Source organism: Epinephelus moara, chromosome 3 (assembly GCF_006386435.1).
Source record: "Epinephelus moara isolate mb chromosome 3, YSFRI_EMoa_1.0, whole genome shotgun sequence".
NCBI classification, from domain to species: Eukaryota; Metazoa; Chordata; class Actinopteri; order Perciformes; family Serranidae; genus Epinephelus; species Epinephelus moara.
This window is the reverse complement of record NC_065508.1, coordinates 21648514-21720602: the sequence shown is the minus strand read 5'-3', so window position 1 is coordinate 21720602 and position 72089 is coordinate 21648514. Positions and strand designations below refer to the sequence as shown.

The 72089-nt window shown below is 42.2% G+C and overlaps 2 protein-coding genes across 2 annotated transcripts in view; both read left to right on the top strand.

Moving 5' to 3' along the window:
- The window catches only part of med13a (mediator complex subunit 13a), a 111742-nt gene extending 94656 nt beyond the window's left edge, over window positions 1–17086 (top strand). The window contains exons 17-31 of the mRNA XM_050035193.1: window positions 1–836; window positions 1125–1292; window positions 2095–2318; window positions 2462–2651; window positions 2915–3344; window positions 4970–5201; window positions 7484–7675; window positions 8511–8734; window positions 10319–10461; window positions 10557–10715; window positions 12270–12458; window positions 13610–13752; window positions 13841–14005; window positions 15600–15700; window positions 15981–17086. The exon at window positions 1–836 is cut by the window's left edge and continues 87 nt beyond it. Of these exons, the coding sequence (XP_049891150.1) occupies window positions 1–836; window positions 1125–1292; window positions 2095–2318; window positions 2462–2651; window positions 2915–3344; window positions 4970–5201; window positions 7484–7675; window positions 8511–8734; window positions 10319–10461; window positions 10557–10715; window positions 12270–12458; window positions 13610–13752; window positions 13841–14005; window positions 15600–15700; window positions 15981–16113 (3529 nt within the window). The 3' untranslated portion in view covers window positions 16114–17086. The remainder of the gene's footprint in view (window positions 837–1124; window positions 1293–2094; window positions 2319–2461; window positions 2652–2914; window positions 3345–4969; window positions 5202–7483; window positions 7676–8510; window positions 8735–10318; window positions 10462–10556; window positions 10716–12269; window positions 12459–13609; window positions 13753–13840; window positions 14006–15599; window positions 15701–15980) is intronic.
- Window positions 17087–21211: 4125 nt separating this feature from the next.
- Window positions 21212–50782, top strand: ints2 (integrator complex subunit 2). Its single transcript, XM_050040903.1, has 25 exons — window positions 21212–21525; window positions 22267–22575; window positions 22681–22819; window positions 24315–24417; window positions 24659–24772; window positions 27895–28025; window positions 29545–29715; window positions 31798–32018; window positions 32195–32320; window positions 32571–32642; window positions 33458–33572; window positions 34047–34115; window positions 35139–35273; window positions 35390–35566; window positions 36870–36984; window positions 37729–37833; window positions 38026–38190; window positions 41174–41375; window positions 44310–44435; window positions 44642–44843; window positions 45376–45657; window positions 47683–47790; window positions 48007–48112; window positions 48409–48585; window positions 50101–50782. The coding sequence occupies exons 2-25, from the start codon at window positions 22283–22285 to the stop codon at window positions 50280–50282; spliced, it is 3636 nt and encodes a 1211-aa protein (XP_049896860.1). The 5' UTR covers window positions 21212–21525; window positions 22267–22282; the 3' UTR covers window positions 50283–50782.
- The last annotated feature ends 21307 nt before the right edge of the window (window positions 50783–72089 follow it).

Sequence of the window (72089 nt, the reverse complement as noted above, 5' to 3'; positions counted from 1 at the left end):
CGCTCCACCAAGTAACAGTGGCGCTGGCATCCTGCCTTCACCTGCCACCCCGCGTTTCTCTGCCCCCACCCCACGTACGCCGCGCACCCCACGCACACCTCGAGGCCCCTCCAGTGTCCAGGGCTCCCTCAAGTACGAGAACTCCGACCTGTATTCACCAGCGTCCACCCCTTCCACCTGCCGACCGCTGAACTCGGTCGAGCCGGCCACCGTACCCTCCATCCCTGAGGCACACAGCCTCTATGTCACCCTCATCCTCTCCGAGTCAGTCATGAACCTCTTCAAGGACTGCAACTTCGACAGCTGCTGCATCTGCGTATGTAACATGAACATAAAAGGAGCCGATGTGGGCGTGTACCTGAGCGACCCCATCGGCGAGGCTCAGGAACCCTGCAGCTGCGGCTTCAGCGCCGTGGTCAATCGGCGATACGGCAACGGCTCGGGCCTCTTCCTGGAGGACGAGCTGGATATCATCGGCCGCGGATCCGATGTCAGCAGAGAGGCAGAAAAGCGCTTTGAGGAACTACGGCTCTCCTCGCTAGAAAGAACTGGAGTAGGGAGGGGCGACCGTGTCCCAGACGAGCTGATTCTCCTTCTACAGGACCAGTGTACCAACCCTTTTTCACCCATTTCAATCCTCGAGCATGACATAGTGACACGGGGACCAAGTGGGGCCCCTGTGCCGCCCTGTGTGAGGGTGGAGGAGAGGGACTACCACAGCGACTGCTACATGGCCCTGGAGCACGGCAGGCAATTCATGGACAACATGTCGGGTGGCAAGGTGGACGAGGCGCTGGTCAAAAGCACCTGCCTGCACCACTGGGCCAAACAAAACGGTGAGAAATATGTCAGCTACATTTTCATCCATGCCAACACTGGCTCAGTTGGACACTTCCTATGTTTTCTTAGACCAATGTAGCTTGTTTTTATACATTTAAAGCAGCTCTGATGAATGATTAATGATTAATCCAAATCATTCAACACACATTAGGACAGTTGACTATAACTAAATTTTGGCCTAAAAGATTTGTTGAGATGCATGCTGACTTTTTTTTTTTTTTTTTTTTGAGTTTCTCATGTTGTGATTAATCTTAAATCGTCCACTTTTCTCGTCCGTTCTCTAGCAGTGGACGTGAGTGCGCTGTGCTCTCAGGATGTGCTGCGGGTGCTGATGTCCCTGCAGCCTGTACTCCAGGACGCAATCCAGAAGAAGAGGACGGTACGGTCGTGGGGTGTTCAGGGTCCCCTCACCTGGCAGCAGTTCCACAAGATGGCTGGACGGGGCTCTTACGGTAAAGCTGGGGACAAACTTGTGAAGTTTATTTAATCAAAACACAGCTCTGACTGATGGTTTGCTACCATCCAGTTTAATCAGACATCAGCGTATCAGTGTATTTCACCACATAAACAGTGGACGTTTCAGGCCCTGTATGCACATATGCAGATATTTTTGAAAACAGATATTTTCCTATAGGTTTTAAAACAAATCTATCTACACACTTTGTTTTACAATATGTATCCGTCCACACTAGAACGCAAAGTGACTCAAAACGCTTGCCAGTGTTAGCTGTCTTCTGTAATCTTCACAGATACAGGAGTTTTGAAAATCTGCACCTTAGAAGACATTTTCAAAAATCTCAGTTTTAGTGAGCTAAAACTTTATTTGCATGTGGACGCGAGGCTAAAATGTATAGGAAAATATCCATTTTCAAAAACATCTGTGAACTCGTAGACAAGGTCTCAGACAGTTCTGCCAACAACAAGATTCTTATAGAAACTTTGAGGGTGGTAATACATTCAGTGTTGGTGTGTGTGACATTCTGAGTGTGTGTGTGTGTGTGTGTGTGTTGTGGGGTAGAAAAACTGAATGTTGTCAGGTCAGTAGGCAGTGTGGTCCCTCTGCTGTGGTCCAGATGTCAGCTCTGTTGGGAGGAGCTGTCAGATCGCTTGGCGACCTCACATTCGGGCAGAAAGAGGAGTGGGGGGGGCCTGACACTTTACCTGTAAACACCACTCACTGTTCTTTCTTTCTGTCTCCTTCCACACTTTGTTTCCCCCTTTTTCTCTCCCTCCTTCCACCTCACCCCCTCACAGGCACAGACGAGTCCCCAGAGCCCCTGCCCATCCCCACCTTCCTGGTGGGTTATGAGTATGACTTTGTGGTGCTGTCTCCGTTTGGTCTGCCCTACTGGGAGAAACTGTTGCTGGATCCCTTCGGCTCCCAGCGGGACATTGGGTACCTGGTGGTTTGCCCTGACAACGAGGCCTTGCTCAGCGGCGCCAAGAGCTTCTTCCGAGACCTCACTGCCGTCTACGAGGTAGAGACTCTGAAGAAGGCTGCAAACACTTCAGTGCTGAGACAAATTTGTGATCACTTAAAGCACTGCAAATGCAACTGCAGCTAACTGTTGTTACAATCATATTTAAGTACCAGTTGACAAACTCATGGTCTTTCTCACAGTCATGTCGACTCGGCCAGCACCGGCCCATTTCCAAAGGCTACCCCGATGGCATTGTTCTTGTCGGCGGCAATGGAGCCAAGAACCTCGTGGATCAGCCAGTTAGCGACTGGTTCCTCAAGGCTGCCAGCAGCAACAGTGACGCCTTCACTAAGCTCAAACTCTATGCACAAGTGTGCCGCCACAACCTCGGTATGAGTCATTTACAGCTGTATTTTCGATTATACAGATTTTTCTGTTGCTCAATGCTCATCTCAGTCAGTTTTTTGTTGCTGAATTTCCACCTTGGTGTAGTTATAAAAAGACAAGCCAGAGAGCCTTGACTGTTTGAAAGAGAGCTTGAAATCAGTGGAGGAGGAGGTCAAGTTGAAATGGAGTAAGCTGAGTATCTTTTCTCATTTTCTCAAAGTGTAATTGATGTTATTAACGAAAGTCACTGTGCTTTCTCACTTCAGCTCCATACCTCGCATCACAACCATTCGACAGTTCCCTCCTCACACAGCCCGGCCCCCTGCCCTCGTCCAGCCAGACATCATCCACACAACTGTCAAGCTCCACCTCCAGCTCAGTCGGCCAGCAGGGCTCAGCGAACGCTGCAGGCTCCTCCGTTCCCAGCAGCAACAACAACAGCAGCAGCAACAACAGTGGGTCCGGGAATGGCTCTGCGTCATCTAACAGTCTGGTGACATCCTCAGGCCAGCCTGGCAGCGGGATGCCGTCTGCCAAGCCCAGCTCTTTCCCCCCCTTTGGGAGCATGGGTGCTCAGGGCCAGGGAGGTGGCCCCCAGAGTGGACAGCTGGGACAGCAGGCTGGCACCCAGAATACTGGCACCTCAGGGGACAACTCCAGCAGCCAGGCCCAGGGGTCCACTGAGCCTCCTGAAAGGTACTGCAGGACACACAAGCCCACACACGAACAACTCAACACCATAAACTCTGAAAAGAATATATTTGATCCGTTCTGCATGAGTGACAGCAAGTCACAACAAGTGTTGATTTACTGTTACTAGTATTTGAAATCAATGTGAAGTGCTATTATGCAAGTTTCTGAAAATTAGAAATGAGTTAGTTGCTAGTTACTTCTCTCAAAAGTAATTTGATTACTCCCTCGAGGAGGGAAAATAATGTCCATATTTCCAGGAAAGCATCTTCAAATTGTCTGAACTGCTGGCCATTGTGCTCGTGACAGTCTGATGCTGATTGATTGAATAAATGCTTGATTGATTCACGTCATTTATTGTGCTGCCAAACAGTTGGGCTCTAGTGATGTGCTGGTCCTTTGAATAACAACAGTTAATGATAATGTACAGAACATTGTTTGCCATCGTCCACCTTCTCTTCTCCTCTCTGTCACTCTCAAACACACACACACACACAAGACAGAGGGAATGAACACCGCTCACCTGATTCGTGCATCACTAATGGTGACGTTAGATTATAAACAGCGGAGAAAATCCGGGGAATGAGCCGTTTTTACAGAGATCGCGCTATAGGGCCGCTTAAAAGTCCCCTCTTCATGCCCCCTTTGCATTTTTACACAGAACCAAAGGATGACGGCATCAAGCTGCTCCAGTTTGGGATTTTAGATAGCATCCCGGCATCGCGGAATCAAGAGGCCTAAGGGGCGTGACATGTAACACAACAGCATCAGTCTCTAGTGTAACATATAACATATGCATTGGCAGTGCTTTCTAAACAACAACAATAGCATAACATGTCAATAACAGTCATTTACCGTCTCTGTTATAAGGCGGCTGATCTCGTCCTCTGCTCGGAGGGTTAGGGGCTCCCTGACCTCATTGTTTTCAGGCGCTGCTCTTCTTCTTTGAGTTAGCTGCTAACTGCTAACAGCTGCTTTTTAAATCTCTTGCGATGGATCACACGCGTAACATGTCAAAACATCACACCCATGCTGCTCGTGATCCCATCCTGCCAGCTTACCCATTTATACAGACGTCATTTCGATGCTGTCACAACCTCCGCCCGGGCTCAGAGGCAAGACAACTAAGTCCCCCCAGTTTGTGATTGTACCTTTCATTCAGGACAGCGAGGCGTTAAAGTCCCACTGTGAAGAGGCAGAGTAAAAGGGTTTATAGGCTGCATTTGTCTGCTGTGATCAAGACAAAGTAATGAATAACGAGCCCAATTTAAATTATTGTAACTGTAATTGCGATATTTATATGGAAAAGTAATTCGCCACATGTCTCGTAACCGCCAAAAGTGAATAGTTCATTCCTTCTGTGAAATTGTAGTAGACACAATAACAGTCTAAAAATTCCATAGTAAAGTAAATATGTATCCTTGTCCTTGAATTTAAGCAAAGAGGTTGCTAAGTGACACTTCAGTGCCAGTATGAGGGCATAGTTTTGATCACTGCTATTTTAATCCATCTTTGTGTAGTGATACATTTGGGTTCCAAGATATGTTTCAGTAGTCTTCAGTGTGATTCAACTATTCTGAACCTGAGATAAAAAAACTGAGAACTATGTGATCTTCCTGTGTCTCCCACAGCACTTTGGAACGAGAGAAGGTAGGCGTGCCCACAGATGGGGAGTCCCACGCCATCACGTATCCACCTGCCATCGTTGTTTACATTGTGGACCCCTTCAGCTACGAGGAGGCAGACGGTGGCCCCGGGCCAGTGCCGGCCCACTCCAGTGTGTGGACGCTGGGTTTGCTACGCTGCTACCTCGAGATGCTTCAGTTCCTGCCCCCGCACATCCGCAATTCTATTTCTGTACAGGTAAGTAAAGTACCCCAGGAGAGCCACATTTTTATCGCTGACCATATTGTATTTCATTATGATGAAGGTAAGTGCGTGAGTGAAAATACATTCATTTTGTATTCAATGTCAGCATGTCAATTACTCCTTAATGTTTAACAGATTATGCTCAGTGGCATCATTGCTGACATATCCATCATCATCAGAGGCAGTAGATTGTTCTTTATTATAATATAACAGTATCTCCTGAGTGACCTGAAAATAAAAATGCTTTAACAATGCAATGCAGTACAAAAGCATTAAATACCACCTCACTTAAACTGCTCTACGTGTTTGTATACAGAGTTCTATGGTACGTTTTAAAGGCTGTTGTATTTGACTACATTTTATTGGAAGGTGTTTCTCATATTTTGGCAACCTTATTTGTACCAAGCGGCACAAACATGACAGTGTAATGCAACACGACTATTTAGCAAATAAGATGGCACTCACAGATGGCAGTGGCGGATGTTTTCCTGTTGAGACACATCAGTTTTGCGCAGGCTAAAAAGCAGGGCTCAAGACAAAAGGGGAAATGTGTTTGGGACGAAGAGGGATCTTCTCTGGGATTTCTCTGGGAGGAAAGGATGCAGTAAACTCACTATTGACGTACAGAGGACGCACCCTACATTGGAAACAACAAAACTCGAGGAGAGCAAGTTAACCCTTTGAAACCTGGAGCGACATCACTTTTCTTGTGCCGCTTTCAGATGCCTTTTGCAAGTATTTAAACCTTTGAACCCTGAGCAGATTGGTGTGATTTCTTACAAAAACATGGGGAAAAAAGGCAATGAGCAACTTGGGAAGAAAAGTTCCACTAATAAAAAAAAAAAGAAAACAGCTAGGGAAAACTTTTTTCCTAATTATTATCATTTTTAAAATTATGTTAGAGAATTATTATAATTTATTAGCACTCTTTCATATCATATCATATCATATCTTTCGTTGCTCATTGTCCTCTTCCCAGGTTTTTAAAAGAAATCTAGCATATTTGCTCAGCTTTCAAAGGGTTAATGTAAGCTGATGGCAGCGAGTAGCAGGAACACAACAGCTCACACAGGCTGCATTTAGTTACGTTATGATGAGTAAAAATGAGTATTGGCCAAAGGTAAATTAAAACATCAAAATGTGTTCAAATCTAATCCTGTAAGATTTAGTTTTTGGCAAGAAACTTGAATAAATACAGCTGTTTGAAGGAGGACCTTGTTGATGTTTTCACAGCAATATGAAATAGATTTTAGATTAAATTACAATATATACATTGAAAAGGCTTTTGAAGCATTTTTAAAAATGTTTTTCATGTTAAATTAGATTTTATTGAAGCTTGTCGAATAACAAATTGTATGATAGAATTTGTGCTCATTCAGAGATAATGTATTGAAGGCCTGAAAACTTGAAAACACTTAGTTCTTTAGTAAGAATGACGATTACTTTGTTTCCTGACACAGAAGGGGGAATAAATAACAAAAAAAAACAAAATAAACAACAACAAAACAGTGGTATTGGTTCTGTCCCAGAGTTTTATCGGTGCATCCCTAAAATTTACCATGAAGAGAATCAGCACTTCTTTTTCCCAAGTGTCAACAACAATTAGAAATTTCAGATTTATATTAGGGCTGTGTTTTCTCACCTGTTTGTATTGCACTTTTCGAGGGGAGCACATTTGTCATGTGCTTTTGCAGTGTGCTTTTTCCTATCAGTGGCATTTATCTGTAAGACTCAGATGCCTTCGTTCATCATCTGCGATGTGAAAACATCATGTTTCCACACAGAACAGAAAAGAGTCACTGCTCTGTGTCACTCTCCGCCCTGTTTCCATCACTCCTCTCTGTTTCCGTCACAGTTGTGTAGTTTTGAGTCATACTAAGACAGGTGTCAGTTTGTAAAAGTTCACAGCCTGTTGTGCTGATGATGATGTGCATCACTGATGTGTATGATGACGCAGCTGAAAACAATGACGAGGTGAAATTGAACTCACTGAACTTCTCGACTCGTTATTCAAATCATCATCAGGAAGCAGCCCTTATTTCCACATTGGATTGCACTGCAGTGTACAGAGTTTTTATATATCGGTCACTTAATGTACATTAATGCAAATTATTAATGTATTTTTAGTTACACAAGTGAAAATTTGCCAAAAAATTAGCTTTTAAAAAACATTTTTCTGTTTCTTTTATGCTGACTTTTGTTCACATCATTGGTGAGAGTGCAGAAAGAGTTATACGTGTGTTGTCTGTGTCCAACAACTTGTCTTTGTCCCTCAGATTGTCCCCTGCCAGTACCTGCTTCAGCCAGTACGAGGCGAGGACCGTCATATCTACGCCCAGCACCTCAAGTCTCTTGCCTTCTCCGTCTTCGCTCAGTGCAGACGGCCACTGCCCACCTCAACCAACGTCAAGTCACTGACCGGCTTCGGTCCGGGCCTGGCTATTGACACCGCACTGAAGAGCCCAGAGGTAAAAGCAACACATCGCCAAGTTTTATCAGCTGCGCTCTAATTGCTGTGATATAATCCATCTGTAAAGCTGAGAAAGGTGTCGCCCCAGCGTGATGTTGCAGTTCAGCTCTCTAGGTGATTAGTAACAGCACCCTGTCGGCTGCGTGTGTTAGCATTAACATGCTAGCGTTGTTCGCTGATCGATTGGCAAGCAAACAGAGGCTGACACTGTAGCCCCAGCAGCAGCGTTTGGGTTGCTTTCAGCTCTCCCTCTAAACATGAACCTGACCCGATGTGACCCAGCCTTTTGCCCCGGCTGTGTTCACTCTGCCACTGAAACGAAGGAAGGCAGTGAGATATAGAGTTTTTAGTGCTAACCATCCTTGTAGTTTTTTCTTCTGGAACGGGACCAGGGGAACTTGTAACCCTCTGCTCCTCCAGAGTTTTCTTTCCATTATCTGCTTGGCTAGCTCCCTGAGACCTCCATAATGGGATCTCGACTCCAGGTTTAGACAAAGGGGCACTTTAGTTCAGGACCTCATTCAGTGGACTTCCTTCCTTTGAGCCAGTGCTACCTTTTCCTCTAACACACTGGCAAACCTCGAGCTGCCTTGCTGGGAGAACTGGGGTATGGATGGGACAATTGGAGTGGCACGAGGGGAATTTTGTATATAAAGATGTACAGAACATGAATTCAGCAGAAATTGGAATTGAAAGAGAGGATATCCTGCCAATCAAGCTTGCACAAAATGTACATATCTGCAGCATGTCCAATTTTTATCCATTTGTGTGTAGAAGGGCTGAACATTTATCCTAAATCCCTTATCCTCACATCTTCACCTCCCATTCTGCAGAGGCCGGAGTGTCTACGTCTGTACACGCCTCCATTCATCCTAGCACCGACGAAGGACAAGCAGACGGAGCTTGGGGAGACATTTGGGGAGGCGTCACAGAAATACAACGTGCTGTTCGTAGGGTACTGTCTGTCCCACGACCAACGCTGGCTCCTGGCTACATGCACTGACCTGTACGGGGAACTCCTAGAGACCTGCATCATCAACATTGATGTGCCCAACAGGTAGGACCACCACAGTGTGCACTTCATTAAAACCTACGAGCTTCACACTTTTTATTACCTTCAGTAGGAATCACTTAACGCCACAGGACCCTCACACTGGTCCTGAGGTTATTAAACTGTCTTTGCTTAAAGCAATAGTTTAGACTTTTTGAAGTGTGTTACTTTCAGTAGATAGCTCACAGAAAACTCTCAAGCGCTTACTAAACTAACAGCCAGCCACTACTTTAACTGATCCGTCATTTGGAAGAATTCTCGATTTGAGTGACTGCATGAGTATCATGTCTTTGTCACCAAGCAACACAAAGAACTTGTTCCACCACCTCAGAGTCACCAAACTGCAGTACAATGATTGAATGAAGGCCAAGACGAATAATGTTGCTAACGTTACCTCACTGAATTGCTGTCCTTGTCCAGCCTTAGCGAAGCTGTACAGCGCGTTACCGTATCCATACAAGTCCCAAAGACGGACTTCTCTGAGACTTGTCTCTCGGAGATGCTCTGTGAATAAGGACCAGTCTTATTTTGACGCAAAGATTTGTACATTATCAGGAATGATAGTGAAAGCAGTGCTCTACCTATTTAGATGTGAAAGAGCAAGAAAAAATATTTGTTCCTAAATCCAATGAATAATCGTGATCTCAGTGTTGATCAAGGTTTGTGCTGCATGATAACAAAACACTGCTTCACCATGTTTTGCTCTGACTCTTGGGATGGTCAGTAGGCCGGCCCCAGATGTTCTCAGGGTCCTAGAAGGTTCATATGTCACAAGCATGTCAGAGATATAGAGATATATATATATATATATATATATATATTATGTATTTGGTCATGGAGCCACAGAGTGATTTATACACAAGCAGCAAGATTTTGAAACCAATTTTCTGAGTGACAGGTAACCAGTGCAGCCCTACAATGAATAAGTACAGCATACAACCCCACTTTAAAAATGTTTGAACTGTTTCACTAACATGTGTGACCCAACTGGGGGAAAAAATATTTATAATTGGCATGGAACAAAGTGTCACGCAGTGTTTTTTATTTATAGTGCAGTTATTAAAGTAATTCTAACAATCTGGTCCATCATATTTGTCCGAACACTGCAGCACCCACACCAGTGTTGCACATGTTTTAAAGCGACTTGTCATCATCCTCCATATTCTCAGCTGGTTGATTTTTCTCTGTAAATATCCCACATTCAATCACAGCTGCACAACAAATGCCTGCGACCTTACAAAAGGTGCACAGCAGCTGTCACCAACGCTTAAATCGTGTCTGCTTGATATCAAAGCTGTGATTTTTTAATCAATCAGGTCGCACGCGCTGTCAAATGACACTTTTTTGTAAGTGTAAATTAGGCTTGAGAGGGAAGGCACACAGCTGTCAGTCAAGGACGGTCTATGCAGGCCCACACATTCCAGATGTTCACCTTCACCTGCCTACTCACAGAATGTTAAAGCCAGCTCTGTCGACTAACAGCCAAGCACACCGTGTGCACACTTGACTTCTGCCTTGCTCTTCATTTGACGTTTGTTCTGAATATTCTGAAAAGTGGTTTTGACATGTGAGTTGATGCGTGTTCTGCAGGGCACGGAGGAAAAAGGGCTCTGTGCGACGGCTCGGCCTGCAGAAGCTGTGGGATTGGTGCTTGGGACTGGTGCAGATGACATCAGTCCCCTGGAGGGTGGTGATTGGCCGACTGGGCAGGATAGGACACGGAGAGTTAAAAGGTAAGACCTAGAATCTAGAGCATTCAAGACATTCATGTGTTTCTCATACCAGTGTGTCACATGTTCATTCGTCCCCTCCTCTCTCGATGTTCCAGACTGGAGTATTCTGCTGAGCAGGAGAAACCTCCAGTCACTGAGTCGCCGTCTCAAGGAAATGTGTCGAATGTGTGGCATCTCCGCCTCCGATACTCCCAGCATCCTCAGCGTGTGCTTGGTTGCCATGGAGCCCCAGGGATCCTTTATCATCATGCCAGGTACAATGTGTGCACATGACAAATATTATAAATGTTGTAACGTACACTTCCAGACTGAGTCGCAGCACTCCACGAGAAAGGCAGCGCTGTGGTGTGTTCATGCCTGTGTGAGTGTGGGGCGTGATGGATGGCAGCAGCATATCACAATGCGTGTCCCCTCCTTGTCCAGAGCAGATTGATGGCAGGGAAGATCATGTACCTTTCGCTCATAAAGCACTACCTCTCAGATGCCCATTGATCTCAATGCGGTGTGATGGAGAGCCAGATCAATGGGTTTATTTTGGGAAACGAGTGGGGGATTGTCAGTGCATCATACCAGGATTGTGTTGAGCGATGCTGGGCTGAGGACATCTCCTTCATAAAAAGCTCTTTGAGCTGAGAGAGATTAGCAAGGATGTGTTGGCCTCATATGACTACGACTAGGGGGAGTTTACATCACTTTAACATAGAACTTAAACTTAAGAGAATTGTTAGTGTTAAATGTAATGACTACTTTGACATTTTAAATCTAGTTTATTTCACAATTATGAACAATATATGTGACAACCTACAACTGTGAAATAAGCTAATGCAGCCAATACTGTATAATTAAGACATATTAATACTTGAACAGTTATTTCATTTCATTTTAATCCCACAGATGAAAAGGACTCTATTTTAATCACAATTGCGAAGCTGTTACTTGGTGTTCAGTTGAAGATACTACTTGTATCTTATTTTCTCATGTTTTTGTGTAAGTGATTAATGGGAACAACAATGTCTGAAACCGGTGCGGTATTAAGCGGGGGGGGGCTGCAGATTGCAGCAGCGAAACATGTCGCAATGTAACTGCTCAAGGCAAATGAACCCTCAACTTGCATCCTATAAACATGTTTGTTTTTGCCACTGACAGGCTCAGATTATTATTACAAGTGTCTGACAACATTTGGAAAGATCCCAACAGAGGTCGACCTTTTTGTTAAAGAGTAAGATCCTTTTTGTTTAACTAGAAACAGCCCTAAAATTGCTGTTGCCAAACCCACCAGATTCCATTTAAATAAACAGTAATTTTAGTGTGTATAGTGGCAGCATGTTTTCACGTCTAACTGGGTGATTTTAGGGTTTATTTCAACCAAACCAGAGTTGGTGATTGTTGGAACAGTGAAAAAATTAAGTAAGAGAGCTTTTGTGTGTTTTATTTTGTGTCTGTCGACTTTTAATGAAGTGTGTTTTACAGTGACAAAATTACTGTTAATGTAAATGTCTGGTGGAAATTGCAGTGATGATTTTGGGGCTGTTTCTGGTTAAACAGAAAGGATCCATCTTACCCTTTAATAAAAAGGTCTATCTCTGTAGGGATCCTTTCCAAAATGTTGTCAGTGTTGTTGAGAGTTTGAGTATATTTCTTTGTGAGTTATATGACGTCCTGGGATCAAACATGAAGAATAAGCTCAGCCCAGACCAGTTAAAAGATTCCACCCATACTAGAAACAAAGATTATGACAAGGATTCCCACTTTGTTTCATTTTCATTCTTAGCCGCACTGGTTATTGACCCGTTGCCCTCTCCTTCCAGACTCTGTGTCGACAGGCTCAGTGTTTGGCCGCAGCACCACCTTGAACATGCAGACGTCACAGCTGAGCACCCCACAAGACACTTCCTGCACCCACATCCTGGTCTTCCCCACATCTGCCTTCGTCCAAGTGGCCAGCTCCAATTACACCAACATCGACCCCAACATCGACATCCTGAACGCCACCACTGGTCAGCACTGCTCCTTCATCTGTCTTGCAGTCACTCCCTGTGATTCTCTTGTGTTTTTAATTCAGTGCGGCTCGTCCTATTTGCTGGACTCTAAACGAAGTCACAGATGTTAAAGGGGAAATGCAGCAATTACTGAGTTTCCCCTTTAATCTGCGCTGTTTGTTACCAAATCCTTCCTGTTTACTTTCCCAATCTATTAAGAGTCTGTTTTGTAGCAGTGTGTGCTTACGTACTTAGTGCATCTGCAGCACTCTCCAGCGTCCTTTGTGCAAATATGTTTATTGGCAGAGATTTTAAGTATGGTCACTCACATTCCATACTCAGTAAATAGCTAGATTAACCACATAATGGCATTAAAGGCTGAAGCCAATGTCCAAGTTATATTTTCTGAAATTTACAGTGCAAGTTATTGCCCCCAAAATACATATTTTTGGCTAATAACAGAAAGATCAGGATGAGCATTTTAGGCTACATTCACATTACAGGACTTAATGCTCAGTTCTGATTCTGATAGGTATAACATGTTTCACTACAATTTTTTAGCCTCTATCGTTGCTACAAAAGTTTAAAATGGTTGCCTGGTGGCAAAGACACTTCAGGAAGCTTTCAAGGCGACACTCAAAATTTAGTCAAGCTGTTCCTGTCAGAAAGAGTCTAGGAGTCAGGCTCTATTGGCTGGCGACTGGGACAGCCTACCGCAGCAGCGGTTCGGTTACGGCAGTCTCCTTTAGTTTCAGTGGACCGCTCTGACACTGTGTGGTGACTGATCTGCGCCTGTGTATTGAAGCATAATGAAACACACATTAACTCTAATATGACCATTCACACAGTGGTCGCACGGTATCAGTTTTAAGACTGCATATGAACGTGGCCTAGATCTGATTTCTGCGTCCACACTACTCAACAAATCAGCTCTACTGTTTGTTCCTTTTTTCTGTGCAGAGTGTGAAAGTTTGGGACGTTCATTATTTCTTGCCGATACTAGATATCAAACAAAAGCCACAGACTGTATTGTATTAAGTTGCTTTGAGCTGTAATGTCACTATGCTGCAAAATTTGTCAAAACATCCCCAGCAACGCACTCATTGCACACTGAGTGGCAAAAAAATTAATGAGTGAATTGAATTGAATTATTCTCCTGTTCTCCTCAGATGGGTCCGATGCTATCGGGATCTTTGACCTGCTGGACCAGGAGAACGAATTGGTGGACCCAGACATCATCAACATCTCACCCACCACTTCACCAGTTCACTCCCCTGGCTCTCATTACCACCACGGAGGTGACGGCAGTAAGGTAAGTCAACATGTACATGCACACAGGTCATGGTGTTGTGCAGTCTGTCACTTGGAAACAAAGCTAACCTCGAGTTTCTACCTTGCAGGGTCAGAGTACGGACCGTATGGAGTCTCATGAAGAGGTTCCTAACCTCCTGCAGCAGCCCCTGGCACTTGGCTACTTTGTCTCCACGGCTAAAGCCGGCCCACTACCTGACTGGTTCTGGTCAGCCTGTCCGCAGGCTCAGAACCAGTGTCCACTCTTCCTCAAGGTACCAGGCTCTGCCGCTCTCTCGTGTTGATTTAAAAGGCATCTTTTAGTGCATGTTGTTTTATTGGGAACAATTATGGTCAGTCACAGGGCATCAGGAGAACAATAAATAATACAATAATAAAACAAACTAAAGGGATATTACTGGTAATTACATTCCTTTAATCAAATAGTTCAACATCTTTGGAAATGCTTTCTTGTCAAGAGTTAGATGATACGATTGATACCACTTGTCTGTCCATTAAATATGAAGCTACAGCACCTGTTAAGCTTACCACAGCATAAAGACAATAAACAGGGGCAAACAGTAAAGGAGTTTTCAAAGCTATTTAGCACTAAGAAAGAGAGAGTGGGACTGTTTGGCAACTCAGTCGTTACTCTCTCAGCTGTCGATAACAGACATTGCAACGAGAGCAACCCTACAGCAAGGACAACATGAAACCAAAAGAAACACCAGCCAGAATAATCGAACCCTAATGCCTTTATCGCCAGCCGCTGTCTGTTGTGGAAGACAAAGGCTTCAGACAACTACTGTCATTTTTATCTCGTAAATATTTCTATATTTTATTCCACAAGAGAGCTACATCTGTTAAACTCTAAGCTGCTCCCAGTAAGCAAGTGTAGGATGCTGTGGTTTAAGTCATGTCTCTAAAAGGGAGGTGAATATGTTGCACATGTTGTCTGCCAAAAAATAAGCAGTTGGCAATTCACGATACATTGTCATCTCTTAATTTTAATACTTAATATACAATGTTGTTAAGAATAGTTAAAATAGGAAATAATGCTACACAATAAATAGAGCGCTTTAAATAGACCCCGTTATCGGTGACTGATTATTGGTATAGACCGATAGATCCCCCAAAATCCTAATCAGAGAACTTTTAAAGCCCAGCTCAGACCAAAGACTTGCAACGAGACGAAACCATTTTAAAACGTTGCAGAGAAAAGTTTGAGCCGTCTGAGCTCGACTCAAGCTGTTCACCGTTTATACTATTACTATTACAAATGCAACTGTAGCCAGTATCTCACTATAACTATCCTTATTCATATTTGAAGCTACAAATTATATTCAGCCACAAAATAAGACTGAAAAGCTGCAAATCAGAACGGAGATACAGAGAGATGTAGCAAAGAGATGATGATACACCATCTAGTTGCATTGGTGTGAACCAGCAGGTTTTTAGAACGTATCCAAACCGGCGTTGCAACAAGTTGCATGTGTCAACTGGTCTCGTCGTGAATCTTTTGTCTGAACTGGACTTATGGAAACAGCTAGCCTGGCTCTCTCTAAAAGTAAAAAGAAATACACCTGGTAGCACTTCTTAAAACTTACTTACTAACATGTTACATCTTGATTGTTTAATTTGTAATAAATATTTCTTAGCCGCTGCGCAGCAACTTCCTGGACTCCGTGTGACAGCAAGACTCCAAGAAGCCACGATTTGCACTGATATCCCTTCTATCTAGAATTAGCTACACCCTCACTGCTGCTCTCAGTGCTCTGTGAAAAGAGCTATAATTATTTAGATGAGATGTAATAAAAGGTTAATAACTTCATTACAAAGCCAGTGACACCACCTCTTTCTCTCTCTCAGGCCTCTTTGCACCTCCATGTGTCTTCAGTGCAATCAGATGAACTACTGCACAGCAAACACTCCCACCCCCTCGACTCCAATCAGACCTCAGATGTACTCAGGTAAACAACACCAGAGCACAAAATACTATTACCACCCCACTGATAGTGTGTTTGTGGGGATTTTTGTGTTGCAGATTTATTTTTTGGATGCTCATGATGTTGATATACAAGACCTTAACATATATTTGAATAGTTTTTAAGCTTAAAATGCATTATATGTGTGCTGAGATTCTCATGCATGAAAAAAAGGCTTATTTTATTAATTATTTTTTAAAGTCTATAACCTATAACTAACTCCACATTAAAGACTAAATGTATTTCTTGTTGCATGCCTGAACAGATTTGTGCTGGAGCAGTACAACGCCCTCTCCTGGCTGACGTGTGACCCGGCTACACAGGACCGACGATCATGTCTACCCATTCACTTTGTGGTGCTCAACCAGATGTACAACTTCATCATGAACATGTTGTAGCCAACAGCCTGTTACGGGGGGGTGGGTTAAATATAGGGGGAAACATTTCAAAGAAGAGGAAAGCGACGACTCCAAAGGGGCTTTCATCAAGACTGAAGAAAACTGCAAGAACCAGACCAGCGCACGGAGCTGGACCCTGCACCGAGACGGGATGAGACAGCTGCTGTCCCTGTGATTCAAAGACATGCACATAGAGACAAGGGAATAAAGATGAGGGGGGAACCAGAAAATGAGTCGCAATTAATGAACGTGAGAGAATGACAGATTGGCTGTCATGGTATGTAGCATGGCAGCACAGTCACTGGCCAGTCTGTATCGGAGAGACGAGTCTATCTGTAAAGTTATCGGAAGAAAAGGGACATATTTGATCAAGGATAAAAACTCAAGAATGGATCTTCGGTTTTAAGACCTGAAATTCCTTTTTATTCCTTTGGATGAAATAGTATCCAAATGAAATGCCTGCATCTATCTTATTTATTGTAAGTTTTTAAATGTATAATTTGTCTTATTTCTTAACCTCTTTTATATATAAAAAATGGAGAAGGTTTATATCACCTTCCTGCTTTAAAGCAATTGGTCTAAGATATATGTAATCGTCTTAATTAAAAAACAACCAGGAAAAAAATCCCATAAAAATTAAATAAAGTCCCAGTAGGTTGCTTTTAGAGTATTATTTTTTGTAATGGAGACAGAATATTTGTATTGTCACAATGTACAGAAGAATTAGAGTGGAGAATTATGTTCCATGCCTTTGAGCATGAAGGACTTACAGCAAAGCTGTAGCTACAGAGGACTTGTACAGCAATGAACTTCACTGTGTTCAAATAAAGAGGTACATTGTTGTATATAGTATTTTATACCACACATTTAGACACAAAAACCAAACGGCAATATATATAAATAATTATATATGAAGGCCATGCCAGCAGTTGGTGGTGTGGCTTCTGTTTTAGGAATAAAGTGCGTCAACTTATTTTCCTGTGCTTGTGTTTATTGTTGCTTTGGGGAGGGGGACTGAGATGTGCAATTGGACAAGGACACCAATAGCGGAGCGGAAGGAGAACTATTGGCATTTCTTGGAGGTAGCTGACCCTCAGGTTTGACCTTTTCTTTTTAGGAGGGCGAAAGCGAGAGAAAACGAGAGCTAGAATGTGACGGCAGACATGCTGTGTCCTTTTCAGCACATCCCTTTAGTTTACTGTACCTCTCCTTTACTCTGATTGGCTGAGGTCTCTTTTGGCACCACTTCCGATTGGTTATGGATACATTTAGACCCATTTTACTTCAGTGTGAAAGTAAATGTGTGGTGTAAATAAACTATAACCAGCTGTGGATGGCTGCTCGTTGGATATGCAGTGTTAACTGTCTGGATTTCTCCTGTTCAGAGGAAAAATTGTACTTTGACTCTTGGAAAATCCACTGGTGTTGCTCTTAACCTTGCATATTGGCCAACATTTGTTGGCTTGAAAGATGTGACCAGCAAAATGTATGTGGTCTTTCTTTTGAGTGTAGAAAATACATTCAATATTTAATAAAACCCTGAAAATTTATTTTCAGTCCAGTGCCATGTTTTCTTTTTGGGAAATCATGGTTGTTTGCAGTAAGCGCCTGCTTCTACTGTACAGTAGGTCTGCAAGCTTGTTACTACACTCACTATATTCACAAGTGGGGCAAGGGATTGGAATAACCCTGCATAAAATAATAATCGAGTCAGATATCTTACTTGTAAATTGCTGAATTGCCCCGAGGTCGTGTAGTAGCTGCTGGTAATTCATTCTTTTGAGAATTTGCTGCATTTTTTTTCCTCGCTGTCAGCAGCCTTTGAATACACAGAGGTCCTGCTCTGTTTTCCTTCAGCAACTGCTGTCAGTGTGCCCTTGAAAATGCAGTGGAATTTACACTGACAAGTCAATGACTGGGTCGGCACAAGTGAGTGAGAGAAATCTAAATAGCTGTAAATCGACAGGATCTTTGTTTGCCCTCTCATCACCATAAAACCAAGTATGCCAAGCCACATTAAATCTTAATATGATCTATGATACAGTACTTTTAGATGGCAACACATTCTTAATGACCTGTGGGTCTTTTATATTCTAGTAATGTCTGCACCTTAACCAGATGAAGAAATCAGGCCCTTTCTGCCACATGGATGGATCAAGGATGAACTGATTGGATTTTGGTGGTCAAAGGTTAAAGTCAGTGTGACCTTGTCTGTCTCATACTCATCAACATGATATCTCAAGAACACTTTGAGGGGAAATCTTCAAATTTGGCATAAACGTCCACCTAGACTCCACAATGAGTTGATCAGTATTTGGTGGTCAAAGATCAAAGGTTAAGGTCACTGTTGCTTTGCGTTTGTCTCATTCTTGTGAACAGGACATCTCAAAAAGGCCTTAAGGGAATATCTTCATATTTGGCTCAAACGTTAGGGTTGACCTTAACAATGAACTGATTGGATTTTGGTGGTCAAAGATCAAGGTCACTGTCACCTCACATTTGTTTCATTGTTGTGAATAAGATGTCTCAAAAGGGACTTGAGGACATTTCTACAAATTTGGCATGAACGTCCATTTAGACTCAAGAATGAACTCATTAGAATTTGGTGGTAGAAGGTAAAATGTTATGGTCTCCTCACAAAAATCTTTTGGCCAAGACTCAAGAACTCATACGGTAATTATTACAACAATTGTCTCACAGAATAAAATAATAAAGTGATGACATTTTATATTCTAAAGATGAAAGGTCAGCTTCACTGTGACATCATAATGTTCTGCAAAAACACTTACTGGATATATCCGAACATCAGATCTCAGGAGCAGAAGGGGAAGCATTTGGTCAGACACTGGATTGGTGACATAGATCTGTGCTGTTCAGTTGAAGCCTACGTGTTTTAGAATATCTAGCCTACATATGTTTGTGGACAGACAAATATGACATAGATGTAAACTGTAACAGTAGCTTGACTGGTTTGCGGAGGCACATGACTGTGGGGGGATGATTTGAGTGATTGTTTTGTATCTCTATGTGGTTGTTTTGGGTGTCTTTGAGGTAAGTTTGTATCTCCTTGAAGTAATTCAGTCTTTTTGTTTGGTTATTTTGTGTCTTTGTAGTTGTGTTGTGTCTCTTTTACCCCTTCTCCACCACATTAGCTCTGGACAGGACTGATTGCAGGACACTCAGAATCTTGGTGTTATTGAGTGAACCAGCCCGCGTCTCCACCAGTTTTGATCAGAACCATTGTAATCAAGGATGCATCATCAGCAGGAAGGCACTGCTCATTGCATAATGGAAGTAAACAATAGTAGCAAGATGGCGGACCACTTTGATTATAAGCGGACTTTTGTTTGCACACCCCTGTCCCCCTTTATTACAGATACTTGTTTTTATCCTAAAACAAGCATGGACCAACTATTAATGAGATGACTGCGCACTTCTCTATAGTTGCCTTCTCCATCCTCTCTTTCTAACTTCCATCCATCCATCCATTTTCATCCGCTTATCCTGGGCCGGGTTGCGAGGGCAGCAGGCCAAGCAAAGCACCCCTCTCCCCAGCAACGCTTTCCAGCTCCTCCTGGGGTACCCCGAGGTGTTCCCAGACCAGATGAGATATGTAATCCCTCCAGTGTGTTCTGGGTCTGCCCCGGGGCCTCCTACCAGTGGGATGTGCACAGAACACCTCCAATGGGAGGTGCCCATGAGGCATCCTGATCAGATGCCCGTACTACCTCAACTGACCCCTTTCGATGCATAGGAGCTTGGACATCCGAGCTCCCTCTGGATGTCCAAGCTCCTGAACCTATCTCCCCAGTCACCCCAAGGAGCAGATGTATTTTGGCTGCTTATATCCGCGATCTCATTCTTTTGGTCACTACCCAGAGCTCATGACCATAGGTGAGGGTTGGGACGTAGATGGACCAGTAAATCAAAAGCCTCACCTTCCGACTCAGCTCCCTCTTCACCACGACAGTACGGCGCAGCGCCCGCATCATTGCACCAAACTGCCGATCCATCTCTGAAGCAATGGACCATGAGTCTTTCTAACCTGTAGCCTAGAATATGACATGTCCAGTGAGGTTGTCATGGTTTGGTCTTCAGATCAAGAAAAATCTGGTTCCAGTAAAGAACCAACTTTTTGGGTTCCGCATCATTTGTCCGTTATCTGCCTCCCCAGCACACTGCAGCGTAGAAGAGTGCACAGTGGTGGCCGGTGCACTTTTATAAGCTGGTTAAAAAAGCTGGCTTAGTGCTTGGCAGGAGACTGGACCCACTAAGAACTGTGGTGGAGAGGGGCACGTTGAACAACCTGAAAGCTATAATGGACAATAGCAGACACCCTCTCAACAGCCCCCTGGAGCGACAGAGGAGCAGCTGCTGCAGTTGGCTCATCTCACTGCACCGCAGAACGGAGTGTCCCCACGGCAATAAGACTGTTTAATATATCCTGAATCCAGTCACACATAATATTAGCCACAACTGGACTGGACTGAGGAATGGGCTATTTTATTTTAATTTAATTTCTATTTGTGCACTTATTTTAGCGTATTTTATGTCTATTTTAATACCACTGTGTTATTGTTGATGGGGGAAAGTGTGGTTGTTCTTCTTCATGAGCTGCTGGACAGTTGAATTTCCCTTCAGGGATGACTAAAGTTCTATCTATCTATCTATGATAAAAAAAAAATGTTGGTGGAAAAGGGATATTTGTAGTTTGTGATTTTTTGTGGTCACTTCGAGTCTCTTCGTAGTTGCTATGTGTTATTTGACATTTTAAATTTTGCAGGTGAGCGCTAGGCCCCCCCCCCTGAGACTTTGGGCCCCTGAGCCTGTGTATCCATCCATTGTATCTACATTATGTATTTTTCCATTTGTTGTTAATGGTGCAGAAACTTCTCCACACATACCCATGGTGTCACTATTATGAGAGCTGTTGCTCTTATTCCAAGGAGCCTGAAACTTGCCACTGCTTCCCTGTGCAAATTAAATACATTTTCAATCACACTTGTAACATGTGTCAATACTGCCCAGCCCATGCTCATCACACCACTGCCTGCCTCTGCTTGCAGTTGGGGCAGGACTGGAGTGCTGTACTTGCCCTCTCAGTCACAGTCAGTGCTCCGTCAGTCAGCGCTGCTGCACGGTGCTGACAACACCGGCTCCCACACTGTCACATGCCGGCGTCGTAACCACTGTAGATAAAGACAAGATCCAAGTGGATATGCGGAAACCATAACAGACAGAGCGTTACATATCCAAAGACATTTCCATAAACCTACCGGCAACATCTAGGACAAGCTTCTGTCTCTGTCACAGTGGCTTTGAGGCTGACGGTACACAACAGAGTCCGAGGTCTGAAGGCCTCCATGGTGACATTTCTTTTTTAAGAGACTAACTATCATCATAATAAGTGAGGTAAGATAATTCTTGTCGAGTTATTGTTTTTACATACACAATAGAGACGGGGCAGACAGCGCATGCTAGTATTATCGTCTGACAAGTTAGCCTAGCTTAGCTGGCTAGTAGCATGCTAACAGTCGCTATGGGATAGTGAATGAGTGTTAGCTACTGTTGGTTAGCTGTTGGCTAACGTTAATAGTTGGAGTTGGCTCAATTGTATTATCATGCTTGCGCTTTAAAAAATCATATTAACAGTTCTAAGTGCGACTCGTGAATTAATATAATGTGTTGACCCCGAATCATTAGATTCCACGCCAGATAGCTCAGTTAAAGTATGTGGTCTTTGTAGAGTTAGCTAAGTTAGCATTAGCACCGTTAACATTGGCTTAAGCTATCAGTGTTAGCTTGTTTTGTTAGCAACGTTACAATGACATTAGCAACCTTTAGCGATAGATTGTTTGAAGCAACTTACTAACCGGAACTTAAGCAACAAATACACATATTGTCTATAATCCAATGATAAATAAAAATTACTTTTATATATTGGCACTTTGTCAGAAAGTTACTGTTTACTCAGCATCTTCTGTCAGCTGAACTCTACATGTTTGGCTTTCTGTGGTTTTGTATATTTTCTGTAGTGCTTTCTTAACCCTTATATCATCTGCTCAAACACCCTGCCTGAAAGACTATTTGTTTCAGATAACATACAAGACAAGAGTCTTCCCTGTAAATGGTATTTCGTCTTGTTTCTTCCAGGTGTAGCTGCAGAGAGATGGCAGACAGTGCAGGGCTGCAGTTTGTCAGCTCCTATGCTTTTGAAGCCATGCAGAAGGTGGATGTGGCACGCCTGGCTGCCCTGAGTGACCCCGAGCTGAGGCTGCTGCTGCCCTGCCTGGTGAGGATGGCTTTATGTGCTCCAGCTGATCAGAGCCAGTCCTGGGCACAAGACAAGAAACTTATCCTCCGTCTGCTCTCTGGAGTGGAAGCTGTGAACTCCATCGTAGCGCTGTTGTCTGTTGACTTTCACGCCTTGGAGCAGGATGCACGGAAGGAGCAGCAGCTTAGGTATGTCTCACTTACTCATGGTAATATGATCTTTGCTAGAGTCTGGCAATAAGTAGACTGTATTGCCTTTATACATTATACACAATGTGCTGTCTTTTCCACCAGGCACAAGGCGGGTGGCTCTAACGGAGAAAGCATCCTGGTGTCACAGCTGCAGCATGGCCTGACCCTGGAGTTTGAACACAGTGATCCTCTCAGGAGACTCCGTCTGACCCTCAGTGAACTGTTGGCTATCATGAATAAGGTACAGTCAGACGTCCCTGCATGATTCAGTAAATCTAAGGACAGTGACAACATAAATGAATTAAGCTTAAATGGTACAAAATGTAAGTTCTTATGAAATGAATAACAGAAACTACTTGATCAATGATATGTATTTTGTGTGTTGTGTAATTACATTATCCTAAACGTTTCCAACATTGTTCAAACCCAGAGAAATCTATTATTTTTTAACAAAGACACCGTCCATGTCATTCGTTCGCCATCGCCTCTCAGTGGCATCATATTCCATTTGTGCGGTGTCAGAGTTGTGGTTATCTGGCAGACACTGATATAAATGGATTTTTTTGCCCACTTTTAAGCCAAATTTTTGTGGTACACTTTTTAGGTTTTATTCGTTTTTAACTGTATGTTTTAACCGGATGAAGGATTTTAGTTATCGGACGTCTGGATCTGAAGTTACTACAGAAATAGGCTGAGCAAACATTAGCAGCAGCTTAGCTCCAGCCCCTGCTGCGCCAAATGGCATTAGAGAACCACTGATTTTTAAAGTGAAACGAGAAGAAGATCTCTGAGGATAATTTGTCTCCCAAGAAAAACCTCCCGGATATCTGGGTCTGAAGTTGTCATAGTAGAAAAGTGAGCACACACCTGCAGGTGCTGGGCAAGCAGCTCCTCTGTGACAAGCCGAACAGTATCGGAGAATAACTGCTTTATTCAGTGTTTTTACTGGTTTAAATCACCTGGTCCGTTTTTTTTTGGAGAGGAGGAGACCCCTGCTGATAATTTGGCCTCTGAAAAAGGAACACTGAAGGAATCCTATCCCGAGAAACTAACTGCAGTGAAGGCATTGCTCTGTTTTTTGTTCTTGTTTTTATTGAGAGTCCCCTAACAGCACAGAATTAAATATTGTATGTTTAGCAGTTGATGTGAAAGATAGTGCTAGTTATGCCACCCTCAATCTGGAAATCCATCGGTAAAAAAAACAAAAACAAAACAAAACTTTTTTTTCTTCCTTTACTTCCTTCTGCAATGTAAATTGCAGAATCTGTCTTGAGAGATTATGCCACCTTAAACTACTGCAATAACGAGCACTGTTGATAGGTTGCAAAGACAGAAATTGTGGTAATTTTAGCTGCCTGAGTCTGAGTTGGAGAATTTTGTAAAAAAGATATTTGGAAGAGACATCCTTCATGCTTGAATATAGAGCGGCAGAGTTTTCTAAATATAAAGACATTAAAGCATGAAGGACATAGGACAAAATACTGAATGATTAAAATTTTGCTACTTGTGGAAACAGATGAAAGAGACAAGATTGCTCAGCTTCCTTTACTTTTTCATCAAAGCTCAAGTTGGCATCAGAAATAATTCCTGCATTTCAAGCAGCTGCTTTCGCATCGACTGATAAATTATGTTTCTTTGTACTGCTATTGCCCTTCAATACTTGCATCTTCACCTAATAGGATGACTAGGATGATTGATCCACACCGTCTGTTTCCCATTCCCTTGTTGTTTCTCAGGTGGTAGACTCAAACGGAGAGTTTTTCTTAAAGTCCTCTGAACTCTTTGAAAGTCCTGTTTACTTGGATGAGGTCGCTGATGTCCTCTGCATTTTACAAGCAGGTACCAATGCCTTTCATCTTCTTAATAGTTTTACCTAAAGGTGCTGTGGAAGTGTAATGGTGCTGAATACAATGGCTTTTGTACACACTCATATATTTGAGCAAAGTTTATCTGCATATTTAAGAAAAACTACCTCATATGTCTATGAAACCAGCCTGAAAATTATCCACTTCAGTGATTTTGTCCTCTGCAGTTGACAGATTGTCATCTGAAATTTGTGTTTATTTTGTCTTTTTCTTAGAGCTGCCTTCCCTGCTCCCCATTGTGGATGTGGCAGAGGCTTTGCTTCACGTCCGCAATGGAGACTGGTTTCTGTGTCTGTTGGTTGCCAATGTCCCCGACAGCTTCAATGAAGGTAATTCATCTGTCTCACGACACTGCACATGCTGTCAGCTGATAATGTGAGATAGAGTGGCTGTTTAATTGCCAGCACTAGCTTCATATGGTTAGTGCGAATACCTGCTGCGGCAGAAGTACGGCTCTGCTTAACGTTGTCTTAGAAGCTCTCTGTGATAGCGTCAGTATAGCGTCTTTTACACAGCCTGTTCAAAGCAGGAATGTTGCACTGTTTTCCCGCATCGCTGTTCTTTATAAAAAGTACGATCATGGAATGGGGGACAAAGTTGTTCTTCCTTCAAGCTGGCTTTGGAGGTATGCTGCAATCCTTCGCAAGTCAGAAGTCAATAAAGTGAAAATCTGTTACGGCATGTTTCACAACACAAACACTACATGAAGTAAAAATAGATGAAAAGGAAATTCTGCTTGGTTCACTGTGTTTGCTGCCATGTTGCTGTGACGCATATGTGTTTATGGTGAAATTGGGCTCCATGCATCTTCTCTGAGATTCCGATTTTGAATTTTTTTGCACTTTTCTGAGTCGGAGTTTGTTGTGTTTTACCAAGTTCAAAGTACAATGGATTACAGCAATAGTAACAGAGGTGAATTGATGTCTTGTGTAACAAGTATTGACTGATGGGATGGGTGTGACCTTTTGATGACGTATTATATGTGAGACCCACCAGCAAGAGATTTAAAAAGATTTAGCAGCTAACTCAAAGAAGAACAAGAGCAACTGAAAATGTCTGCAAATTGGGTAGACAGTGAGGTCCTGGAGTTTTTATACTCTGAGTTGAGGACGAGATCAACTGCCATATAACAGGGGCGGTAAATAATAGTTTTTGCCATGTTATGCCATTGTTATTGTTTAGAAAGCGCTGCATCATGCATGTGCACACTTGACACGGATGCTGTGGTGTTAGGGTACATGTCCAGAGGGGTGTTTTTGGACATGAGGGGTTGCGCCGGTTCCCAGCACTGGACGCTTGATGGGTGTGCCACTAGATACCCAGGCTTTCTTTTCCCAGATTTCAGATAGGACCAACATGGCGGCTTGTTTGGTAACCTTGTCTTATATTAAGGAAATAGTTCACTGAAATATGTTTGTGAAAACATTTGAGACATTTTAGACAGACAACAATTAGTTCACATAAAGTAGCCTGGACTAAACTTCATGAAAAAGAGGAGTGGACACCTCATCTCTCAAAACACAACACAACGCTACCAGAATGCATTGCACAGCTGCTTATGTAGACAATGAATGGTAAGCATGGAAATGACGGATCCTGTGGACATGTACCCACCTCTTTTGCTTTTGGAATGCTGGCATGCTCTTTAAAATCACACACCGGGGCGGTATTATGCCAATGCTGTTTGGTTTTGTATGAAAAACAAAGCTGGTGTAATGAAGGGTTTTCATTGCAGCATTGTTGTGGGATCTCTGTGTAAAAGGGGCTTCAGATTATAGGCAGATTGCCATTGAGTTGCCATCATATGTTTTCTTCCTGAGTTTGGCTTTGTCCCCCCTCTAATTCTTGCCATGCCGCTGGCCCGAGGGTGTGTGTGTATTTGTGTTTGATTGATGATGAACATTATTGTCTTGCTCTGGCTCACAAAGTGCTGTGTGTGCTTTGAGAGACGCATTATAAGAAAATGCCCGCTCTGTCTCCAGTGCCTCCTTATCACGCAGAGGGTCAGGTCTAAGTCAATAGCTTTTGTGTGTGTTACACAGCAGTCAACATTAAGGAATTCTTTTGGCTTTGTTACAGGACAAAGACCTTGTTTCATTGAATTGAAAGTGAAATGAATTGATCTTAGGGTGAAGTGTGGGGAAATGGCTCTGTCTAGAAGCATCAAGACCTGTCATGTTGAACACGAGCTGGTGACCAGACGTAACTCCACCGGCTCCTTTTATGGCAAATGAAATAATCCAGAAGTGGCAGAGATGGAAACTAATATCATTTTAGTGCATGCTATAGTCTCAGCCAACCATACACAGTTTGCCGTTTAAACTGTCAGCTGTGGAAAAGTACAGGGAAAAATTAGGTAAGGCTGTGGAAACGCAGTCTTGTGATGGCTGTTAAATTTTATTTACAGGCAAATAAATGAGTCATGATTCTATGGTTTAGGGTTTTTATAGGGGAACATGACTTGACTGTGGAGACCTTTAGGCAAGGATCATATTATTAAACAGACATGACATTTAATGTATTGATTGTATAATATTTTCCTTACTTTGTGGAAAAATCAGATTGACTGAGCATGTTGCTAGTTGGCAGCAAATCATCATTTGTGTCTCAGTAACGAATGGAAATTGGTCCAGTCTTTTTTTTTTTTTTTTTTAAAGATATTTTTAGGGCATTTTTTGCCTTTAATTGACAGGACAGTGAAGCGTGAAGGGGGGAGAGAGAGAGGGAGAGACATGCAGCAAAGGGCAACAGGCTGGACTCGAACCCGGGCCGCTGCGGCAACAGCCTTGTACATGGGGCACCTGCTCTACCACTAAGCCACCAACGCCCCGAAATTGGTCCAGTCTTGAGCGAGATGGGCAACAGAGGCTGTACTCACTCAGGGCATGTTCGCATGGTCAATTTACGTCCACTAAAAGGGCATGTTTTTGCCACTTACATGTTAGGATTATTAATATAAGTGTCTGACAACATTATGGAAGGGATCTCTACTGAGATGAACCTTATTTTAAAGAGTAAGATCTTTTTTGTTTGACCAGAAACAGCCCCGAAATCAGTAAGATGTGAATATATGCTGGCTCTGTACATGCTAAAAGTACTGTTAATTTAAATGGAGTCTGGTGAGTTTGTCGATAGCAGTTTTGGGGCTGTTTCTAGTTAAACCATAAGGTCAAAAAGGTCCGTCTCTGTGGGAATCCTTCCTATAATGTTGTCAGACACTTATGTTTACAATCTGTAAGGGTAAGTGACGTAAATAGAGGGCGCGAACATGCCCCGAGTGTTTACACCGTCGCCTGTTTCGCTGTTGCCAGTTGCAGCATTTTCGTTAAGTGCTGATCCAATTCCAGATATTGCAGTCTCTATTAGTCACTAGACACAAAACATTGCAAACTCAGGTCCAGGTTGGAAATGACCAAACTTACCTTTTAAATATGCATGTCTGTCTTTGCAGTTTGCAGAGGTTTGATCAAGAATGGAGAGCGTCAAGATGAGGAGAGCGTTGGTGGTCGACGCAGGACCGAAGCCCTCCGGCAGCTCTGTCAGATGAACCCCTCTCAGGCCCTCAACATCAGAGCCATGGTGGTCAGTCACACTAGTAGTATAATCACAGGACTCCAGACTAACGCCAGAATTCAACTTAATCCATAACCTTTAAAAATGTATCTGTTTCAAATGAGAAAGGATCCACCACAGCTGCTATACTCTGCTGGAGTTTTATTTGTTCGGTATTTATTCCGCAGTCCTCGCTTTTTTTCACATTAATTATGCATGTGTAAACTAAAAGTAATTCTTGTTAGCACAGTTTGTAGCATCTCATCAGTTTGTTTGCCTTTATGACAAAGTGTTTGTGTTATAGGATGTCTGTGTAGAATTTTGCCAATTATTTGCTGAAACATGGTTGCACAACAAATTAAATATGATCTCGACATAAGTATTTACTTCAACCACATGTCCTCTATGATTTGGCAGTTTCTTTAAACATCTTAAGAAATTTAAGGCAACAAAACAGCCATGCATTATCCATTCATGCCTCCTTAAAAGTGCCAAGGTTGTGAATTTTCAAATGCGAAATGTAATCGCTTTAAAGATAACAATGTGAAAACACTTACAATGTAAAAGGGGTCACTTATAATAAGGACGCTACAGAGAATTATTACCTGAATCTGCAGCTTTCTTCAAAAAAAGACCAGAAGTAGAGCAAAAAGGACAAATGGATAATGGACTATCTGTAGGTGGACACTAACACGACTTGAATGAATGATAATGTTGCTCTTTAACTGCTGGGTGTGTGATTAACCAACTGTTTGCAAACAATCAGTTGCACAATGTTCCATGTGTTCGCCTTGTGTGCCTTTTTAAGTTAAGAATGATTTGCCAGCAAATACACTCTGAGCTGTTATTACTGAACAACAGGCCTGTGACACTCAAACAGCTGAAACTACTTCAATCCAGGGGAAAGTAATTTTAATAATCAAATAACCGCTTCAACCTCTTTTCATTAAAAATGCCAAATATTCGCTGGGTCCAGCATCATAATTGCTATTTTCCTTTGTCTTTTCAGATAGAAAAAATGGATTTTTGGACAATAAGAGGGGCATTTGTTACAATTTTCTGACATCTGAAAGACCAAACATCTAATGAATTGATCAAGAAATAATTAAGCAGATTAATTGAACTGACTAGTGACAGACTTTGTTCTCTAGTTATTCACACAAACACTCGCTTCATCAAGATTAGAAAGATTTTTGTCCTTACTGATTTATGTTATGATGATACTATCCCTGAAGGGAGAAATTTGTCTTCTTACTCATCCCACTCTCAAGAAGGTTACAGCACAAGGTCAGTTACTGAACGAGGCCCCAGGAGGCAGCAGAAATTCAATTCATTGCCTTCCTGAAGAAGGAGTGAGCAGGACTTACACTCGACCAAAAAATGTCCCGAGAACTGTTTAAAGAGCCGATAACACGCAGCGACAAGTGGTAAAGGATGCTGAAGAAGGATGTTCACGAGGGCTAAAACGAAACATGATGTTTGATTGCAGAATATCACAGAAAGCAGCATAATTATTTACAGTGTGTTTGTTTATCCTGTGTGTTCCCAGGTGGAGGAGTGTCACCTGCCTGGTCTGGGCGTGGCTCTGACTCTGGACTACAAACCAGACACAGCAGATGAGGCCGTCAGTCCCCTTGTCTCTTATGTCAGCGGTCTACTGCTTGGTACCAATAGCAAAGTCCGTACCTGGTTCAGCATGTTCATTCGCAATGGACAACAGGTGAGGGGCTTTATTCAGTATTGCATTCAGTGTTGTTTAATTTGCTGCACACAGACACTCTTATTTGTTTAAGAAGACACTAAACTGGTCACAGAAGTAGTTTGGAAAGAGAAGACTGTGACACAGTAAGATCCACTTTGGTGTCTTGAAAAAGTGTCATAATTTTGTTTCATCATGTTGAGCAGAGGACACTGGAGCAAAAGTACTCTGTGTGAGCTGATAAGACAAGATGTTGTGGTGTACTCATCGAGCACTTTACAAGAGTGCCACCGTGTAAGAGCGGACACCTCATCTGATGAAATGAGATCAAGTTAAAGTAGTTTGTGTTTACATGTTCTGTGTATGTTGTAGTAGGAGCAGAATCACCTTAGTCAGGATTAAGCCTGGGTTTAATCATTCTTACGGCCGGGCTCCACCGGGCACGTCAGCGGCGCGACACGTCTGCAGCTCGAGTCCCGTAGCAGCTCGCCCCCGTTAATCAATTACAGCGGCTCCACCGGCAACGGGAGCGGTGCGACAACCCCCGTCTGTCGTGCGACAACTCTCTATTTTACGTGGCTCTTCTATTTTTGTCACGCTACGCTCCCCTACGCGACCCTCCAGCAGATAAAAACTACATGAAATAGTGTGCTAAACGAGCACAATGTGTTTTTAAATGAATAAACCATTATCAGAGGTGATATGTGATGATTTTTTTTCATGCATTTACCCATGTTTATCCGTGACATTGTGTAAATGTCCGTGGCGGACATTTGAAAGCAAGTAGATGGCAAACAGTACAGTAAACTTGTAGATAACTCAAATATATAACTTAGGTGGAAAATGCTTTAACATTTCATGCACCCTACATGCAGCCTCTCGGCTCGGCAAACGGTAAACAACCCCGCTGGCTTCTCTACGTGACACTTCTGTAGGCAGTCACTTACGTTTGCAGCCGGTGGAGCCCGGCCGTTAGGGTAAAAACTGTGGACACAATCTTTCTCTCTCTCAAACATGCACGCACACTTTTTTTTCTATACTTATAAGGGTCCTCATTCAGTACGTTTACATGCACAGTTAAGTGGAGCTACAGTTATAGCTCGACTAGGCCATTTAATTGGACAACTGTCCTCATCCCAGTATACAAGCACAGGAGGGGGATCAGTTTTTTGACCAATGTATGTGCAATTCCATTACGATAAGTGGCGATATGCCCCCTTTCAGTTTGTTAGTATTGGACCTTTTTCCCAATGTCACCCCCATTCTTTCCTGTCCTTCTGTCTTATCTTGAACTGAATTGTCCTAAATTTAAGCTAACCTTTGAAATATAACAAATCAGATTTTTTTTTTTATTCAAACCAGATTTGTTTGGTCATGACTGAATTTGAGTATTTGTTTCATTTTTTGCATGTGCTGTATGCATAATGGTATATCTTCAGGGACAATTTAGCGTGGCTCTAGATTTTGCATCAACTTATTAAACCCTGCACCCCCAATACTTCGTCTCTAGAGATGCCCTCTGTTCTCTTCCCAGAGTCTCCAACCAGCGGGGAGTGAGGCAAAGGAACCGCGGGGTGCACTTGCTAGCTAGCCAGCTCATGTCAGTAGCTCATAGACTATATGAAAATAAGAGACGTAGCCACAGTGACATTACCCATCGGTTTGTGGACTCCTACTTTTAAGTCTCGTGCTTGGCGTTTTGGACATCTCCATCTTTGATATCTGAATTAGCAGTGACCGTATTGGTGGAGCTGTGAAGCAGCGTGGGTTGAATTTGACTCACAGCCTATCACTTGAAGCAGCCCCACCCTTCAGTTATGCAAAATTTTAAGCCTTAATAAAATGTAAATGGGTGAGTTGCATAAAAGTTCACCCCGATACAGTTGTCATCAATGGGGGAATTAGCTATAGAGACCAAGTATTACAAATAGCCAATTAAACGAAAGACAGAAAATTATTGACAATTTTGTTCATCTATTAATTGCTTGTCATGTATCGTAAAAAATGGCAAACATTCTCTTGTTGGAGCCCTAATGTAAACGCTTAGATTGAAGCACAGCAGTTGACTTGTGTCTTTCTCTCACTTCCTCTTTGTACCACCAGAGAAAGAGAGAAAGCAGCTCTGTGCTGTGGCAGATGCGCAGACAGCTGCTGCTGGAGCTGGTCGCCATCCTGCCACGCTCACGCAGCACCCACGTACCCAATGACAGAGATGTGGGAGAGGAGCCCGGCTCAGGGTACTCTGGCCTCAGAGAGGAGCATGTGGTGAAGGCCAGCGCCCTGCTCCGACTGTACTGTGCCCTCATGGGCATCGCCGGCCTCAGGTAGGTCAAAGAGGATATTTGATTATGATTTTGAGATTTGAAAGTGAAGTTGTTTTTAAATCTGAATGCTTTATTTTTATCTTAGCACATATATTTGTGAATTTATTTTAAGTATTGGTTTAAGTCTAAAAAGGTCATATCTTCGAGATAATACACTCAATGTGATCCCTCTGCAGACCCACAGATGAAGAGGCAGAGCAGCTCTTGCAGCTGATGACCAGCCGGCCACCGGCCACTCCTGCCGGCGTTCGCTTTGTCTCCCTGTCCTTCTGCAAGCTGCTGGCCTTCCCTACTCTGGTCAGGTACATAAAACTCGTCTTATTGACTCCTACTTTCAGAAGTCTTGTTTTATTCAGCAAACACAAACACAGTCGGTCGGGATCACAAGCCCTGTTCAACTAACAGTAGTCTTGAGTTTTGATTTTCTGACAACGCACACTGCCTGCCAGAAGTCTTCTCTGAATGTTTTGGAGTTGGATATTGGCACTTTGTTATATCGAGTTTGAGCATTTTTATCTGTGTGTGTGTGTGTGTGTGTGTGTGTGTGTCCAGCACTCCAGAGCAGGAACAGCTGATGGTCATGTGGCTTAGCTGGATGATCAAAGAGGAGGAATACTTTGAGAGGTAAGAAAAATGTCTCTTGTAAAATATGAATATTTAAATGATACCTATATATTTAAGTAATACTTATTATTATTCATTTTGTTTGTATCTCATATCTGTAAACACTTAGATTATGAAGTGGTCACACATGTTACAATGAATTTGCATTTCTCAAAAAGGTGAAGTAAAAGGTTTCAGCATGTCATCCCCCCTCTCTCCTCCCCCACATCTCCTATTCATCCGCAGCTGTACTGTCAATAAAGGCCAAAACCTGCTCAAAAATAATCGTAAAAAAACAACAACAAATAAACAAATGAGGGAAAAAGACAGAACGGTCATACTCACAATAAACAAGGAGCAGTTTAATTTAAAAAAAAACAATTTCAATGTAGTACTTCCAAGTGTCTAAATGTCTTTTCATGTCTCTGCAATTGCTTGTACTTTTCTGAAACAGGCAGTGATAAACTCAGCAAAGCTTTTGTTTGTTTGTATGTTAACATTAAGTTAATATGGCCTGATTTATCAACAACAACAACATCAATGTAACTGCAGCAGTGTATATGAATGTGTTTGTTTGACTATAGTACATAAAGCATAAATCACCAGGCTTAAGTGACTTTAGGTTGCTACTAAAGGGATGCAGGCTGATAGAAGGTGTGTGTGTGCGTGTGTGCGTGCGTGCGCGCGCGCGTGCGTGTGTGTGTGTGTGTGTGGGTTGATGCAACTAGCATAATCAGTTTATTAAAATTCTGTCCTGTAAGATGCAGGATTAACGACAAGTCTGAGTGTCTCTTCTCACTTGCCTCTCATGCATATGTGTGTCCTCCTCCTTACAGTGCTGCAGGCGTATCTGCTTCTTTTGGAGAGATGCTATTACTGGTTGCCATGTATTTCCATAGCAACCAGCTCAGCTCCATTATTGAGTTGGTGTGCTCCACTTTGGGGATGAAGGTAAGGTGGTAGGTGGGAGGGAGGGAGGGAGGGAGGGAGGGAGGCAGGCAGTGATCAATACATCAGTCTGGCTGACCAGCCACCGGCCCCTCTCCTCCACTGCAGTAGTGGCGCATATAAAGACTATATCACTGATGAAACACTTGCAGCATACACATATCTACCAAGACACTCTATACCCTGTGGCCAATTTGCTGTTTTATTACTTATTAAGTACGCTATTGTTTCCTGCCTGTGTGCTAAGTAGTTTTCCTGTCTCAGTGTATTTTCCACTAAGATGTGTAATGTAATTGGATTTAGAGCCTGTTTGTTTCCACCCCTAGGGCAATCCTCTCAATTCAGTGTTGCGCCTGCCATGTAGAATTTTTCTTATGAAATATGAAAGGAGGGAATTACAAAATACTTGCACTGTTGCCTGCAGGTTGTTTTCACTCATGGTAAACCTACCATTGTTGCTTTTTTAACTTTTTACAGATTGCCATCAAGCCCAGCTCTCTCAGCAAGATGAAGACTATCTTCACACAGGAGATCTTCACAGAACAGGTACCTACATTGTAATCCTTAAATCCTTATGCAATTTTTTCCCCGCTAATTCCAGGGTGTATTTATGTAGACTTTTTTCCTAATCAGCGCTCATTTATTCTCCCCATTGAGAACTTCTGTAAACGCAGGATTGTGGAAGCTTTTAATTTAACAACATGTCAAAATGCAATAAAATGTTCCCCCTTAATGTGGCCATAAATCACTTTTAATGTAACGCCACCCAGCAGTTTTTGGTAAAGGTATAGACACCTCACTATAACAAATTCCTATCATCTCACTGCATATATCATCTGGCCCAGTCCTACATCTGTGTATATACTTGATATATGATACAGTAAATACAAATGGTACTGATGGTAATTAGAACCAAAACTCTTTAGCCAAAATTAAATAAAGAACACTGCTTTTACTGATGTGCTACATTCCTGCTAATTTAAAAAGAATTCTTATTTGTTCTTCTTCACCCAAATTCAGTGCATCCCCCTGAAATAAAATATGAATAAAGTCAACCCCATATGTAGGCTAATATAAAACTAAAAATGCTCCCACAGAATGCAACCAAAGACAAACTGTTTATTGGACACAAATCTTTGACCAAATGGGATTGCATTGGTTATCTTAATCTGCATGAGGGAGCTGGATACATATGATGACATGCCGTTATTTTTATGGATGTCTGAGTTGACTCTGGACAAGGAGGGGAATTCAGTGAGTGATGTTAGCAGCGATTCTTCTTGGCCTTGGTGTTTTTCTCAGATGTTTAGCAAGTTAGTTGTGTTGCTTTGCGAAACAGGTCAGGTCTCATGCACTCTTTGCATATGATTTGTTCTCTTTTGAATCCCAAGTAATTCCAAACAACTGTTTTGTGTTGCCTGTCTGCGGTTCAACATTCAGGAAAGATTTTGCAGTGTGCACGACATGACAGCATGACAGCACTTTAAAAGTAGAGGCTGGTTGTTAGTTCAGGAAGCGCTTGATTTGATGTTTTGGTCAATGTTTTTTATTTTTATTTTTGATGGACAGGTGGTCACAGCCCATGCGGTGAGGGTTGCAGTGACCAACAGCCTAAGTGCCAACATCACAGGATTCCTCCCCATTCACTGCATCTACCAGCTGCTTCGAAGCCGAGCCTTCACCAAGCACAAAGTGTCCATCAAGGTAGGAGATGTGCACTGAATGCCCCGCTGATGACTGCATAACTAGCTGCTGTATGTAAAGTCTGTTTTAAAAAAATTATTTTGCCCTCCGGTGTTGTCCTTGTGTGCATCTTTCAGGATTGGATCTATCGCCAGCTCTGCGAGACAACCACCCCCATCCACACCCAACTGATTCCCCTAATTGACGCCTATATCAACTCCATCCTCACTCCGGCATCCAAGGCCAACCCAGAGGCTACCAACCAGCCCATCACAGAGCAGGAGATTCTCAATGTCTTCCAGAGTTCTGCGGGGGTGAGTCAGCCTGAGGGCTTTACAGAAACTTTGTTCTTTGTATTACATCTTATTTTGATGAAATCTCACAGTATGTGTGAATATTTGAAGGTAGGGGTAGGAGATGTATCCAATATGTCCAACATACCCTACCCCACTATACCATACCCCATATTTTAGATTTTTATTAATGCACTAAAAGTAGTCTGTCTTTATGTGCAGCTCTCCCTCTCACATACACACAGAAGGAAACTGATAAACCACACCAACCAGTTAAAATGTCCATCCTTGTCCTGAGTTCATGTCACTTCAAATGCAGTTCAGTTTGAGGAGGGCAGATGTGGAACAAAGGACTCTGCAAAATATGCCACTAAACGATTGCTCCTAAAGGAAGCGGTACCACGAATCTGCTGCATCACTTAAAACACCACCCAGATCAGCACACTGCAGTTAGGATGCAGCCTCCGCTTTGAAAAAGACGGTCAGACTAGCCACCACATTGTTTTGCCGTACATGTATATACTAGGTATTACGGTAAGAGCGCATAAGAACTGACTTCACAATACAAGAGACCTCCGATAGCCACCCCCCTAAATATAATATGAGTAAATATAAAATAATAAATAAAAGTAAAGACAGTTTTTAAAAAAAAGTAACTACCACCTGCAAACTGTATTTCAGAAAAAAGTTGTTTTTCTGGTGCGGATAATTGGTTAAATTTAATAATAAAGTCTAAATTTCCAAAGACCAGTGTGACCTCAGACCACCTCAGAGTGACCCTCAGACAGTATCAGGACATTCTGATGTGGAATTTCAAAATTAAAGCCCTTCAAAATGTCATATACAAGCTGTGTTTCCTCTAAATTCAGCTGAGGTTGTGAGAATGATCACAGTGGCATGATCATACGCACCAAAGGGTTAAATGAGATAGTTGTTAAATAAAAAATCGAGATGTATATTGTAAATTGCTGCATAGCCTAAAAAAATCGAGACATTATTTATAAGCTGTATCTCCTAGCTCTCTCTTGAGTCACCAGAACTTCCCTTCAGTGTTACCTTTAATTTAAGATCTTTTTTTTTTGTCCTTAAAACTCTTTGATATTTAAAGCAAGCTTTCTTTGTTGCAAATTTTATAACATCACTTTGTTAATAATGACTGAGTCAGTGCAAATTGGGTTGTTAAAATGGAAACTCCAAGGTTTTATATTGCCAGTAAATCTTTCAAAAGTATCCATCCCCACAGTTACTGATAATGCAGAGCCATATTTTGCTGCCCTTCCCTGACCTGTAACTCTTGTTTTGCTTCTTCTTTGCCATTGGTTAGCAAGGGGAGGGCAGTCGAGGAGGAAGACAGCGCTACTCAATCACCACCCAGCTCCTTATTCTCTACTACATCCTGTCTTATGAGGAGAACCTGTTGGCAAGCACCAAACAACTGGGTATGTACAAGACAATAGCTGTGTCCCATATAACACTGCACTGTGCCTGGCTTCCCACTGTGCTGCCGGCTCGCTTCCTTTCCATTTCTTATTTCTTCTTCTTCTGCCTGTCTAAAGTGCATCCATTGTCATCTCCTCCGCTGAAGGAGGCATTGTGTGTAAGATGGAGGAAATCTGTCAGGCAGTGAGAGGAGAAAGGCAGCTTTTGTCCTCTGTTAAGTTGTAGGAGATGCTCTCACTCTGGATGTGCAGTCATTCATCCTTTTCTCTCTCGGCACTGAATGTTGGCCGCTTCATAGAGAATAAATGGAGGGGCTGACAAAGAGCCAAGTACAATGGCTGCGGGAGCTGAGCTAACTAGGACAGCTGTAGGTTAGATTGAGCATTAGCAGTTAGCCTAGTCAGTGTTTATTCTCTCCCATGACGAGCTCTCCTCTTGCCCTTCATTAGGCCAGATTTATGTGAGAGTTTATGCCCATCTCTTTAATTGCTGTGTTTACCCAAGTGCTCCCGCAGCCTTCAAGGAAGGAGTAATGAAGCCCATCAGCAGTGGTAATGAACCCACGTCAATGAAAAATCACCTCCGCTCCTCTAACGCATCAGCACAGCGGCTCTGGCGTCCTTACACTGCCAAATGAAACACTTATGCTCTGTCTTGTCCTTTTCTTGCTTCATGTTCTCACCCTCTCTGTTTACTGTCTTATAGTTTCTGTGCTTCACTCACCTTTTTTGTCTTTTTTAAAGCCCTGATGCAGAGGAAGCCAAAGTCCTACTCAGCAGCCTTGATGGACCAGATCCCCATTAAGTACTTGGTTACGCAGGCACAGGGACTGCAGCAGGAGCTAGGAGGTGAGACTTGACGTTTGGTTACACCTCGACATCCATGTTTTATTTTACTGTTATGGTTTTACATAGCACACAAGTGACATACCAAGATTGTTCTAACCCTAAATTACATATGACACACAGACAAAGAAAATTAAAATTCTTATGGATAATAAACTTACAAGTAACCTTTCCTTCTTTTTCCCCTGCTCCCAGGTCTGCACTCTGCCCTGCTGAGGCTGCTGGCCACCAACTACCCTCACCTTTGTCTAGTGGAGGACTGGGTGTGTGAAGAGGAGGTGACTGGTACTCTGCCCCTGCTGAGGAGGATGATGCTCCCCAGCAACACCTGCAGATACACTCAGAGCCAGCTCCATCAGGGTGAGGACAGTGGGAATAACCCCTGAAAGAAATGAGGCTGGGGCAGACGGTTAAAGGAATACTTCAACCCCCACATGATCAATTGTGTATCAGTTACTCACTCTATGTAACATCGAATTTGTGGAGGAAACTTTGTTTTTGTGGCGTGCATGCGCAACTAAATGTAAAAAACAATCTTGATGAATTGAAATCATAGGGGTTAGGGTTTAACAACAGCAAAACTATATTAAAAATCAGTTTATAAACTTTCAAACAACTCGTGCAGTATAATCCAAGTCTTATTTATCCAGTTGAAAACCTCATCATTATTATTTTAAACTTCTCTCTTTAAAGCCAGACTCCATTGACAAAAACAGTAACTCACCTCACTGAACACAGGAGCTGCTGGTCTACCACTGTCTTGATTAGTTTGTCTGTGTTATTGTGTGACTTTGGTGAATCCAAAGTGACCCTTTAAAACATGAAAGTCACACAGTAACAAGCTAACGTGTAAGGGACCGTACACATGCACGATTTTTGTACCAGAGCAAGGCCGGGGCGTGACGGCTGTGCTCTGAGACAGACTGAGTTAAACTTTTGGGATGCAGCAGATGTCATGTGACGAGGAACAACCAATCACAGCTGACCAATATCTTTCCCTTCTTCTGTAAATATCCATCTGTGGTATATACAGAAAAGTTGATCATGTTAGCGCAGGGCTGCCAAAGCTTTATATCTGTCCTACGGGCGATAGGCCCACACACATATAAACAGCACCTGGAAGAAGATCAGCTCTGCACTCATGATTTCAGGTAAATAGGCTTTGATACGGTGCGTCTTAAGGTTGCTTAGCAACCTTAAGACGCAACGCGCTGCGGCGCTCTTGAAAGCTGGCCCAAAAAAAGGCACAAAAGTAGCGCCCAGTGCCCGACCTTGTGTTTTCCAGGAAGACACGACATGTGTACAGCCCCTGAAGCAGTGTAAATGAACTGCTTCTATGGATGGGGTCTATTTTGAAATGGGCGTAGATAAGTTTCACTTAAAGTTCACTGTCAAATACTAAGGTTTTAGTGATAATGCATGTGTTTGAGACGTACTGAGGATATGACTGGTTAAATGAGACTTGGATTATACTGCACAAGTTGTGTGAGATGTAGTTTTGCTGTTGTTAAACACAGACTTAAATTCAGCAGCTTATTTTCCTGTTTTTGGATTCTTCAATTACTGGAGGCATGTGAGAAAAAATAAACGTAACACAGGGTGAGTAATTGATGTACAAATAGTCATTTGGGGAGGTAAGTATTCCTTAAAGGCTCAGCTCCTGCCTTTCTACTAAATTTGCCAGATTCTTAGAAATGTGAGAAATATCATCGAAGTCTTAACAATCAATGCCACGTATATGCATATGGTAAACAGAAACAAACTAAAGAAAAACATCGAGGGACCGGTGAACTGACATTGTTTGGATTGAGCGCGGTAAAATAATTAAAGTCAGCCAAAGTGAATCCAGAAATATCTCAGTTGGAAACAAACCGTCAGCAGTGATAGTAACCTGGGAGCCGGGGTTGTGCAGGTGAGAGCGTATTGTTACCGGTCTTGAATGGAACAGGGAAGAGAGACGCTAATATCATCTAATACATTTACAGGTGTAAGCCATTATCCAGCTGAAATCTTATCTCAATGGTTAATCCTTCAAGGTTTAGAGGATTATGCTGTAATTGGCTTTTCTTTGATAGAGATCCTTGACAAAATGCAAAAGCGTAACGGATAATCAGTTTCACACACCATTATGCAGGTTAATGTATATACACCTCTACATATTGATATTCTATGTTTTTATGCAGCTATGCACAATTGTGTTTAAGGCTCCCTCTGCTTTGCACCCCTCTGCAGGATAATGGTGACAAGAAAGACAATGAATATGAATAGAAAGCATGGTAAGAATAGGAAAATAGCTCCTCTGCCTCCCAGGGCTTTATGATAGGAGGTTATCTGGGGTTTTTATCTGAGTTTGAACAGACTCAACAGACTGCAGCATTAGTGTGGAACTTGACCTTTCAAGTGCATGACCTACTCAGTATCTTTTTCATCCTGTAGATTTGACACTCATCTTTGATTTACACTTTGTGTAGATTAAGTTTAAAGGATGATAATACTGTTTTGCTTCTTTTTAGCACTTAAAGCTGGGGTAGGTAGTTTTGTTTTGGCATAAATGGACAAAAATCTCATAAGGAACTTTGAGCAAAACTAGACTTCTGCACCTCCTCTCGGCTCCGTTTTCAGGCTTTAGAAAATCAAGCCAGTGAGAGGAGACTTTGGCTAGTCACAGGTCATTTCAGAGAAAGCTTGTTCGTATTGGCTGTTCTACAAATGCAAATGCGCGTGCACATGCCTTTGGTGAAAGCCTGATTCAATGGCGGAGAATCCTGCAAAGACAGTTGCCATTCCAGCATTGGCGTCAACTGCCTACCCTGCAGAGCAGCCCCAAATAAGGAGGACGGACTTATCAAAAAGGGAGTCTGATGGAGAGTCTGACAATAAACAAAAAAACACACGTCATCGTTGGCAATGCGTTTCAAAGATGCAGATAAAACTTTGCTAATAGTTTAACCTTCTGCTAACCAGAGCAAAAGGCTCACATCTGAAAGAGAGAGCGGGGCAAGGATGCAGCTGTACATGAAATAAGATTAAACAAATCTATGTATGGAAAACACTGGGTTACTGTATAAAGCACGTACATGAGCTTGTGGTCGTCTGGAGGGAGGGGCGTTGGACAGAGGAGGGAGAGCTGCAGGCGGAGTGAATTTTGAAAATGTTCTGTTGTTTTGTTTTATTTTTTTTCCTATTCCAGATTTCTGCCTTCCACGGCTATAAGTCTAAACAAATGTGTTTGCCAGATGTTGCTACTGTTAATTTGATGCTCCACGAGTTTTTGTTTTCTATTAATTTCAGTGCAAACATTTGGTTCCGATTTGAAAATTAACCCAGCTGTTTATCGTCACAGCCTTCCAGAAGTTACCATCCAGCAGTCCCAGGCTGATGCGTATCCTGGAGCATTTAACGCTGCTCTCACCCGGAGACCTGATCCCTTATGCAGAGGCCCTCACAGCCAGCATGGCTCTGCTGCTGGAGCCCGCTGTGCCGCGCCGAATACTGCAGACCCTCAACAAGCTCTGGATGGGCCTCAACACTGTGATGCCTCGCAGGTACGCACTCTGCTGAAAACAATGAAATGTTGAGACAAAGGATGAAAAATGCCACTGTGACAGCCTCAGTAGAGAATACCACTGTCTGACACATGGGAATAATGCATTGTGGTAATTGGAATAATCAGTTTGTTTACATTGTGCATGTTTAAATGTCATAAAAGATCCACATAATTGAATTATCTAGTGGATATGGTGTATCTTCTGCCTAAAGGCGTTAATTAGTATGCTTTACGTTATTGGCATCACTTCAGTATTGGGACTCAAAATCAATGAAGTTCAAATAAGTATCTTGTCTTCACTAATTAGAATTTGGGATGTTTTGCTTAACTTGAAGTCCTGGACCCTATTTTTTTCCCCCGTGATTTTGTGTTTAAGTGACTAATGGCAGCAACAAGTTTTGAAATAAGTCCAATATTCATTGAGAGCACTGCAGACAGGAGTAGCAAGTCAGGGTGCAGTGTAACCACTCGGGCCATATTTACACCCTCAATTTACGTCCCCAAACTCCAAACACTTTCACTATGGTACCTTTGAAACCTAAAGAAACCCTTTAGACATGGTACCTAGACCATAGGTCCATTTAATGTTTCCACCCCAAACAGTACTCTTTCATGTGGTTGGCACTCACTGCTCCGCCCAGCACTCACTCTATTTCCTCCTTTATCAGTTTGCACCTCGTTTATCGTCCACAGAACGAGGCTGTATGCCAACATTTTAAGAATAAAATAGAACAGGCTGCAGTGAGAGTCTCTCTCTTTACGGGATATTTAAAAATAGCGGGTTTATGCATTTAGTCCTTCTCAGGCAAGCTCAGGTGTTTAGTGTTGCCGGAGCCCACACGATTCTCCACAATGCCTTTAAATGCTTTAAGATCCACACATTACTGGAAGTGTTATGTCATCCAAAAGAGATAATAAAAACTAAAGTAATGGTCAGAGTTGTCACAGTGAAATTTAAGGTGTGTTGATGGATTCCTGTCATTCCTGTCAGCAAAACATCCTTTCATTTTATAATTACAGTTCACTAAAAACTCTCCACAGTATGAACAGTGGTTACATGAGCCTCAAAACCAGCCACAACTCAGCCCTGAGCAGAGTGACCGTCCTCTATTGACCAATCAACAGACTGCAGTGTTCACAGCTCCACCCTTTAGTACCAGATCTGTGTGCTAGGTACCACAACAGAGGGGGGACCAAATGTCGGGATGGTGCAGAACGGTTCCATTGGTGCCATCCACATCTTTTCACAGTGGAAACTGAAAAAGGTGTACTAAACTGAACTGTATCGTACTGCTCGGTGGAAATGGGGCTCATAAGGCTCAGATTATTACTTATTAAGTGTCTGATATTATGGAGAGGATCCCTACAGAGGTTGACCTTTTTGTTAAAGAGTAAAATCCTTTTTGTTTAAACTAGAAGCAGCCCTGAAATTGCTACTACCAGACGGCATTTAAGGACAGAGTGAGTTTAACGTGTATAGGGCCATCATATTTTCACATCTACCTGGGTGAATTGAGGGTTTATGGTGATTGTCCAAACAATGGGGAGACAATGTTTTATTATATTTTCTTCCCACTATTCACTTAGAGCCCAGGTTGAAAAATACCAAACTTACCCTTTTAATGAGAAAAAAGTAAATTGAAAAAATGGAAAATATAAATATGAATCCACAGATTAAGTGATGTTGTTCGCTACGGGTGAGATTGATTTAGATTTTATTGGTATGTATTTTCAGTAAAAGGTTAACAGTAGTACTTGACTCAGTGTCGTCTCTCTCAAGGCTGTGTAAAGTTGCTGTGAGACTCGGTAAATGGATTAAAGGGAGACCTGTGGAACAAGAGTTGTTGCCCTTAACCCCGGGCAGCTTGCTCAATGATTATTGTGTGAATAGATCAGAGGTATTGAGCCAAACAACTCTGTCAGCCTGCGTGAACTCTCTGGACAGAAAAGGGTGACCCTCACGCTGCCCCGGGGCTCACAGGAGCACAGTTACCAAAGCTCCGAGCAGACATCCTATCGATCCGAAGGGGGTCTGTAACAAGAAGAGCTCAGGGCAGGAAAACTGAGGGAGACTCTCCATGAGGGAGATGTAAGGGATTGTTGCTCCCTCCCTCTGCTCTTCCTCACTCCCTCTCATAGTATTGAATGTTGCAGAGGGCTGGGTTCTGGTGAAGCCAGCAGGAGGGCAGCAGTGTCAAATTTCACACAGATCCACTGATTGATGCCAGTGTGCGAGCTGCAAGAAGGCTCAGAGCTCTAAGAGACACCTGCTGTGTATAGTTTGGCATCGGTCTGATAAGAGAGATGGAGGGTGAAATGCTGCCACAGGCTAATTTGTGAGAAACTGATTTAAACCCCTACTGAATTAAGTGTGTCTCTTATCATGTTTTCATAGCATCTGAGTATTTTTCCTCCAAAATTTAATAAATCCATCATGTAAAAAGGGTGGACAATTCATGATCGAATCATCATTGGTAGTTGATCTGGATAAATATGATATTTTTGTTACCTGGTAATTTTACTATTATCTTTTTAAAAGTGCCACATACATTTTTCCATCAAAATTAGTGCACAAGTTTTTCCTCAAACCCAGGTAAAGCCACATAAAATAGGCAATGGACTCCCCATTACTTTCCATTGCTAGGAGACAAGTATGCTGTTGTGACGCCGGAAAACAGGGTCAGTAAACAGTAGAAAGCAGCATGGAGGCCAGTGATAGTGTACGGAGGTTACTTCTATTTTACATCTGCTACTTATTCAGTCTCGTAAATTCAGTGTCAACTAGTTTTAAAATGATGTTAGACATCTCAATTTGAAATTCAGTTTGAGTTATGAGGCTCAAAATGCTGGGGAGAGAAAGTAGAGTATTTCCTCCACTTGGTAACACTTAGTATGATCTGAGTGAAAGTGAAAACTGGTATCTGTGTTCCAGGTTGTGGGTGATGACCGTAAACGCCCTCCAACCTTCAGCTAAGCTGCTCAGACAGCAGAGGTACACTCAGAACGACCTGATGGTGGACCCTCTCATCGTGCTGCGCTGTGATCAAAGGGTGTACAGGTAACTACAGGGCGTACTCTAACAATTGTTAAGAATACAGCTATGACATGTACACAACTGCTGTGTTTAAGTGGTTACTGATACAACATATTGTTTTACCCAGAAAAATGGAATGAACAGCGGAGGTGTTTTTGAATTTAAATGTATATTCAATAAAAAACAGAATTACAGGTTCTTTTTTTTTATTTTTTTTTTTATTTTGCCAGGTGTCCTCCTTTGATGGACATTGTCCTCCACATGCTGAATGGCTACCTATTGGCCGCAAAAGCCTACCTACACTGCCACCTGAAGGAGACAGCTGACTTTGATCGGCAGAGCCAGACGGTCTCAAACCTGGGTGTGCCCGGACAGCCAGATACACCCGAGGTCACCAGGGAGGAGCTGAAAAACGCCCTTCTAGCTGCGCAGGTATGTCATTATCAACTTTTGAATTCTCTTTTTATTGATTTTTGACAACAGAATAAACAAAAGTACATCAATAAAATAGACACCAATAAACACAAAGATCTTTTGAGCATGAAAGAAAATAAGTAAAATTGAAACTTGGATCAAAATGTACATACATAGACAATGGGGGATTAGTCCACACTGGAATTAGTTTTTGATGCACAGCTACCCAAAATTCGTGCCATTTCTTAGTTAAGGATTTCCTGCAGGCTACCAATAGTATTATTATTTTTACTTGTTCCTCCAGTTGTCTCCACTCTAATCAGGTACATTAACTCAAAACTAAAAATTATTGTGGTTGGCGCAGGTATTTTAACCACACATTTTGTCTCACTCACCTACTCAGACTTCACGTTTTTTAAAGAAGACATATTTTTATTTTCATGTCATGGGGGTTTGGTAAAGCAGGAATGCAGAAATAATCTGCATAAATATGTAAGAGCTGACCTTTCACACCGAGCCATGGCAACCACCTGTTTCTGTTTAACCCCAGGACAGCGCAGCAGTCCAAATTCTCCTGGAAGTGTGTCTGCCAACCTCCGAAGAGCAGCAGCTGGGGGCCAACACAGAGAGCCTGCTGAGTAGCATCAGGGGCCCCATGCCAGGGAAATCGAAACAGGGAAGCCTGGGGCCGAGAGCCAGGGTGGGCGTGGAGGACGCCGAGCCAAAGGGAGGCCTGCTCAGTGACTTGAGGGAGGTGCAGTGTCTCATCTGTTGTCTGCTGCATCAGATGTTCATCGCCGACCCCAACATTGCCAAGTTGGTCCACTTTCAGGTAACACAATGGGAAGAAGATGAAGTGGGCTGTACATTTGATTTTTTGTTTTACTGAGATAGTGTGGGAAGGCTGGCGGGTTTACAGAGTCACAGACATAAAAGAGAGTTGTAACAGGACTGAATGAAAGGACAACAGGGACGTGTTGTGCAGGCTCTGTGTGACACTCCCGCTTCTCAATGTAATTAGTGCATGACTAGATTTTCTTGCTTCCCTCCAAATTTTGCCATTACAAAGTACAGCTGTCTTCAAAACACTTTGCTGAGGCTTTAAACAGGGTGTTGACAACGTGTATTACCAGGTATAACAAGGGATGTCTTATCCAACTCTACTCAGTTTATAATGGCCCCATTAAACCTCTTTTATACAACTGATAGTGACAGCCAACTGTTTTACATTGCTTTAAATGAAAGTGATAGACTAACGGCTGAATGACAGTCAGACTCCAATGAAGAAACACAAACCGCCGATGCTCCTATGTTGATGCAAAGCTGATTTGTTTATTGCTTACACATACTTTGGGAGCTGGAGGATACAAGCCTGGTCTCAGCAAAACTATTCTGAACAACATAAAACTAAACTGAACTAAAATAAAATGTAATAATCAAAAACTTGCAATACTATGAATGATTTCTGTAGCCATGCACAACAACCATCAACTGACAAACTACAGGACCAACAGTCCGACCCCAGGAGCGAAGATTTTTAGCGTTATTAAAAATTACACTATTAGACAAAAGAACCATTTAATGCTCAAATTCTGTGTTTAATGTAACATACAAGATAATGAGATACCATAATTAGGTCACCATTTGCCCCCAGAGCATCCTGATAGCTCGAAGACATCCTGATGTTTAAATTAAGTTCAACTTGAGGGAGTCATCTGAAATATTTGAGTCTGTTTGGGACCCTTTGATAAACTACACAGTTGACTGTGACCTTGTGTATCAGTCTGTGTCCCCTCTCTAAATATGGAGGTAGATGCGGGTCCGCGAACGCAGCGCAGGTGGTAGTCTTCAAGAGTTCTTTTTTTTTGGATCAGTCAGCACTTTGTGGAGTTTTGAGTCGCGGGGTGGAGAATTATTCAGTCAGCTGATCAGATCAGATCGATCGATGGATGGATGGGAGGAGCAGCTGTTTGTGAGTGAAAGCAAACTTTTAAAAAAGTTTCACTTTCACTGCACCCCAACATTCTGCTGCCCCGTCTGTGTCCAGAGTGCGCTTTGCACTGAGAAGGTGGTGCAGTAAATAACCAAACAGTGTATATATTCCAACAGTGCACCTAATGAAAGGTCCAGGTCCAAAAATGAAAATCAGTCGTGCAGTCGTTTTGCATGTTCTTTTGTTTAATCATTGTCTGAACCACTATATTCAAAAGGATGGGTTGATGATGATGATGACTATTGTTATTATTATTATTGTTATTATGATTGTTATATTTTTACATTTGTAGTTATAGTATTATTTTTTTTTAATTATTTTTTTATTATTAATTTTTATGTATTTATTTATTTTTAATTGCATTTGTAGATATTTTACATGGGACTGGGGGGGGGGGATTAGTCCTTAATGGTAATTGCCTTCATTATACCTGTTGAATAAATCAATACATTCATCAGAAAAAGTAATGTTATTATGCTTTGTGTGAGCAGCTGATTGGGCAGTGCCACATTACTGAAAATACCATTGAGTCAGTTTTTCAAAAGAGCCATGTCATGTTGACCCCATGAGTCACTGCATTCTGCCGTGGCATTAGTGGTAAGTGACTGCAGCACTTCCAGGAGTAGCAGACGGCCATATGGTGGACTTCATCAAACCAATCCTCCCTCTGTCACGCTAATCCACCCTCGTCCTCGCTGCCAAGCAGAAGCTGCTGTGTGCATTTGTGTATACACACACACACACATGCACGCACACGTTTTAATGACTGCTTGATTGAATCAGCTGTGTATTCTTCCCTTATCATTCTAGCGTTTATATACTAAGATTTATATTTCCTGCTCTCTCTGCCTCTCTCTCTGTCAGGGTTACCCTCAAGCTCTGCTGCCTCTAACTGTGGCAGGCATTCCCTCCATCCATATCTGTCTGGACTTCATCCCAGAGCTGCTGGCCCAGCCCCAGCTGGAAAAGCAGGTGAGGCCTCCCAACCTCCCCTCCCCTTCCTTTCCCTCTCCTCTCCCCGCTTTTTCCTGGCTTTAAATCCCAGACTTGCCCTGGGCTTGTGCCAAAGCCTCACTTACACTGTCATGTTTTTTTGTTTTTTTTATAGCAGCTCCGCTCGGCGCTCTCTGCTGAGTGTTTGCATATTTGCTACATAAATAAGTGGGAAAAATGTGTGTGTCCAAACAGATCTTTGCAATCCAGTTGCTCTCGTACTTGTGTACCCAGTATGCACTACCCAAGTCCCTCAGTGTAGCCAGGTTGGCCATCAGTGTCATGGGCACCCTGCTCACAGGTCAGTGAACTGTTTTCTTTCTTTAGCTGAAGCCTCCTTTACTCACTTTGTCTTTTTAATTACTTTTGTGTCTCCATTGTTGGATTTTCTCCCGGCAGACTCTCTGTTTACTGTAACTCACAATGCATTACATTATATCAGCTGTTGTCACACACCGTGCCTTGATGTCTGTATCCCTATATTTGGCTGCCACCATCTGGCCTTTGGCTGTCAGTGCAGCATTCTCCATTACATAAGTGCACAGTGTGTGCCAGCCTATTAGCCACTGTATTTAGTGTGTGTGTTCTGTGTTGTAGTTCTGACTCGTCCCAAGCGCTTCTCCTTCTTCATGCCCATCCTGCCGTGCCTGGTGTCCTTCTGCCAGGCCTTTCCTCCGCTCTATGATGATGTCGCATCTCTGCTAGTACAAGTGGGCCAGGTCTGTGCCTCCGATGTGGCCACCAAAGCCAGAGACATCGACCCTCTCATCGCCCGTGAGTATAGTTCACTTGGTTGGCTTTTCATTCAAATACCATTAGTGACAATTCCTCTTAGTATGTATGTTGTATACATCATAGACATCATCACATGGGGACAGTGACCAAAATTAACTTTGACTCACCGGCCAAGGGGACTGGTAGAAAAAAAACAAAATCCACCAGCCAGGCATATTTTCTACCAGCCAAAATAACAAGAGTAGAGAGAGTTTAATTTATCTCGAACATGCATATTTTACTGCCTGAAATGTTTGCATATTGGTTATGACTTTAGTATTTGATTATTTAAATATGCTGCAGTAAAACAACTTGAAAATGATCATAGTGGTGCTGGGAGACCTGTTAAACAAGAATATTATGGAGTTTGCTGGTAACAACTTGGTTTAATTCTTAAAATAGAATTTTTATATGTGAAATAAATGGGATTTTTTTTTTTTTTTTAGAATTTTAGCATCTACTTATTAAAATGATGTAGTGAAAGTACAAGAAAGTGATGACAGACGTATTTCAACAAAGGAAAATAACGTTCACAGCCGTTCGATGTTACATTTCTGAGTTTACGAGGTGCACTGAAATGCACCACAGTAGGCACCCACACACTTTGCCCTACAAAGCTAAGTAGATTTCAGAGTTTGAGGTGCACCTGAATCCACCGTGAAGTCACTGTGACTGTCACTTGTCTTCGACACTGACATACAGTAGAGGACAGAAGCAGTGTGACTGTAAAAGACATCACAACAAGGCAGAGACTCCCATTGCTTTTTGTTTTTTTTATTACATGACTTAGTTGCTACAAACATTTACCCGCCACTCACCACCCCCTCCACCCTTCATGGTTATTACCAAATAACAGAAACCCTGTTCTTGATCCAACATTTAAATTTTACTGCATAATATAGCTGCACACTTAACCTAAAGTAGGCCTGCATTACACCTGATGAAGCTAATCAAACCAAGATCAATGCATTTCTAATTTAATAAAAAGAACTGCTTCCATGGTTAGGGAAAAGGACACAATGCCAATACTGGGAGTGGTTTCCCACGGGCAATGATTAAACTTCGCCCCTGCAATGTTGGACATGTTTCTTATTTTACAAAAGAAAAGAAAAGAGAGTGACGGCGCTGTTAATATAGCTTGTGTTCTTGTTTTCTCTGTGCCCTTATCCTGTGAGGTTATCTTGAATAATAATCTAAACTTTAAAAGATAACAATTTGGTATCCACCTTATCCACCTACTTCTTTCCCAGAGCAGTTGGGAAATAAAACGTGGAACACACCACCTGTTATAGCTCAAACTGGATTATGTGATCATACCTCTGCCATCTCTGACAGCCATCTCAAAGCATTGTTTTTTTTCCCTTTTCAACTGAGCACGCTAGCAATTAGCTCGCCTTGTTCCATTAAAATATTGTTAAAGTTGACATGGCCTGAGCTAGCCTAAGGTAAACATCTGCTCCACCAGTGGTTTTAAGTAATTACATTAATGATAAGTTTGTTACTTTGCTGCCTCAGGTCTGCAGAATCTGAAGGAGAGGCCTCAGGCGGCTGTGGCTCCAGGAGGAGGTTCCTCCAAGCTGACATCTCCCCAGAGGACAGCAGAGGACATTGGTGGATCTGACTCTGATGTCCAGCTCTGCTACTGTGTGGAGGCCACCTTCATGGACATCATCAGCTCCACCCTTCATGGACTATAGACACACATACACATAGAGGAAGAGGAGGGACTGGACTGAAACCAACAACCCTAAACACTGCCTCAGTACTCCTGAGAGGGCTACTGTCAACACACATCCATTCATCTTTAACAAATAGACTCCGACTGATGTCACCTTTTGTCAAGGGCTTTGAGACTTTGTGAGGTTGTGGGTTACAGTCATTCTCTAGTCTGTTTGGTCTAGAATAAAGCAGAATGCTGAAAAATCCATTCCCAAATATTTGGCACCCTGTAAATAAATCATTATTTGCAGGTTATTTAGAATATGTATGTTTATGTGCTCTGAGTTTGTGGAAATTAAAATACTGAAAATGTTAAATTGGTCCATTTTCTTGACCTCTATTGGCATATTTTTCTAAGCTGTAAGTGACCTTTTCTCAGCCACTGAAAAAAGAAAATGTTGCCTTGAAATAATATGTAGAGCTTTTGTACTGTGTGTGTTTTTAATAAAACAAAGAAGTCCTTTCATTGATGAGGTGTGTTTGGGACAAAGGGGAAACATTTGGGTTCACATGTTTGTCATTTACGAGTTTGTGTGGTGTCCATCCTCCAGAGAGTGAAGAATAATAAGACATTTATTTTATTTATAGAGAGCGCTTTCCATGGCACTCAAAGACACTTTGCATTATTAAAAATGATAAAATAGAGTACAGTAAAATACACACGACATCATTCACACATTAAAACCGGTACTGAAAAGATGAGTTTTGATGAGTGATTTGAAACAGGAGAGGTCAGTGTGGTCTCGAAATCCAAATCAAGAATCCAAAAACGTCAGGGAGTCGGATCCACGTTTAATATCAGTATAAATATATCAAAACCTCAGTCTACCAAAATCACACTATTTCACAAGCTAACTAACAGAGGTTGTGGCAGACCAGTAACCCCCTTATTCAGCCAGGTAAAATCACTGTTTTTGTCAAAGATTATAAATAAGTTTCACTTTCCCTTCAATTTTGAAAACAAACGTTTTAGTGAAAATGCATAAATGGGCACTGGATAAATGAGACTTAAGGGCCGTACCACTGAGCAAGCTTGACAAAGCCAGGCTTTCTTTGCCTGAGCTGGCTTGACAAACCCTAAAGCTCCAGTTAGAGATAATGGGTCTCACAATGGTGGTTATCAGCTTGCTCATTTAACGTAGGCTTACTTCTTCATTTACATATACTGACACAAAGTGCATTTACGTGGACATGAATAACCCACCGTATGATTGGGAGTACTCTGGAAAGAAACCAGGATGTATATGGGGAATATAAATAACCGGATTTCTCTGTGCACATGTAAACGCCATATCCTGAATATGTACACAACCCTGATAATCCTCATAAACAGGCTACACATGTCCATGTAATCACACTGACTTTCCCACAAAAAACAACAGGTGGAAATCCCTTTAGTTTTAGGCCAAGTGAAAGTCAAATGAATGGTAATAATGGAATATTATCCGTTGGAAATGCCAAGAGACTAATCAATTTTTTAATCTGTGTTCTATTAGCTGTAATATACCAGCAGTGTAAAACAGGACCAAGCACTAAAACGTAATTCTTAACGTTATGGTATGGATTGAAGGAATTATACCTCATTTCATATTCAAGTAAACATACTGATTAATCATATAGTAAAATATGAATGTATAATGCTAGGCTGTAGATTTTTATAGAAGGCTTCACCCTGAAGTTGTCGAAATCCGGTGCTTGCGCAGTGACTTGCAGCGTTAGACACTGACGAAAAATGCCATTCTTAAACTTTGGCATGATACGTGGCTGGTCACTGTTATAGATTAATGGTGCTCGGCGGTGTCAGGGGAAAACGTGGAAAGACAAGAATCAAAGTTAGGATGGCGGACGTCCAATAAACACAGACTTTCACCTGGGAGAGTGGTGTTTGCTTCCCGTAAGATTATAAAGCCAAACCCTGTTCTTTTTCCCTAAACCCAACCGCATGTATTTGTTGCCTAAACCTCACCATGTGCCTTAGTTGTTGGAGGAAAAAGGACGGCAATTCCCGTTGTTGTACTGATGGAACGCATGTATTTTGAAAGAGACAGTATGCAAACGTTCGGAAGTGTATCTTGAAAGAAGAATGTGTTGGTGCAGCGTAAGTTACCGAGAACCATCTTCGTAAGATGGAAAACCTGGTTTTAAACTCTCACTAACACCCTAACCTGGCTTCATGGTAGGCCTACACCCATCTGAGTTATACTGGGTTGTGTGAGAGCTTGTAAACGGATGTTTTGGGTTAGTTTTGTTGTTGTTAAACCTGGACCCCAGTCACTTTAGTTCATCAGGATTTTTTTTCAGGTTGTTTTGGATTCTTCATTCACTGGAAGTTCGTGAGAAAAAAGTTTCCTTTATGATTTCTTCAACCTAATAGTGAGTAATTGATATACAAATGATTATAAGGGGGGTGACTTTAATTAACTCAATTACGTGCAGGGTCTTGTCGCGCCCGTCCCCTGTTCTCGCGATGTTTGCTAGTAAGTGACAGTTGAGAGAATGTCGACGTTTCGACCGTTAGCCTGCTGTTATTGCAATTATCTGAGTTAACACGTAAACCTGGAGAAGAAGAGCGTACATGTTAAACTGCCAGACGCCAGCATGTAAAGCTCTAAGAGGCTGTAGACATGAATTAAAACCCAGTGAAGATGTATCTAGACCTGACGAGGATAAAATGTCTTACCTACAGAAATACCTGCTACTCAGACGAGGAGGACAGAACTCCAGGGAGTCTACTAGTGTCAGGTGAGAGGAGAACAACTTGTACGATATATATTTTGCACTAAAAGGTAAAAAATATTACACTTTTTCTCACTTAAAAACGGAATAAGAATGAAAGCTATTTATGAATTTTCTTTAGACTTAACACACTTGCATTTGAGAGCTCCAGATGTCTTTTAAATGCCCTGAACAGCCTGTTTGGATCTAAAATGGCGTCAGAAAAGACCCAGGAGAGCTTAACCTGCGAAATAACGACGACATATCATTAGCCAGGATAAAAATAATAAATTATCTCCACTATTTAAAGCAGTACCTATGTAGAGTAATGCACAAGTCCTGGTATTGTGCACGTTGGCCGAGGCCTAAAAGAGCCATAGTTAATGTTTCCATACCGAACAAACATTTAAATGCAACACTTTTGTTTTTGCTCCCACTGTTCACAGGTTAAAGTGAAATATGAGACTTTTAATGCACTCAATAGATATATTTTTGTTAAATTTTGGTCTTAAATTTGTTCAAATCTGTCCTCCCACTTCTCCTTTTCCAAGTTAATCCACCTACCTGACAGGTGTGGCATATGAAGATGCTGATTACCAAGCATCATTACTACTCAGGTGTGTTTTGGGATGGTCACACTAAGGGTATTTAACATGTACTCTGTAGTCCTTTTTAAACAAACCAAACTCAGTCCTCATAAAGCGGACGAAAAAGTGGACCAACAGAAAAGGGACTCAGTTCTTATTGTGTTCACATTGTCAGTTCATTTGAAAGAGGACTCAGTTCTCTTTCTGGTCAACTTCAGCTCTGACGGGGCTTCAGTCCTCTTTCTGTTCAAACTATAGCCTATATGTATAATATGTATTGACATAGTTTTGTTTTTACTTTGATGTGGCACTGCAGTGTAGTCGTGAAGCCCTTCGGTTTCAGATAAACTTAATTGGAGTAAAACCGGAGTAGGAACCTGGAACGCTCCGTGTTCACAATGCACAGGTTAAACGAATCGCACCGCGGACTTGAAGCGAACTGAACGAGTTTGGTTCCTTCCAGAGGGATCTGAGTTCTCTTGGAGTGTTTACATATGCCCAAAAAATGCTGAGTCACCGCTCTGGGGCCGCTTAGAGGGCTGAAAAGCACCAAGTGTGGAGTGTGTTCAGATCAAAAATTTCCCTTGTGGTTGGGGCTGCAGGTTGTGTCCCAGATTACCTCATCCCCGGTACCTTAAGTCCTAGGCTCTGCTTGTTAGGCATGTTGCCAGACAGTTGTATCCTGCCTGGGAAAGAGAAAATGATGGTTGAAATATGTTTCATACAGGCGAGGCGCTCAATTGTACTCTGCTGGAAGAATGTGTGTTGCCCCTCTCTTGGCCGCCGGTTGAAAGATGGAACAGCGAGTTTGGCTCTTGAAAAACTTAGCCTGCTTATATAGTGAGAGATAGAGCTTCTTAGTTTATTGATATTTGGGAAATATTTTGGTATTTGTTAAAAAATGGTGACATTAAAGATGCTTTGGAAATGTAAGGCTTAGATAAAGGACGCAAATATGCAGTTTGATCACACAACACAATGCCACATGTGTCACAAGTTTTGAGGGAGCATGCCAATGGCATACTGACAGCAGGAATGTCCACCAGAGCTGTTTCCTGTGAACTGATTGTTCATTTCAGTCGTCCAGTGTTGTTTCCGTAAATTAGGCAGTACATCCAATCGACCTCACAACTGCAGGCCACATGGAGACACACCAGTTCAGGACCTCCATATCCAGCATCTTCACCAACAACAACGTCTGAGATCAGTCGGATACTGTCTCAGGGAAGCTTATCTGCATGCTCAGCGGTGTCTTGACCTGACATCGTAACCGGCTTGTGCCGTTTTGAGGCCGGTTGGATGCACTGCCAAATTAAAGGAAACGTCATTGGAGATGTTCTGAGGTAGTGAAATGAACATTCAGTTCACGGCCAACAGCTGTGGTGGACATTCCTGCAGTCAGCATGCCAATAGCACGCTCCCCCCACATCTGCGGCACTGTGTTGTGAAATCAAACTGCACAATTTAGAGTGGACTTTTATTGTGATCATCCCAAAGCACACCTGTGTTGTAATGAAATAAATGAAATAAAGAAAACAGTGAGCAGCACAGTGCAGGGCGATTAAGAGAAAACTGTTGTATCAGTTAATCACCGAGAAAACATCACTCTCAAGACGGCTAAATGTGTCTGACTGGCTATTCCTGCATTTCTGCTCTGAGCACACGCAACAATTTGGACTGCTCATGTTGTCAACTGTATATTTTCCCAGTTAATTTTCCAACGTGTAGTTCTAAATGCTGTTTCAAAGACTTTCCCCCTCAAGCAAGAATAAAATGTCAGTGGATAAATACTGCATTATTTATGTATTTATTTATGGTGTAAAAGTTGGCAATACATTGAGTCCAGAACTGCTCGATTGATGCAGTTCAAGACCCACCATGTGTGTGTTTTTCATTGTAGAATGTAAAACTCCCACTGGGTTGCAAAAAAACTCCCAGAAAAAAAAGTGTCCTCAATGGCAGCTATGTCCCTGACTGAGGTGTGTCCATGCATGTGCAGGGTGTGTCAGTATTATTTTTACTAATATTATTATGATATTCTTAAGTCTGATGCAATGATCAACGATCAATTTTTGCCTTTTCTGCATCAATCTATGGTAGAAATGCCTTTAATTTTGTCAAAAGTGTTGTGCTGCTTTCATGTTTTTTGGGGGATGGGCAAATGCACATGTTCTAAATATTAAGGGAGAGTTGTCCCCTGCTTCTGTGGCTCAAAGATAGAGCGGGTCATCCACAGAGCGGGTCATCCACAAATCAGAGGATCGGCGGGTCAATCCCCAGCTCCTCCAGTCCGCATGTTGAAGTATCCTTGAGCAGGATACTGAACCCCAAATTGCTCCCGATGGCTGTTCTGGCAGTGTGTGAGAGCTTGTGAATGGTTACTGAGTAGCAGGTGGCATCACGTAGGGTCGTCTCAGCCATCAGTGTGTGAATGGGTGAATGTGACATAGTGTAAAAGTGCTTTAAGTGGTCGAAAGTCTTTACCAAAAAAAAAAGAAGCATTTTCTTAATTTTATGCATATGGTGGTGGTGTGTTCTTCATACTATGACAATTTCCCAATAATTAAATTTGAAAAAGTAATGCATCGCTTTGCTTACAAAATGCAATATATTGAATCGTAACTCTTGTATCATGATATTTTATCAACAGTTTATTGCCAGTACACAATGCTAATGGACACTGTTAAAATCCTTGTTCAGGCTTGGTCTCGGGAGACGTCTTGGTTGGCATGGACTGGATTTAGCCTGTGCTGCAGACAGCCCTGCTAGTGACAAGCATCCACTGCTTTGGCTCATGTTAAGATAAGATAGGAAGTTTTAGTATGTGTGGTCTATTGGGAGCAGTGTTGATTGTATATTCTGACAGCCGCAGGAAGGAAGGATGTGCGGCATGTCTCCTTCAAACACGTGCCTGTCACTGAAGGAGCTGCCCAGTGTCCTGCATGGGGTGGGACAAGCTGTCCATAAGAGATGATAGCTTTGCTATCGAGGGAGCATCCCAGGACAGAGCTGGCCTTCTTAATCAGTATGTTGAGTCTCTTCCTGTCAGCTGTCAAGACGCTGCTCCATAAAGGATGATGCCACCACAGAGTCAAAGATGGTTCTCAGGAGTCTCCTTAGCAAATAGAGTCTGCTCCGTCCTCTCATGTATAGTGCATTAGTGTTGTCTGTCCAGTCCAGATTGTTGTTCAGGTGAATACCCAGGTAGTTGTAAGATATCACCATTTACATTACTGTTATAAATACCTTTTATATTAAAGATAGATAGTTTTTTTTCCTGGAGGGAGATTTGTTTTTGCCGTCTACACATTTCATGCACAAAAACACACAGAAGAGACTGTGTTGTTGCAGCAGGACATGCACTGAAATGAACATGCATTATTGAGCTTATCATTCAATACCCACTATCAATAATATAAAGGACTGCAATGACTAAAACAGACTGTTAACAGTTACAGAGCCGACTGCCTTCTTTTAAACCACTCACTCATACCTGCACATGAATCCATATTAACGCAGCTGTGTGATCACATCCTGATAGACATATCCTGGTAATTCACCAGAGGGCAGTCTTGCCACACTAAAAACAACAGATCCATCCTGTCAGACTGAACCTATTAATTAAATAATAAACCTTTAGGAGTCAGCAGTGAATAACCTTAGAATAGTTTTCAAGCTTTGCAAACATTATACTGAAATATAAAGATATCACTGCTGTAGAAGTTACAGTGTGATTTACAGTGTTTATGAACAATAAGATGTTGCAAGTGGAAATGATTTTTTACATTCACTTTTAAGGTACTTCCCTGCCTCTATAAACAGTGCTTCACTATGGAGCAAACAGCCAGAATGAGCATGTACACATGAAAGAATTGCCAAGGAATTAAATATTGATGTACTAAATAGGTAATATTATATACAACACAAAGTGTTGGATAATGTTTAGTAAATGTTTAATTTTTTATGTGAAGAGGTTTGACTGACTTGCATCCACAAGTCTCTGTCGGTGTTGTGGAGGCATTTATGAAGCACTCTGCAGCAGTTTGTTGTGTTGCTGCAGTTTCCCGATGCTGTGAGAGATGCCTGAAGCAAGTGAGGGGTGAAATCACAGAGCAGTTTTGTTTTCACTGGCATTGCCGCTGCGCTTCCATCTCCAAGCACACAAACTAAGACTCCTTGCAAACTGCAGGAAAATGGTGCTGAGGAGGAGACAGAAGGAATTGAGAGAAATGTATTTATTCTTTGCTCAGTGTGAAGACAGGACAGGGGAGAACTCCAGGGTTGTTCAGTTAAACGAAACATGCTGAGCTTGTTGTAATATGTGCGCTGCAGTCGTTTTCTACCTTGGAGAGGACCTGCTGATGAGATTCATTTTGTAATTAGACACAAGCTCTCATGCTGCAAAGTTCATTAACATGTTGATGCTTTTCCAATATATCAAACAGACTGAGCTGATGAAGTTGTGAATGTGAGACAGAACAATGTAAGCAGCAGATCCATCTGGAGACACTTCATCACCAAATGGATCTGTTGAGAGAATCCTGCAAGTTTAACACAGAGTCATGACCTCAAGTCAGACATACAGGAAATAACTGTGAGCTCATGTTGACAAGGGACTTTATACATATTTTTTAAACAAGACGTTAAAGGCAAAGATCACCCCAGAATCAAAAATACATATTTTGCTGTAGTGCTGTTTATAATTTAGATTGTTTTGGTGTGAGTTGCCGAATGTTGGAGATATCAGCCGTAGAGATGTCTGTCTTCACTCCAGTATAATGTAACTAGATGGGACTACATAGCATTAGCAGCCGGCTCCTCATGAGCTGTATCCCGGCAGCAGCGTTAGCAGCAGAGAAGCCGGACTTGCTCGAACGGTCCGCTGGAAAACCGAAGATACAACTCCTTCTTAGTGAAAGATCTTCTTAAGCTAAGAGCGATCTGGGAAACGCGGCCATTATCATGTCAACATACAGGGAAAATGTGTCCAGAGTTTATGACATTTACCGGGAGAGCTAGAGCCATTTGACTAAAGCTGACGTTACTGCTGCTGTAGCATGATGTTATTAGGCTAAATACTACATTTCTAACAGTGTCTGAGCTGATTTATTGACGCAGCATGCTTGTAGGCTGCTGTAACGGGGCACAGCACAAGCGCAGCAAACCAGTAATATCAGCAGGGGGCAGCAATGCGCCGTAGTCTAGTCTGCCATCGCAAACAAAGAAGGAGAAGAATAAGAATAAGAATGGTTTCCGGGTTAAGGCAAAGCAAATTTGATTAAAAGAATTACGGTCGTATTTTATTTCCCGACTTGTGGTTAATAAACTCGTATTTCGTTTTTTCGATTTCCAATTTCCAAACGAGAAACGGGAGACGACTCGTTTCCCGTTTTTTTGTTTACCTACTTCAAAACGAAAAAGGAAAATAGGATTGTTTCCCGTTTTTTGTTTACCTACTTCAAAACGAATAACGAATGGCCGCAAAGTACACGGACCATGTGTGCTCTGTGCATTTGAAATTTGATCTCCTTCATGTTGCCGGATTGGCTCGGCAGTAAATTGCACAAGGCCTGTCAGACACTAGTGGCTCCACTAGTTTGTTTATAAACATACTTAATTTTAGTGACTAGTGATTCGCCAATGTTACCATCTACAGGCAGGTCCCGCAGCAGTCCCAGTAACGTTAAGTTATTAATAACTTACAGAAACATTGAGTGCAATAGTCCACCTTTTCTTTCCCTGTCAGTGTGCACGAACAGTATATTCAAGATGGAGGAATTGCGCACTGCACAGCTGATCCACGCATCACAACGGGTGACATTTGATCATAACTGGAGAAAAATCTGGGGAATAGGCTGCGTTTGTCTGCTATGATCATGACAAAGTAATTAGTAACAATCCCATATAAATTTCAGTAATTGTCACCGTATTTTCTTATTTTAAAATGTAATTATTTACATTTCTGGTTACCACCAAAAGCAGTGGATTTTCATTAATGCGTTACTACAGTAAAAGCGTGCTTCTTTCTGTGTGGTGACAAGGTTGGTGGGTGTAGTTTGGCAGAAAGAAAATAGTTCCTACATGAAACTGCTCACAACAAGGTCTGTGGATTATCTTGAGTAACTGGGTCATGATTTCTGGAAAGATAGGTTGCTGTTGAGTTTTTCAGATGTATTGTTTGGGGTCTTTGAGCACCATAGGCTGAGTGCCATCTAGTTCCATTATACTGGAGAGAAGGCAGACATCTCTACAGCTGATATCTCTTTGAAGGGAGTATAAAAGACAAAGACATTGTAGTGATAATTTGATAATATTCTGCAGGGATATAAAGCATGTCTACTGTGATCAAAAGGTGACTTCATATTTGTTGTTCGTTATAAATAACAGCGTTATTTGATGGCCATAGAGTTGACCAGACTGTCATTTCTTGTTGAGAATTCTGTTTCGACACATGTTAAGTGGGATTCAGTGCGATGAGGTGCACAGGGTCTGTGGACTTTGAGCTGAATCTCTTATTTGCAGTGTCGCCTTTTCTTTCGCAGGCCTTGCACTGTAGCCAAGCATGTGTTAACACCAGCCTTACTGAAACCAGCTTTACAACAATGCCTCTGCCTCTTTAGAAATCTCCCCAAGAACACCAGAGGGAAGCACTTAAATGGTGTTGTTAATGCACTTGGCTAGGTATACACCACCTCCAGCCTTTTCAATTCACATCACAGGTCTATTTGCTTCTGTTTACTTGCTAGTAATAAAAGACAGGCCCTTGAGAGGCAGCAGAAAATCCCACTTCAGCTTGTTACAAGAGTCATTGAGGTTAGCAGAGCATTCTTTCCCTGTTGGCCTCAGTGGCTCTTTGAGAGAAAGGCACTTCAGGTATAATGCTGTAAAACACCCACGTACTGCTGTGACTACTGCTAAGCCATCCACAAGGACAATGTTTGTTTCTCTAGTGCTCTTTGCTTGTCTGACTTTTCAAACCTGCTCTTTGAATGTGGACAGAAGGTCCCTCATACATTACAGTATTTTTAAACCGCTGAGAGAAAAGCACTGCATGTCTTTTTCAAACTGGAATTCCGAATATTTAAAGAGCATTTTCACTTTATTTCATATAATATAATTTACATTCCTCTGCTGCCTTGCTGTGCCCTTGTTGGTGTAGGGATCAGTTTTTTATTACAGATAAATGCCTTCTGTCTTTTCATGCCTGTAGCCACTCTATCGTTGTAGCTCTTTTTAGTGATCCTTTCATCAATGTCATCATCAGGTCAGATTTTAAATTGTGCTGTACCTTTTTTCTAGTTACCTCCACCAAGGAAGTTGTTTTTGGTTCAGTTTGTTTGTTTGTCAGCAGGATTATGGAAAAAGTACTGGTCTGATTTTCATGAAGCTTGCTGGAAGGGTGTAGCATGGGTCAAGGAAGAACCCATTAAATTCATGTGGCTGATACCAACCCAGTCACCAGAGGAAAATGTTAGCATTGTACGTTTCTGTAAGCCACAAATACATTACCTTTGCACGTTTGATACGTATCATTGTGTTTCTAAAGTGACATTATATTAGGGCTGCCCCCAAGTAAGAATTTTCCTAGTTGACCAATAGTCGTCATTTAGGGCCATTACTTGACTAGTCGCCTGCATGTTTACGATATTAATTTAATTATTAAATTATATATTTTGGGTGAGGAAACGCAATGATTTGAGTTCAAGGTGTGAGAAAGAATAGTATTAGTAATATTGTTAACACTGTGCTACATTAGAGATAAATACATAACCGTACTAATGAACCTTCATTAATATAGGCCTATATTTTATCTACAAGTGCACGTCACACACTGAGCGAGCCGCCTGTTAATGACGCTGTCGGCAAAGCAGGAATGACTGTGCTAAGTGGCTATGGCTAATGCTAATTTTTTTCTGTGACGAAGCGACTAATGAAATCTTTCCGACTAATGACCTTTCTGGTTGGCTAACCTTGGGTCGATGACTGGGGGGCAGCCCTATGTAACATAGAAGCTGACTTTGTTATGGGGAGATGAAGAGGGTAGTGGATGGTTTATAATCTAGGCGAGATGCCTGCAAAGCTCCACCCCACTGTTTGAGGCCATCAAACAATGAACTGAGTCATTGCTGTATTTCCCACTGGGACCACACACCCCAAACCAGGTAATTTAAGCCAAAGCATGATCTTTTTCCACCCATAACAAATAGCTTTTTGTTCCTACACCTAACCATGTGTTAACCACAGCATTGTTGGAATGTCAAGTTATAGTGTTCCACCACATAATAACGTACTAATGTAATGTATCTGGGGTTAGCAGAGATGTACACTCCCTACATTTTTTTGTGGTGATAGGGTTGCAGATACATGAATTTTTACCTTAACTTCTGTAAACACAAAATAGAGCATTTGGCCTTAGTGGAGGTCTGTGCTCTACGAGTGACCTTAAAATGTTAACATGCAAACAGGCTAACCTAAGAGGGTGACCGTAGTATATATCCCTGCTTAACATCTGCATGTGAGCCTTATTATTGTGAGCATGCACACACAGCGCAGCCTTTCAGAGCTACCAACATGACTGTTGACTCTTTGGGTTAAATTTTTTAAGTTTTAGTTTTGAATTATTTTCTGTGTAATTTAAACCTATTTGGAAAATAATTACTTATGAAATATGCAAAGTAAACAGGGTAGGTATAATAACCTTAACATTCAGCCTACACCTTTTCAGTATATATATGCAGTATATTCTTTTTTTTCCTTTCAATTTAATGCCTTGTCGTTATTTATTTTTCATTAGGTGCATTCCCTGTGGAAAATAGTTCACAAGGACTGAAATATACTACCATTATACTATACTATTATGTTTGTGCAAAGGCAACGACCAATTCAAAATGGTAGGTCTAGGGCACACAGATTGAATAGGCATCTCCAGATGCTATTTTGAGTCATGTATGTACAACAATGCAAAAGGCAGAAGTAGGGAAGCGCAACACATTCGCTTGAGATTAGAAAAAAAAAATTGCCCTGTTTTTTTAATTAACAAAATTTTTATCCCTTTAGTTGAGCAAAATGAGTGAATGCATCACACTTCTGCACATAAGGGCTGCATGAAGGTGATCAGAGGGTGTAGTGATTGAGAAATACGTTCTTATCCAGTCACACCACTGGTCTCATTGCCGTGAAACAGCTGAGCCAGTCACAGTGATGCGTGACGACAAGAGCTCAGCGAGTGAAGAATTGGCCTCTCCAGGAATTCATGTTGTTGTCATGATTGGAGCAGCATGATGTCAACACACAGCAACACAAATCTGCAGCCAGAGCCAGATGGTGTGGTTTCTTTTGGTGTCGTTAATTAGTACTGTGATGATGACAGAAACAAATAAAAGTAGACTGGTGAAACATGATGACATCAATCTGATCCTATTCAGTCAGTATATTCATTCTAGTACTTTCAAGTTGCAAATGGATGCATCATATCCTAAAATGTGGCACAGCAGGGTTTGCTTTGTGATACATTAGAAGAATAAAACATGAAATGTGGTATCCAGCTTCTCCCACATAAACAGGTAGAATACTGAGTTATAGCGGCCCTCTCTGATGCGTGCAGAGGTGAGTGGGGTTGCTTTGTAGCAGCCTGGTGTCGTTTGCATTTAATTTAATGAAGGTTAACACAGTGGAAGGCCGCGCATAATGGCACTGCACTCCGGTGTGGTACAACTTCAATCAGAGGCTGCAGATGTGTCAACTTATCTGTCGTGCTGCCTTCAGATGGCTGCAGGAATTTAATGAACTGAAAGAGAAGCTTTTCGTACAGTATATAGAAGCAGTGGATAACAGATACTGTCAGAGTCACCTGTTTTATTAGCCCAGTAATGGCATACTCAAATGTTACTCAAATGTTAAATCAGTGAGCATTATGCAGTACATACTGATAGAGTATGTGGTACACAGCACGTTTGTACATCATTTCAAACACAAACCGAGACACACTGTTCGTCAAAATGCCAACAACTACTGTTGTTGCTGTGCTGTACTGCTTTATTTCAGTGAACCTCAGAGTTGTGCACCGTGCACCTTTTTTTTTTTTTTCCTAGGAAGGCTAAGGCATGGCCCGCCCTACTCTCCCTCTGATTGGCTAGTACTTGTTGCCCCAGTTGGTTGGGTTGGTAAGGTTTTGGCAAGAGAAGTGAGATTGGTTAGGGTTAGGGGGTAATAAAGGGTTTGGAGGCCAATCAGACGCATTGCAAGGCACTTTAGTGCAGGTTATGCCTTCGCCATCCATGTTTTTTTTAACACAGCTGCTGCTTTTCCTGCCGCAATAGTGCCACCATAACTGGTTATAGCCAAAACATGATCTTTTCCTGACTATGATGCGTTGATATGCATGAGGTAAATGTCATCATCCACCCATGTCTGCAAGGGTCCACATGGACCCCTATGTGGACATTTGTGTGTTCTAGGGATGGCAAACGATCAAAATTCATTATTCGATCATCAAAAAAAATAACGATTATTTATCGATTAATTGATAAGCGAGTATTTCAGAAGAGAGAAAACAAAAGAGTGCAGTGCAGACTGTCGCCGCAAGAGAGCGCAGCTGCCCCAGATTTGAGCTTCAACCCCCCAGGCCTAGTCTGGGGCCGTTTCGTGGCCGTTTTGGTAAGGAACTGGAACCAGGGCGAGAGAGACAGGATCCGGAATTCGATGGATGTGCCTTTCCGTCAAAATAAAAGCACCAAGCTAATAAAAATGCCGTGAAACTTTTTAATTTAAAGAATATAATTTACAAGAAAAGCCCCAAGCCATTAAGTTAACCTTTTTCTTTTATTGTAAATCGTTGGTGTGCCAGAATTTAAAGTTTTACTTTGGTGAGCACTTTTACTTTGGTGAATTTGGTGAATTCCGGATCCGCTCTCTAGACCAGAACCAGAATCCAGACAAAATTCAGAGTGAATGGAAACAGCCTGGGGACGCGAGACTACCCAGGCCAAAGAGGAAGAATGGCGCGCATGCGCAGTTCACCCCTGGGTGTTTACAACCGTTGCCAGCCAGGATTACAGGCTTCAGTTTTCAGCGAAACCTCCGTCTTTCAATGGCGTAGTGTTTTCAGAGGCCTCACGGGAGGCCGCCGAGGCTTTGGAGAGTGATGAGAGCCTCCGTCTGTTTATGATTTTTTGCCTGGCATAGCCATAGGACGGGGGTCTCGTAGGCACGGCGGCTCGCCGGACATATGCCAGGCATTGTAGGGGAAACACTGTGACTATCGAGCAAAATTATTTGTGATCAAATTATTTGTGCCAATCAAACAAAGATAATCGAAAACTGATGTCCATCCCTAGTGTGTTCCCCATTTTGTTTTACTGCACAGGCTGTACATATAACAAGTGTGCCGACTACGCATTCTCCAATCTCTTGTTCCATAATCCAGTACAGTCCAGCGGTGAAGTTAGTTTTAAGTTGGATATTCAACAGATATGTAGTTTTACCCAATGTTGGCAGTAGGAGGACGGTGAGCTCACCTCCAAATCCTACTGATTACTGCCAGCCACTGATGTGCACCCACAGTTGTACTACAAATGGACCTATGTGCGGACATTATATGTGTAAAGTATGTCTGAGCTTTACTAAGGCATGTTAATTCTGGTGATTGAGTTGGAAGATGTATGTCTGTTACAAAATTCTAGTTAAAAGTAAAACCACCATTTTCGGTGTATCGGTGCTTTCCGGCATTAAAAACATTTACATATTGTAGTTGGTTTGGTTAGAATGGCTGATGACCTCACAGCGATCACAGACTGGAGGTCAGGGTTCACTGACCTTTTAATTACCACCTGCATAAACAGGAGAATGAGTATTAGTTCTGTGCAGATAAGGTGGTTTTCTCTTTATCTACATTTCTTCGATGTGAAAAGAAGCTTGTTTTGCCCGATCAAAGAACAAGGGGAGACAAGTGAGATGGTGGTTTCTCTCAGATCTTCCCTCCGCCCCGTCTTCTTTGGCTGGTAGAAGCTGACAGAATTGATTACACGGAGCAGGAGCACTTTGTCAGGCCTGAATGCATTTTTCACAATGTGTTGCCAGGAACAAAGGGACACTATTAAAGCTTTCGTAACACCCTCTAAAACTTTTGATTTCCCCCTCGGTTGAGCAGAAAACGTCAGGAAGATGGCGATTTAGAATTAATTGGCAGCGTGTCAGCGGCGTATTTACATTCTGTTCTTTTAAAGATGCAATTAATTACAAGAGATGAAGAAATCTGCAGAGAGATGAGATGTGTTGCGTTGGTTGCCCTCCTCCCTGCAGACTGTCTTCTGCTCTAAGGGAGTGTAGGCAGGCTTGCCAATTAACCACAGACTAAAAAAGACCCAAAGCTCCCATGTCTCAGCAGGTAAAAAAGGCGCAAATTTAAAGTGCCTGGCAGGAGATGTTAACAGACAGACAGTAGCATGTGGTTTGCATACTCTTGTGCTTCAAGCTACACTAGGAAGATGTAACAAAAATGTTCTCTTTCAAGAGTTTTGTAACTCCAGGAAACTATTGCAAATTGGGTGCAGGGAAGGCTTAAACTGTAAGTGCTGTATGCAATAAGTTAAGGGCCCCTATTGCTTCTGCTTTTATCGTCAGATGAGCTTTTCTTCAATGTATAACTAACAAGACTGAACCAGGAAAATGTGTTTGAAGTCACCCTCACATAAAGTCTGTCTGGCATTCATCATCATCATCAAGGGAGCAGTTACATCGACATCCCACCGTCTTCCCTGTCTAGACTCTTGGACTATTTATATCGCTGGAATTAATGAAACGCAGTCGGTAAAAGAAATGAGGCAATGAAGCATCTGGCAAAATCTCCTTGTTGATATGTTGATTTCTTTGAGAGCATGTTTTTTTTTCATATTTTTGATTAAACTGCAGAGAATTTAAATTGCAAATACTTTTTTCTCCAGGATCACTTGTGAAATGTGGCTCCACTTTTTTCTCTTCCCCTTGGGATGCCCCTAATAATCCATATGCCTGTTCCTCCAGCCGCTGGCCTCCCCAGACTTTCACAGAGACCCATGTCACAACAAAGCAAGGGTTTCCCATTCCTTTAATGCTAAAACACAAAGTGAAGCTGTCAGAAACACCCCGTGGCAAAGTAAGGAGTATTTTTGTTCCTGCCCCCCTCTCCCCCCGAGCGACCACAAACACGGCGACAGCACCCAGGAGTTGCTGCAGAGCTTCTTTAAAAGTAACATATGCTTTTGTACTGGAAATACATTAGTCATAAGGGGAAGGAAAGGGAGGAAGGAGGGGGGGGGGGGGGCAATTGAAGTTTTGCAATAACATCTCAAATGCCCCACATTTCCACCCGAGCAGTAAGTAAGGAAAAGTTTGAGAAGAAAGAGAAAGTTTGATGTGAGAACATAAAAAGGAATAATGCTAGATACCTCGGGAGCTTGCTCGCTTCGCGCATTCCTGTGAAGACCAAAGAGGGCCCTTTTAAAAAGCTTGTATAATTGATTCCACCCAGAGGTAACCCAAGGCAATCACCTACCCCACCAAAAGCGAACACTAAAGGCCTGTGTAAAGAGCGCCTGTTTTCGTGCCACGCTATTGCTCTCCAGCCCCTGCCATCTTTTTTTATTGGAGCTTTCATCTACGGGTGTGAATAACTGCGAACTGAGGCAAAGCTGAATAAACATTGTCTGAATAGGTGATTGATGGATCAATTTGGGTCCCTCGTTTCCTAGCGCTGGTGGCGGCATTCACATTGATTATGTGGCCTGTGATCGCTGGCCAAAATACAGTCCTTGAAATGAGTACGTCTGTTGGAAAATGTCCAGCCCTGCCTCAGCCAAACAGATGGCTCCCAATGCTGCAGTCATATCCATATTAATGGCGTGATTACAATGCATTACAATCGAGAGATCTTGTCATTAACGTTGTGATTTAAAAAGCAATTATGGGTTTTGATTATCCTCCGCTGCTGCTATAAAGTGTGTGTGTGTTGCGTTGCCCGTAGGCCCGTAGAGATGGTAGATTGATTCCTCAGCTGAGGGCTCTGTTTAGCCTCCTGACTGACTGACACCTAATGAGCTGAGATGATATCTGCATAACCATGAAAGGGAGCAGCATTGAAGGATGAGAGTGGAGAAAATGAAGATGGTCATAAGTGCATTATTGTTGGTGAGTGTGTGTGTGTGTGTGTGTGTGTGTGTGTGTGTGCGCGCGCGCGCATGTGCTGGACTGATGAAAGTGTCAGTTTGGAAGGTGTATCGAGTCATTTTCTTGACTTAAGGTCATTAGTTGTGGAAATACTAAGCCAAGGAAAGGGTATGTGTTCACTGTGCATCACAGTTTGTAAACCTGAAGGAAAATTCACCCCAAAGGAATTTAATCACAGCTGCACCTGTTGGTGGGTTGATGGGGATGTACTTTGCATTAGTGGGTGGATTGTGTTCTTCGCTTTCGTATTCCTAGAGATAAAGTTGCCACAGAAAGACACAGAAGTCATCATTTTGTGAGTTATGTCATTTTGTTTTAACTACCCACTCAAATAGGGCAACTTGGTCAGTGGCCATACACTTGAAATTATGACAGGTACATCTTTAGTTTTGAACAATCAGTGTCAGTTTCTGCTTGTTGGATGCATTGTGTCTTTTCAAAATAAACTTCTGTGTTCACAGGAAAGGTAGGTTTCATCACTAAAACTACTTCAGGTTTAGGCAAAAATTCTCCATAATCAAAGATAACCCATTACAAACTGCGCTAATGGTATGAAATGGGAAGGCAAATTCAAAACAATACAATACTAGACACAGTTTAAATGTAATGTTAGATCCTTATTTGCAGCTTCTTGTTGTCTGATAGCTTAATACCTGATGTCAACCTCGTTCAGTATCATGACTAGTATTTACTTCACTGACTTTTTGGTCAAACGGTCATGTTGTACTCAGGACAAATTGTGATCACTTGCCTTTAATTATTTGTTTTATCTAGCATCATCATCTTGTCAAAATGCTAATTTGTCCATTGCTTTGATTTACCTCCAGATACCTGCAAAGCTAATGATATTCCTATTACATTTTAAATCTGTCCCTTTGTATTTCCTGCTGGAATCTTTTGCTGTGTATGTGAATGACTGACTGACTTTCTTTCTTTTTTTTATGGATCCACTATTAGCACTTGCCTAAGCATGGCTATTGACTGACAGGACATGACTGACAGGAAGTAAACATGGACCCATGCTGTTGCCTGGCAATGCAGTTCCACTGAAATGGTCTATAAAGATAGTCAATTTTCAATTTTATTTATAAGCCCAATATCACAAAAAAACACAATTTGCCTCACAGGGTTTTACAGCATAAGATAGTGCCACTGTTGTGCCGTTACAGTCGTCCCCCTGGCTGCACTGACGGTGTAGAGACAGTGTGGAAGACCCGGATATACTGACCAATCAGAACATACTGGCCGTTTTCGGGAGGGGGGCTTAAAGAGACAGGCGCTAAAACAGAGTGTTTCAGACAGAGAGTGAATACAGGTATATTCAGGTAGACATTGTGGGAAAGATTATGTGTTTTTTGAACAGGAAAGCATGTAAAGCCCAGAATAGCCCAGAAGCCCAGAATACAAGCATGAACCTGAAAATGAGCATAGTAAGGGACCTTTAATATTGCTGAGTAAGTGCAGTATGCAAACACATTAAGATGGTAAACATGGTAAACATTATACTTGGCTGTATATTCTGGTTCTTTGACTTTCAGCGATTGCACAGGAAGAAATTAATTTCTCCACAAGCAATAACCTCAGAAGACCATGCAATGAAACCAAAAAATGTGTTTTTAATAGTGCCCCCACTTTGCTCTTGACTGGAAAACTCACTTGGTGGTCATTTTGATCAGTTCATCTAAGAGACGATGCTGATGAAACCAAAACGTTCAGGCTTGTTAACTGGTTATTTAAGGTTCTGGAAAATGAAGAAAATCATTGAGTTAAGTCCAGGTAGACAGTTGAAAGTCTAATATAAGTAAATTTAAATTAAATTAAATATTTAATTCAGTCAATAGTGTGATACAAACATACTTAGTTACATCAAGTAATCTCTCCAGATGAAAAAGAGCTAAAGGGAGAAAAATGAGCGCAAGTGGAGTTAAGTGAATGCAAGACACTGAGTTGCTCTTTTAAAGCATCTGCTATTTTAAGACCTTGTAAAGGGCAACACCGTCCTCTCTGATGAAGAGAAACAGACGGGTAGCAGTGTAAAAATTTGATCCCATCTTCTACCTCCGCTCTGTTATTACCTCAGGTGTGAAATCCTTCCCCGCTCACGCCGGAGAACCAAGCGGGCGTGCTCAGCTGTGAAATTGTATCTTTTCTGCTCCCTCCACCCCGTCCCACCAGCTCCTTTCCCCGTCCTCCGACAGGATGGCAAAATGCTCTTTTCCTTGCGTTAAAAAAAAGTGGCGCTTCCTGTTGTGAGGTGAAGCCGTTCTGCTCCGCAGCTGAATAATCATGTGTCTTCTTCTGTGCTCTGCAGCTAATAATGAAGGGATCAGAATCCCCAGAAACACCTTGACACGGCAGTACGACGGCTGTACGCTGCTGTCGCAAGTTGAGATGGCTGACTTCTCACATTACCAGGCGACTGTGCTAATGTCGTCTTGTAAGAGCACTCAGAGGAAATGAATCACACACACAGCTGAAAAGCTCCATCTGGGGACATGTGAATTGAGATGTAATGAAAGCACGGCAAAAAGGTGCCATCTGTTAACATTACAAGGTAGTTTGAGCACATTTTTAAGTGCACTCTGAGATGTTGAGCGGGTGCAGTCAGGCAGCTTGGGGCCTGCTTGCCTAATCCTACACAGGTCCTCTGAGGCTTCTCCCATGTCTTGACAGCGATGCCCTATTTTCTCTGTAACTTCCCCTGTGAGAACAAATAGCACTTTCACACCTCTCAACACTGCCAGGGGGCCAAGAGAGCAGCACCTTGCCTGGGGTTTGATGGCTCATACAGTGCTGGCATAAACGATGTCATGTCATAGTGCCTGAATACAAGCCCAGTCGTCAGAAGATAATGTTGTCATTGTATGTTTCTGCAAGCCACGGATACATTACAATTATATGTTTCATATGTATCATATCAATTTTTCTGAAGTGATGTAGTATATGAGCTGACGTTTTCATCTGGAGGTGGATTATGGTTGGCATGTCACCAAAGCAGAACGTCCTCTATGTTGCAGACAACTGTTTTTGGTGAGTCATCGCTGAAAATATAGTGACTCACCAAAAACATCTCATCACTACATTTTCAGTGGCTTTTTAGACACCAAACCAGTGTGTTTTCAAATGACTGCACTATCCACTGGGGATAGTGCAACAAAAGTGTTTCTAATGGTTCTGTGCCGTCGATAGCCGTGGCCAGAGGCTTTATGTTTTTGGGTTGCCCATCCGTCTATCTGTCCCATTCTTGTGAAAGTGATTTTTGGAATTTCTTCAAATTTGGCCTAAAGGTCCACTTGGACTCAAAGATGAACTGATGAGAATTTGGTGGTCAAAGGTCAAGATCAGTGTGACCTCACAAAACATGTTTCTGGCCAAAACTCAAGAATTCATACACTAATTATGACAAAAATCCACGGAAATGTTTAATATTATAGCATAATAATATGATGACATTATATAACCCAAAAGTCAAAGGTCAACTTCACTGTGACATTATTATATTCTGCAAAAACACTTTTCTGGCCATTACTCAAAATCATATCTCAGGAACAGAAGGGGAGACATTTGGTCAGATATCGAATTTGTGACTAACCTTTGGTGTCCATCTTGAAACTGTGCTGATGGTATAGACTGTGCTGCCAGGGGAAAGATGTCTGTGAAGCATCCATGTTTATAACGGACATGTATGTGAACTATAAGTGCAACTTGACTGATGTGCAGAGGCATCGTTGCGTTTCCAGCTGGGATTGTGCCGCAAAAACATTATTTTCTAATCTAACCAAGTGGTTTTTGTTCCTAAAAGTAACCACACATTAACCACGTGTTTTTAGTAGAAGTATGAAATGTTGGTTTGCATTAGTAACCTAAAAAAGTTGTGATAGAAATGAAGAGTAAACAGTAAGGCTGATATCATTGAGATTAACAGTAACGCTGGATTACATGCAGCATCATATTTTTTGAATCCCTTGTGTGTGAATATGAATCCTGTGCAAGGTGGGTGGACCCTGTCTCTAAATATGAGAGCTGTTATAAAGAGAGGTCCAGACCATAAATGGTATGAGAAATATTCCAAAGATTATAACTTTAAAAGATGACACCAGAGGTCAACTAAAACAGAGAAAGAACAGCACTGAAAGTCAAGTCAGCCTTTTCTGTGGTGATGGTTCACCAGCACTAAAACTGAGGTTGAAACTCAAGCATGGATCATTAACATCACTCATCTGATTTACCACCTGGAGTGATTTTCAAAGTGTGAGCTTATCCCACTGGTGCGTCTTTCTC

Bases quoted from the DNA above. Each gene is read 5' to 3' on its own strand.
- ints2 (XM_050040903.1), top strand. From the start codon at position 22,283: ATGGCAGACAGTGCAGGGCTGCAGTTTGTCAGCTCCTATGCTTTTGAA. The intron at 22,576-22,680 runs GTATGTCTCACT...CTTTTCCACCAG, and splicing joins CGGAAGGAGCAGCAGCTTAG to GCACAAGGCGGGTGGCTCTA. The intron at 29,716-31,797 runs GTGAGGGGCTTT...TTGTACCACCAG, and splicing joins TCATTCGCAATGGACAACAG to AGAAAGAGAGAAAGCAGCTC.